Genomic DNA, 67,972 nt, shown 5'->3' with positions numbered 1-67,972 from the left:
ACGGGGACAGGACACAGGGACACGGGGACAGGGACAGGGCACAGGGACAGGGCACGGGGACAGGGCACAGGGACACGGGGACAGGGACAGGGCACAGGGACAGGACACGGGGACAGGACACAGGGACACGGGGACAGGGCTCGGGGACACGGGGACAGGGCACAGGGACAGGGGCATGGGGACAGGGCACAGGGCATGGGGACAGGGACAGGACACAAGGGACAGGACACAAGGGACAGGCACGGGGACAAGGCACAGGGACAGGACACAGGAACAGGGCACGGGGACACGGGGACAGGGCACTGGGACAGGGGCATGGGGACAGGACACGGGGACATGGGGACAGGGCATGGGGACACGGGGACAGGGCATGGGGACATGGGGACAGGGACAGGGGACAGGGCATGGGGACACGGGGACAGGGCATGGGGACATGGGGACAGGGGCACGGGGACAGGGCACAGGGACAAGGCACGGGGACACGGGGACAGGGCACGGGGACAGGGCACAGGGACAGGGCACGGGGACAGAGCACAAGGACAGGACACAGGGGAGAGGACACAGGGGACAGGACACAAGGGACAGGCACAAGGACAAGGCACAGGGACAGGGCACGGAGTTTGTCTGGAGAGGGATTCTGGGCTGTTCTCCCAGGGGAATTTGTGTAAATCACCCCCGGGCAGGTGCTGGGACCTGCCTGGCCCCGCTCCCTGCAGCTCTCAAAGCTTCCAAATCACTTCTGTGTTAAAATTGGAAGAGTTGAATTATTAAAAATGACAATAAGAGATATAAAAAAAGCAAAAATTAAAGATGTCTGGCATTCTATCACTTGTTGACAAAAGGTCAAAATTCTCCTCACCCTCCTGCCCTGGAGCTGCTCCGATGCCCTCCAGCATTTCCCATAAATGTTCATAAATCCTATCCACAATTTAAATATTCCTTTTGATTTTAGGTGTTTCTGCTTAATTTCAGCTTTTTTTTTTTGCTCTCATCATTCCATCCTATAAATCAACTTTCTTGTGGTTCCACAGAGTTTCAAATTTGATAAGGGAGGAGATAAATTCTTTTTTTCGGGATTTTGGTGTCTGCTGCTGTTATCTCTTATCCAGGATTTCTTAATTGTTTTCTTCATCCTTTGAGCATCTCACATCCCATAGTTTCTATTTAAATATTAAGCTATAGCCTAAAAACTTTATTTATCACACTATTAAAATAGACTGCATTAATACAGCATAACTTTCTAACATAACACATACAGCATTCATTTTAATATCTGCAAAAATCATATCATATGTATTTATACCAATTAATTTCCTATTTTTTGGTTCCTAAACCCAAAAAAAAATTTTTTTTTGAATTCTGCCAAGAGAAAAATGAGTGTTTTTCCACTGATGGGATGTGTAATAAAAATATGTGGTCAATATTCACAGGGAAAATCCATATTAGGAAGAGATTTGGGATTGATTTTCCAGCTCATTTTTTGCTCTGCTCAGAGCATTCAGCTGCTCCTGGCCTCAGTTTCCCCCCCAGCCAGGTGAGTTCATAAAATTCAGACATAATAAAATAAAATTCAGAGATAAAACACCCAAATGCAACTCTAAAATTGACCATATTTATCCTTCACTCCCAGGGCACGAAACCCATTTGTATTTAGGTGATTAATTATTAATAGTTTTCTTTTATTAAAGGTAATAAAGGCCTTGGGGATGGCAGAAAATTCCCAGGTGGGAGATGCTGCCTTCAAAACCACCCCACAAACACAGAAACAAAGGATTTAATTCCCTTGAAAATGACATTGTGGATGAAATGGCTGCAGCAGCCCCTTGGAAAGGCACCTGCTAATTAACGGGGTGTAAATTAATCAGCTTCACACAGGATTTAGGGACTTTCAGCGCTGCCTTTTGTAGTGACAACTCCCAGGAGGACTTTGAAGTCCTGCCTGCTCCGAGGGGTGGCACAGGATTTGGGAATTTTATTTTTTGTTTTATTTTTTTTTTATTTTATTTTATTTATTTTTTAGTGTTTTTAAAGGATATTTTATTGTTTTAAAATGATATTTTATTGTTTTAAAAGGATATTTTATTGTTTTAAAATGATATTTTATTGTTTAAAATGATATTTTATTGCTTTAAAATGATATTTTATTGCTTTAAAATGATAATTTATTGGTTTAAAATGATATTTTATTGGTTTAAAATGATATTTTATTGGTTTAAAAGGGATAAAAGCACCCCCAGCCCCAAAATCTGGATTTTTTGGGGGGGGTTCTGTCACACGCAGGAGGTGCCAACCTCGAGATAAGGAGGACAGGGAATAATGGGAATAATGGGAATAATGGGAATAATGGGAAGGGGGGAAATGTGGGATTTGGTTTCCTGGGAGAAGCTGCCAAAGGGTTTGTGCTGCCTGGCCTGAGCTGTGACAATGACAGGACCCGGCTGGCTCTGGAGTGTGGCACAGCTGACAGAAAAAGGGATTTTTTTTTAGGATTTGCCCCAAAATCCTAAAAAACTCCGGGCTCCGGGCAGCTCAGAGCTTTGCTCCTTCCACCACCCAGCAAAGGATGTGGTGGTGGGGAAAGCAGCTCGGTGTGGCTGTATTTAAATCAGTGGAAATGTAAAATAAATTTGGTTTAATGTAAAGCGGGGTCAGATTTGTGTAAAAACATCTCGGGGGTAAATGAAGCTCCCCCAGGTCAGCCAGCAGTGATTCCTGAGCTGCCGGGGTTCCCACACACGGAATAATCATAACAGGAATAGTCAAATGCTCGTTATTTCATAAAGTGAGACTCCTGCAATTAATTAAAATGGAAATCAGAGCTGTCTAAATATTGAGTGAGCTAAAAACCAAAGTGGTGGGGGAAAAAACAATCGTAAAGATCTCCAAAGATAAAATCAGAGACTCCACCCCGGCTGCCCCGGGCACCCAGGGCTGGCACTGGGCAGGGCAGGGCCAGCCTGGCATCTGTCCCTGCAGAACCCCAAAATTCACTGGGGGTTTGTGTCCCAGAACCCCAAAATTCACTGGGGGTTTGTGTCCCAGAACCCCAAAATTCACTGGGGGTTTGTGTCCCAGAACCCCAAAATTCACTGGGGGTTTGTGTCCCAGAACCCCAAAATTCACTGGGGGTTTGTCTCCCAGAACCCCAAAATTCACTGGGGGTTTGTGTCCCAGAACCCCAAAATTCACTGGGGGTTTGTGTCCCAAAACCCCAAAATTCACTGGGGGTTGTCTCCCAGAACCCCAAACTTCCCCAGTTGTTCTTCTCTCAAAACCCCAAACTTCCCAGGATGTTTTTTCTTCCAGAACCCCAAACTTCACCGGGTGTTTTTCTCCTAGAACCCCAAACTACCCAGGATGTTCATCTCCTAAAACCCCGAACTTCAATGGGTGTTTGTCTCCTAAAACTCCAAAATTCACAGGGTGTTCCTCTCCCAAAACCCCAAACTTCACCGGGTGTTCCTCTCCTAAAACACCAAACTTCACTGGATGTTCATCTCCTAAAACCCCAAACTTCCCAGGATATTTGTCTCCCAAAACTCCAAACTTCACCAGTTGTTCAACTCCTGAAACCCCAAACTTCCCAGGATGTTCCTCTCCCAAAACCCCGAACTTCAATGGGTGTTTGTCTCCCAAAACTCCAAAATTCACAGGATTTTCATCTCCTAAAAACTCAAACTTCACAGGATATTTCTCTCCCAAAACTTCAAACTTCACTGGGTGTTTGTCTCCCAAAACCCCAAAATTCACTGGGGGTTTGTGTCCCAAAACCCCAAAATTCACTGGGGGTTTGTGTCCCAAAACCCCAAAATTCACTGGGGGTTTGTGTCCCAAAACCCCAAACTTCCCAGGATATTTGTCTCCCAAAACTCCAAACTTCACCAGCTGTTCATCTCCTGAAACCCCGAACTTCCCAGGATGTTCCTCTCCCAGAACCCCAAACTCCACAGGATGTTTGTCTCCCAGAACCCTGAACTTCCAGGATATTCATCTCTCAAAACCCCAAACTTCACTGGATATTTCTCTCCCAAAACTCCAAACTTCACAGGATGTTCCTCTCCCAGAACCCCAAACTTCACAGGATTTTCATCTCCCAAAACTCCAAACTTCACCAGTTGTTCAACTCCTGAAACCCCAAACTTCACTGGGTGTTCATCTCCCAAACCTCCAAAATTCACAGGATGTTCCTCTCCCAAAACCCTGAATTTTCCAGGATATTTGTCTCCCAAAACTCCAAACTTCCCAGGATTTTCATCTCCCAGAACCCCAAACTTCCCAGGATGTCTCCCCAAAGCCTGGGAAGGAGTTGGCTTTTCTACCTGAAATAAATCCGATTTTCTGCCTGTGCTCTCTCCTTGTTTTCCCTGTGCTTTGTGGATGAGCAGGGCTTGGCTGGGATGCCCTGAAGGGGAATTTTGGGGTGAGGCTGCAGGACTGACCCTCCCTGTGGGTTCCTCACTCTGGCTGAAGCAGGGAAATTTCCTCCCATCCCACAAAAATCTTCCTGCTGGGCCATCAGGATGGACCCAAAGCTTTTGAGAACTTCTGGCTTTGTTTCTTAAATAAAACCCAGCTAAATCCTGCCCTCCCTTTGCCATAAAATTTTCCTCCTTTGGCTGATTTCTGCCCAGCCTGACCACTGAGGGCACCACGGTGGGACAGTCCCAAAGTGTCACCAAACAGGGCGCTCAGGAGAGACCCAGACCCTGCTGAGGAAGGGCTGCAGCCTTTTCCAGACACGGAGAATCCCCTCGGGAGCCTCGGGTTTGTTTGGGGACAGATGTTTGGAAAGCTGTGCCACATCTGGATGCCACCAGAGCCTGGCAGGTGCCACCTCGGTGTCTAATCCTGCCACCCCAGCGGGTGTTATCGAGGCCACCCTGAGACCACAAAGGGCAGAGATAAAGCAAAAAGTCCTTTTTTATTTTTTTTTGGTGCTCCTGCAGCTCCAGGATTCTCAGAATCCAGCTGCCCTCGAAGGAGAAATGAGACAAACAAATGTGTGGGGACGGGGAGTGATAGCACTGCCAGCAGGACCTGTCCCTGTCCCTGTCCCTGTCCCTGTCCCTGTCCCTGTCCCTGTCCCCAGGCACAGGGAGAGGCTGCCCTGAGCTATCAGCACCCTGCAGATGAAGGGGGGAAGAGCTGCCTGCACCTCCAGAGGCAGCTGTGCCACAAAACCGCAGGGTTTGGAATGGAAATCCCAAAATTTCCCTCGGCCCCCTCCAGGAAATCCGTCCTGCCTCGGTTTGTGAGCGTGTGAGAGGCTTGGGATAACCTCAGATATTGGAATTTGCATTTTTTCTGCTCAGCCCCTGCCAGGGCAGCTCCTGGGCTGTTGGGGAGTGATGCCAAGTGCTGGAATTGTTTCAGGGATCGGGATCTGCCTGAAGGAGGGGGACACATCCAAGGGACCAAAAACGTGTCCAGGAGCTCAGTTTTCCATCCAGGGAAACAGAAGATCCCTCTTTTTCAGGGATCCACTGCTTGAGATGAAAATTATCCTAATTAATAACCTGGAAAGAAGTGATAAATTATATCTTAAGTGATAAATTATATCCTAAGTAATAAATTATATCCTAAATAATAAACTATAAACAGGGACTGTGCATTTGGCCTGAACCTCACAGGGCTCTCCTGGGAAACAGGGTTGGGAAATGCTGCAAGACGCCCCAAATTCCCAATTTTTGCAGCTCTAATCACCAAAATCTTGACTGATTCCTGCCCTGATGGAGCCAGGGGAGCTCTCAGGGCCTGCACACCCAGGATGGTTCCCCTGATGGTGGCAGGGAGACAAGAAGCAATAAAAACTCCAAACTCAAAGATTTGTGTTTACCCCAAAGATTTCAGTGACCCCACAAACCCCCCCTCAGCCCGTTAAGCCCCACAAATTTATTTTTACCTGCCAAACGCATTGAGAGCATTCAAAAGTGTTTATTTACTTCCTGCACCGTGAAAATTGAGCAGAAAAGAAAAAAAAAATAGCTGCTGAGCAACGATCTCTGCTCACCTGCAGGGTTGTGTGCACAGCTGAGAACTCCAGGGGTGCCCCCAGAGCAGTTTTTGCACCCCCAAAATCTCTTCTCAACCCCACACCTGCAGCCCTGGCTGCCTCTGAGGTGCTGAGGATGTGTCTGGGGGAGCTCAGCCTGCTCAGGCTGAGCTCTGCAAAGCTCGGCTTACACGGGGTTTAAAGGGTTGCACCAGGCTTGAAAAAAGCAGCTGCGGGAGAGGTTTGAAAATGTGGCACGGGAGGTGTCACAGCCCAGGAGCTGCTGTGGCGTTTTTCCAGTCACTGCTGCCCTGAGACTCCTCCAGATCTTTGCACTCAGGGTTTGGAGCATCCCAAAAATTGGGATTTCTTTCCCTGCCTTGATAAAGGGTTTGGAGCACCACAAAAATTGGGATTGCATCTTTCCCTGCCTTGGTAAAGGGTTTGGAGCATCCCAAAAATAGGGATTTCTTTCCCTGCCTTGATAAAGGGTTTGGAGCATCCCAAAGATTGGGATTGCACCTTTCCCTGTCTTGATAACAGGTTTGGAGTATCCCAAAAATTGGGATTACATCTGGAGCATCCCAAAGATTGGGGTTGCTTCTTTCCTAGCCTTGATAAAGGATTTGGAGCATCCCAGATATTGGGATTTCTTTCTTTGCCTCAATAAAGGGTTTGGAGCATCCCAAAAATTGGGGTTGCATCTTTCTCTGCTTGATAAAGAATTTAGAGCACCCCAAAGATTGGGATTGCATCTGGAGCATCCCAAAGATTGGGGTTGCTTCTTTCCCAGCCTTGATAAAGGGTTTGGAGCATCCCAAAAATTGGGATTGCATCTGGAGCATCCCAAGGATTGGGACTTCTTTCCCTACCTCAATAAAGGATTTGGAGCACCCCAAATATTTGGATTGCATCTGGAGCACCCCAAAGATTGGGATTGCATCTTTCCCTGTCTTGATAAAGGGTTTGGAGCATCCCAAAAATTTGGATTGCATCTGGAGCACCTCAAGAATTGGGATTGCATCTTTCCCTGCATTGATAAAGAGTATGGAGCACCCTAAATATTTGGATTGTATGGAGCATCCCAAAAATTGGGATTATACCTTTCCCTGCCTTGATAAAGGGTTTGGAGCATCCCAGAGTTTGGGATTTCTTTCCCTGCCTTGGTAAAGGGTTTGGAGCATCCCAAAGATTGGGGTTGTTTCTTTCCTAGCCTTGATAAAGGGTTTGGAGCACCCCATAAATTGGGATTGCACCTTTCCCTGCCTTGATAAAGGGTTTGGAGCATCCTAAATATTTGGATTGTATGGAGCATCCCAAAGATTGGGATTTCTTTCCCTGCCTCAATAAAGGGTTTGGAGCATCCCAAAAATTGGGATTTCTTTCCCTGCCTTGGTAAAGGGTTTGGAGCATCCCAAAAATTGGGATTTCTTTCCCTGCCTTCATAAAGGGTTTGGAGCATCCCAAAAATTGGGATTGCATCTTTCCCTGCCTTGATAAAGGGTTTGGAGCATCCCAGAGTTTGGGATTTCTTTCCCTGCCTTGGTAAAGGGTTTGGAGCATCCCAAAGATTGGGGTTGTTTCTTTCCTAGCCTTGATAAAGGGTTTGGAGCACCCTAAATATTTGGATTGTATGGAGCATCCCAAAGATTGGGATTTCTTTCTTTGCCTCAATAAAGGGTTTGGAGCATCCCAAATATTGGGGTTGCACCTTTCCCTGCCTTGATAAAGGATTTGGAGCATCCCAAAAATTGGGATTTCTTTCCCTGTCTTGATAAAGGGTTTGGAGCATCCCAAAAATTGGGATTTCTTTCCCTGCCTTGATAAAGGATTTGGAGCATCCCAAAAATTGGGATTTCTTTCCCTGCCTCAATAAAGGGTTCGGAGCATCCCAAAAATTGGGATTTCTTTCCCTGCCTTGCCCAAGCCACACCACACAGGACAAGTGTCCCACACACGTCCCCTCACCAATTTCAGGCCGGCTCTGTCCTCTGCAGGATGAGAGCAAAGTGCTGAGATAAAAGCTAAAATGAAGAATTTGGGAAAATCTCTGCAAAATCGGAGACTTTTTGGGGTATTTCCAAGAGTGAGGCCGCTCCAGGCTCTGCTTGTTGATGGAATTAAAGACAGCAGACAGCAAAAAAAAAAAAAAAAAGAAAAAAAAAAAAAAGAAAAAAAAAAAGAAAAAAAAGGGCAAAGCTCCTGTTTTGGTTCATTTCTTTTTTTTTTTGGATCAGGTTGGAAATCCAAGCAGGGCTGGTTTGGAAGGTGCTTTCCATCTGTGCCTGCCTGGGCTCTGCTCCCACGGAAACCCGAGCTTGGGACAGCCTTTTCCAAAGGGAAAACCCTTGGGAGGGGAAAAGAAGAATAAAAAGTGCACAGAACCCCCGGGTTAGAGCCTCATCCATGAAGCAGGAGCCAGGAAATGCTTCCCAGAAGGAGGAAAAATGCAGGATGGAGCCGTTTCCAAGGGGAAGTTGCTCCTCAGCTCTCCTGATGCTGATCCAGGTGGCTCCAAGCTCAAAAAAAAAATTGATTTTGGAGGTCTCACCCCCTGGACATTCCAGGCAGAGGCACAAAGTGTTGGTTTGTTGTTTTCTAGCAGGAATTTGGCCCAAGGAATTCAGGCTGTGGACACTGAGATGAGCCTGCACAAGCAGCAGGGCTCGTTTGGGGGCTGATGCTAAAAAAAAATGGACCAAAACACATCAAATATTTGAATTCTCAGGTTGGTCCCTGCCCTAAATATCCCATTTTTCCAAGCTGTGGCTCCTGCACTGCCACACCCAGCCAGCTGCGAGGAGGAGGAAAGGCAGCCCCGGGCTCCCTGCACCCATCCAACTTCTGCTCTCGCATAGGAAGTCAATAAAAACCTCATTTGGTTGCAAAAAAGAAAAATCAGATTTTGAAACGGCTGCTCAGAGGGCTCCAGAGGCTCTCAGCAGCCCTGGTTAACCCTTTCCAGCCTTTCCAGAGGGTCCCTTCCAGCTGGGGGTGACACCAAATCCTTTGGTCTCTTTGCTCAGCTCTTTGGTTTTTTGTTGTTTGGGGGTTTGGTTGGTTTGGTTTTGTTTTTTTGGGGTTTTTTTTGGGGTTGTGTTCTATTTTCATGTGGATTTTATCTCGGGATTTCTCACCTGCTCTTATCAACAACCGGGTTGGGAGAGGAGGGGATGGAGGGAGGGTCTGGAAAAGCTCCATTAAAATCTTCACTCACTGCAAAAGGTGAGCAGAAAAGGGGGGAAAACACAATGGGAGTTTGGCTGGAAAAGCTCATTTTCCTGTCCTTGGTGATTCCCAGTTCTGGATTCCAACCCCCAGATCCTCATTCGTGCAGAAAAGCCAAGTTTGCTCTTTTTTGTGTGTTTTTCACCCATTCTGGGAGTCGTTCCTGCAGCAGTGAGCCAAAGATCTGTGTCCTGCCGGCCTGGGAATCCACGGATCTGTGGGATCCACTGATCCTTGGGATCCACTTATCCATGGGATCCACTTATCCATGGGATCCACTCATCCATGGGAATCAACTGATCTGTAGAACCTACTGATTGCTGGGATCCACTGATCCATGGGATTCACTGATCTGTGGGATCCATGGGAATAATTGATCCATTGAACCCACTGGTCCATGGTATCCACTGAACCATGGGATTTCACCGATCCATGGGATCAGCTGATTCATGGGATCCACTGATCCATGAGATCCAGTGATCCATGGAATCCCCTGAGCCACAGGACTCGCTGATCAATGGGACCTGATGTTCCATGGGATCCACTGATCCATGGGATCCACTGATCAATGGGATCTGCTGATCCATGGGATCCAGTGATCCATGGAATCCCCTGAGCCACGGGACTCGCTGATCAATGGGATCTGATGTTCCATGGGATCCGCTGATCCATGGGATCTGCTGATCCATGGGATCCAGTGATCCATGGGACCCCCTGTTCCACAGGATCCAGTGTTCCATGGAATCCCCTGATCCGTGGGATCCCCAGATCCATGGGAATCCTCAGATAAATGTCCCCCGGGGGTGGATCAGCACATGGATCAGTGGATCCCATGGATCAGTCGCTCTCTGTGGGCAGTGCAAGGACGGATTCGGCCTCGCTTCACTTTGGGAAGTCACAACTTCAGCATCGCTGCCACGAGGCAGGGAAATGTCACCAAACGGGGCACTCTGGGGGTGTCCCTTTTCCTGCCTGTCACCCCCTGCTTGTCACCCCCTGCCTGTCACCCCTGACCTGTCACCCTCTGCTTGTCACCCTCTGTCACCCCCTGCTTGTCACCCCTGACCTGTCACCCCCTGCTTGTCACCCTGTGCATGTCACCCTGTTTGTTACACCCTGCCTGTCACCCCCTGCTTGTCATTGTCACCCCCTGCTTGTCACCTTCAGCTTGTCACCCCCTGTCACCCCCTGCTTGTCACCCTCTCTTTGTCATTGTCACTCGCTGCGTGTCACCCCTGACCTGTCACCCCCTGCTTGTCACTCCTTGCCTGTCATCCCATGCTTGTCACCCTGTGCATGTCACTCTGTTTGTCACCCCCTGCCTGTCACTCCTGACCTGTCACCCCCTGACCTGTCACCCCTGTTTGTCACCCCCTGCTTGTCACTGTCACCCCTTGCCTGTCAGCCCCTGCTTGTCACCCCCGGCCTGTCGCCCCATTTGTCATTGTCACCCCATTTGCTATTGTCACCCCCTGCTTGTCACCCCATTACCCTGTCATTGTCACCCCCTGCTTGTCACCCCGTTTGTCATTGTCACCCCCTGCCTGTCACTGTCACCCCCTGTTTGTCATTGTCACCCCCTGTTTGTCACCCTGTCACCCCTGACCTGTCACCCCCTGTTTGTCATTGTCACCCCCTGTTTGTCATTGTCACCCCTGACCTGTCACCCCCTGTTTGTCATTGTCACCCCCTGTTTGTCATTGTCACCCCTGACCTGTCACCCCCTGTTTGTCATTGTCACCCCCTGTTTGTCATTGTCACCCCTGACCTGTCACCCCCTGTTTGTCATTGTCACCCCCTGTTTGTCACTGTCACCCCCTGCCCGTCCCCCCTTCCCCTCCTCTCTGGCTGTGATTAAATCGGGCCACCAATTTCAACCGCCGCCGCCAGATGTGGGGACCTCGTTTGTCACAGAAGAAAGGCACACAGCCCCAAGTGACACGAGGTGACAGCTGTGTGCACGTGAAGCGTGGCCTGCCACCCCCCCTCGGGTGCCCCCAAGCCGCAGGATCTTTGCCAGGCCCGTGGGAAATCATTTGATCAACATTTGAATATTTCCCCCTAAAACAGACCCGGCTCTGGTGGTGAGGCTGAGGAAGGTCCCTTATCCAACCCTTATCCAACCTTCCTGCTAAAATTAGGGAAAAGCTCAGAATTCCTGAATATTTTCCAGCTAAAATCCCCCTGCTCTTCCCCAAATCCATGGGGACAGAAAAACTCTTTCCCTTCCTGCCCAACCGGAGCATGGAAAACCTGCTGGGATCAGGAATTCTGCTGGAATTCCTCACACCCAACCCAAGGGACGCATCCTGAGGGAAATTTTGTGCAGGGATGGGATCCAGGATCAAGATTTCAGCCACAAATATTTCCTGCACTTGTTTTCCCCTCTTCAAAATCGCATTTCCTGCGAGAGAAGGATCCCAGCCCCCTCATCCCAAGGTGGGACAACAAGCGGAGCCAAGGCAGAAACTTCCAGAGGAAAAGATGGAGAATTATGGAGAAACCTCCAGCTGGGAGAGGAGGAGCTGGAGCTGGGAGGGAGGGAGGGACAGGAGCTCTGTCCCCATGCCCAGGGCAGGGAGGTGACAGCACAGGGCCTATCGTGGCCTCCCAGCTGGTGCAGCTGCAGCCTGTGGCAAGTCCCCCTTCCACGGGGACTTTATCAGGCACTGTCCCCTCCTTTGGGGCTGCCATCCACGGGGACTTTATCAGGCATTGTCCCCTCCTTTGGGGCTGCCATCCACGGGGACTTTATCAGGGACTGTCCCCTCCTTTGGGGCTGCCATCCATGGGGACTTTATCAGGGACTGTCCCCTCCTTTGGGGCTGCCATCCATGGGGACTTTATCAGGGACTGTCCCCTCCTTTGGGGCTGCCATCCACGGGGACTTTATCAGGGACTGTTTCTCCTCTCCTGCCCTGTTCCTGACTCTTGATTTCCAAAAAGGGTGGGAGATGTTCCAAAAAGGGTGGGAGATGTTCCAAAAAGGGCGGGAGATGTTCCAAAAAGGGCGGGAGATGTCCCGGAATCAGCGGCACATCCTGAGCAGCTGCTGCCACCCCCTATCTCTGTCTCACCCCTGGTGTCTCCTTGTGGCTTCTCAAGTCCCCAGAGACACCAAACTGCCCTGCCAGGCTGGTGGGGAGAGGTGGCAGCACCCCAGAAAGGCTGCAGGAGTTTGTGGGTTCAGTTCTGGGTGTAAAGGGGTGACAGGACCCCAAAAAGGCTGTAGAGGTTTGGTGGGTTCAGTTCTGGGGGTGACAGGACCCCAAAAAGGCTGCAGGGGTTTGTGGGTTCAGTTCTGGGTTTGAAGGGGTGACAGGACCCCAAAAAGGCTGCAGGGGTTTGTGGGTTCAGTTCTGGGTTTGAAGGGGTGACAGGACCCCAAAAAGGCTGCAAAGGTTTTGTGGGTTCAGTTCTGGGTGTAAAGGGGTGACAGGACCCCAAAAAGGCTGCAGGGGTTTTGTGGGTTCAGTTCTGGGGGTGAAGGAGTGACAGGACCCCAAAAAGGCTGCAGGAGTTTGTGGGTTCAGTAGGGAAGGGATGACAGCACCCCAAAAAGGCTGCAGGGTTTTGTGGGTTTAGGTCGGGGTGTAAAGGGGTGACAGGACCCCAAAAAGGCTGCAGGGGTTTGTGGGTTCAGTTCTGGGGGTGACAGGACCCCAAAAAGGCTGCAGGGGTTTTGTGGGTTCAGTAGGAAAGGGGTGACAGGACCCCAAAAAGGCTGCAGGGGTTTGTGGGTTCAGTTCTGGGGGTGACAGGACCCCAAAAAGGCTGCAGGGGTTTTGTGGGTTCAGTAGGAAAGGGGTGACAGGACCCCAAAAAGGCTGCAGGGGTTTGTGGGTTCAGTTCTGGGTTGGAAGAAGTGAGGTGATGATTTTTGGGCACACGGCTCCTTCTGAAGTCAAGAAAAGCCATCAAAAAGCCAATTTTTTTTTTTTTTTTGAGAGGCTTGGGAAAAAAAGGGTCCTTGAAAGAAATCCAGTGTTATCCAAGTGATTTAAGAAACCTCCCTCTCCCACCAGCCTTTTGCAGGATTTCTTCCCGAGAAGCCTCCCCTTTCCCAGAAGATCCCTTTGTTTTGCTTTTTTATTTTTTAGCACAGATGAATAAACCCCAGGCTTTGTTCTTAGCTAGGATCTTTTATCAGCTCCTTGCCCTGATAGCGCCAATTTTCATTTCATCTGCAAATGGGGATGGGGAACTGATCTGATCAAACAAGAACCAGCCCAAAGCCAAGCTCTAAACTCAGCTTGAGCTGCTGAGAGGGTCCCATGAGTTCACACAACTTCCTGCATTTCATCCATCCCCAGTCCCTCTGTACTCCCAGGATCCCACTGGGAAGGAAAAAAGGACTTTTCATCAGCCTCCAGGCTCGGATTTAGGGATTTTCTCAAAGTGGAGCAGCAGCAGCTTAAAATGACAGGTTTAAAGAGCAAGAGAAGGTGACAACAGTCGCTGTCACCCCGTCATTGTCACCCATCCTGTCACACCCAGGAGCTGCTCAGCTCTGACTGTCAAACCCTGCTGTTCCTCAGCTCTTCCCCTTAAAACCATTTTAAAATTAACTCATTTTAGGTCCAAAGAGCCCCAGGGTCAGGGAATCCACAGCAGAGCTTGTCCCACATCCCACTGTGGGAGGCATCCCCAAACCCCCTCAGGCCATCCTGGGAGTCTCAGCCATGGATGAGACTCAGAAAAACCTGGATAAATCCCCAATGCCTTGAAACTGGAATTGAAAGGACCCAAACCCAGCTGGGATCAGCAACCCCTGGCACAAAGTTTTCCAAACTTTCCCATTGTCCTGCTCTGAAGCACAGCCAGGCCAGGACCTTGCAGGGATGGCTCTGGATGCTCCGTTCCAGGTGGGAATTTGGGCAGAGCTGAGCTGAGCTGAGCTGAGCTGAGCTGAGCTGAGCTGAGCCCATCCCATCCCATCCCATCCCATCCCATCCCATCCCATCCCATCCCATCCCATCCCAGGGAGCAGCAGGATTCCTTCCCCACTCCCCTGTGGGAAGCATCAATCCAGCCTCGGAGGATTTTCACAGCCATGAATGAGACTCAGAGAAATCTGGATAAATCCCCAATTCCTTAAAACTGGAATTGAAAGGCCCCAAACCCAGCTGGGATCAGCAACCCCTGGCACAAAGTTTTCCAGACTTTCCCATTGTCCTGCTCTGAAGCACAGCCAGGGATGGCTCTGGATGGATTCCAGGTGGGAATTTGGGCAGAGCCGCCCCGTGCCCATCCCAGGGGGCAGCAGGATTCCTTCCCCCACCCTGCCCCGAGGAGCCACCGCCCTGCCTGTGGTTTCCTGCGGTGACACCGGGGTTTTGTCACTCGAATGTGGCTGCTCCGGGGCCAGGATGTCACCCTGAGGGGCCACCAACGCCTCCCTGTGCCAGGCACCCAAGGGACGGTGACACCCATGTCCCTGTGAGCTGAGGTGGCTTCTCCTGCCAGCCCCAGCCCTGATCCCTGGAAAAATCCAGGGAAGCACCTGGAATGGGCTCCTGGCCTTGGCAGAACAGCCAAAAGTGGAGAAAGAGGTCAAAAAATGGGGATAATTCTGGGATTGCTGCAGTTCAGTGTTCTCCATGTTGGAGTTCTCATTCCAGTGTCCCTATGGGGGGAAAAAACCCTTCCAAACATTCCCAGAAATTCAGTTTATCCCCTGCTGGCCCAGCAGCACCTTCCTGAGCACACCAAGTGTTTGTCACTGTCAAACTGCACCCAAACCCCTCAGATTTGGCTATCCAAGGAATCCGGGGGGCTCAGAGGGAATTTCAGTCTCAAGTGGGAGCAGGGTAGGTTTGGGGGGATTTTTGGGGAGGATTTTCATAGCTGAGGGCTGTGAAAATCGGCATTAATTCGTGCTGGTGATTTGGTTTCTGAACCGAGTGGCTCAGAAATGAGAATATCTCGGTCCTGACGTGCCCTCTGCTGGCAGCGGGGCTGGGACCAGGAAATGCTGGGAAGCCACAGCGGGATTTCAGGGAAAGGAGATTAAACGGATCCAGGCTTTCCTCTGAAAAATTCCCCACTGGAATTCACACCCTCAGAGGTCTGAATTTGCAGCCCGGAAAGTTTTCCCCTCTCTCTGTGCCTGTGGCATCTTTGGGAAAATGGAATTTAAATTCCCAGTGGGAGTGTGCTCATGAAATAGGGATGGACACAAGGGTTCCCAGCAGGGTTTTGCTTCTAAATTCTGTCCCTTTCAAATTGGATTCATGGAGTCATAAAATCATGGAATTTTGGGGGTTGGAAAATCCCTCTGGGATCATCGAGTCCGAGCTGTGCCCGGTGCCCGCCCTGAGCACTCAGTGCCACCTCCAGGATGGGCACTCCAAACCTCCCCGGGCACTTCCAAGGCCTGAGCGCCCTTTCCATGAGGAAATTCCTGCTGCTGCCACCCTGAGCCTGCCCTGGCACAGCCTGAGGCCGTTCCCTCTCCTCCTGTCCCTGTGCCCTGGGATGAGATCCCAAATCCCCCCCGGCTGCCCCCTCCTGTCAGGAGCTGTGCAGAGCCAGAAATTCCCCCTGAGCCTCCTTTTCTCCAGGCTGAGCCCCTTCCCAGCTCCCTCAGGATCCTCCAGACCCTTCCCAGCTCCCTCAGGATCCTCCAGACCCTTCCTCAGCTCCCTCAGGATCCTCCAGACCCTTCCCCAGCTCCCTCAGGATCCTCCAGACCCTTCCCAGCTCCCTCAGAACCCTCCAGACCCTTCCCCAGGACCCTCAGGATCCTCCAGACCCTTCCCCAGCTCCCCCAGGATCCTCCAGACCCTTCCCCAGCTCCCCTGGGATCCTCCAGACCCTTCCCAGCTCCCTCAGGACCCTCCAGACCCTTCCCCAGCTCCCTCAGGACCCTCCAGACCCTTCCCAGCTCCCTCAGGATCCTCCAGACCCTTCCCCAGCTCCCTCAGGACACTCCAGACCCTTCCCCAGCTCCCCTGGGATCCTCCAGACCCTTCCCCAGCTCCCTCAGGATCCTCCAGACCCTTCCCCAGCTCCCTCAGGATCCTCCAGACCCTTCCCACACGCTCTAGCCCCAAAATGTCCCTCTTGTGAGGACACAGAATTCCAGGTGCTCCCAGCTCCCAGTGACATTCCTGGACATTCAGCAAGGGCTGCCTCGTGCTGGTCCCTCCTGTCCCAGCTGCTCCCAAAGCCCTGCAGAGCCTCTGGACCCCTGGCAGTGTCCAAGGCCGGGCTGGACGAGGCTTGGAGCCCCCTGGGATGGTGGGAGCTGTCCCTGCCCGTGGCAGGATGAGCTTTAAGGTCCTTTCCCACCCAAACCAGTCTGGGATTGGTCGTTTCCATTCCGAAACCAGTCTAGGAACAGCTCTCCATGCCCCGAGCCCACGCTGGGCTGACCCTGGTGTCCCCCAGGCCTGGCACACACACACAGAGCCCTGCTCAGGTGACAGTGACAGTGCCAGCTCAGCTTGGCAGAACACCAGGGAACATCCCAAGGAACATCCCAAGGAACATCCAAATCCTTGGCACAACCCTGCTGTCCCCAAGCACGAGATTGTCACACACTGAAACCACTTTTCCTCCTACCTTTGCTGCTCCAGAACATTCCATTCCTTGAGCCTGGAACCATCCCTGTGCCTCCTCATCCCGCTGCTTTTCCAGGAATTTTGCTGCTCCTGCAGGTGAAACCAGCAGCGTGTGGGAGCCGTGTTTCCACCCAGCCCCAAGACCTTTAATTCCAGCTGTTGTTTACATCGCTCTGCCCCCTCTCTGACACTCAGCAATTGGTTCTCAGAGGTTCTGCCTGTCCCACACGTGGGCACGAGCAGGAAGCCAGGGCTGGGAGCTGCAGCCTGGTGGTTTCCTGTTCTGAACACCTTGGGGACAGCTCAGGGTACAACAGGAAACCCTCGAGGTTTCCATGGTTACAGAGCTTTTTGAGGGGTTTTAATGAATTGTTTCCAAGTGGGAAGTGTCACACGCGCGGTGCTGTGACAGGAGGTTTGAGTCTGGGCTCGAAATTGGGATAAATCATAATTATCTCAAATCAGGATGTTCTTTGAGGTCAGGTCTTTGTGCACTTTCGAGCCTAATCAGCAAGAAAGGAGAGTTAATCAGCAGAGCAGGCAAAGGGTCATCAAGGACATCCCGGAATTAATGAGCTCCAGGGATGTCACAAATCAGGACGTCAATGGAGACTTTGCCGACTTGGCAAAATCCTCGCGGTCCGTGCGTCCTGCGGAACCCCAGAACGGTTTGGGATGGACGGGACCGTAAATCTCATCTCGTTCCACCCCCTCGGGATCCAGATGTGCGAGGGAGGTGGGTGCGGGTGCGCGGATCCAGATGTTGCCCCTCCTCCGCACTACAACTCCCACAATGCTCCGCGCTCCGCTCCACCTGCACTACAACTCCCATGATACCCCGCGCTTCCGCCCACCGCCCCGCCGCACCTGGCGCATGCGCACAGCTCCATATGGCTCCAAGATGGCTGACACAGCGTCCGGGGGCTCGGGCACGGTAACGGCGCCTAATCCCCGGGGCGCAGGGCCGCAAGGGCAGGTCCCCGGCGGGGCCGGGCGAGGCGGCAGCGCCCGATCCCTCCGGGGCGCGGAGGCGGCCGCGGGCAGGCCGCGGAGCGCGGAGGCGGCGGGAGGAGAGAGGGAGGCGCTGATTGGCTGGAGGGCCGGAGGGGAGGCGGGGTTTGATTGGCTGAGGATGGTGCGCTCCAATTGGCTGGCGGGGGCGGGGCGGGGCGTGCGGGGTGGTCCTTAAAGGGGCCGCGTCCCAAAAGTGGCTGGAGAGGTTCTATTAGGACACGTGTGTAAATATATGTGCATGGGTATATATATAGATATAAATATATATATATATATACATGCCCATGTGTGTATGAGTGTGTAGGGTGCATGTGTGTGTGTGTGCCTGTGTTCCTGCTCTGTGACCCTTCCCATGAGCTGCTCCCAAACTTTTCCAATCCTTGCTCAGTGTCCTTTCCCAGTCCCTGCCTCGTGTTCCTTCTGCCTGCTCTGGGACCCTTCCCATTACCTGTTCCCAGACCCTTCCCAATCCCTGCTCCCAGACTCTTCCACCTGCTCCCACACCCGTTCCATTACCTGTTCCCAGACCCTTCCCAGTCCCTGCTCCATGTTCCTTCCACCTGCTCTGTGACCCTTCCCACTCCCTGCTCCCAAACCCTTCCATTACCTGCCCCCTGCCCCATCCCATCTGTGGATCCCATCCAATGGAGCCCATCCCATGGATCCCATCCCCCCCCATGGATCCCATCCCATCCCATGGAGCCCATCCAGTGGATCCCCTCCCATCCCACGGATCCCATCCCATCCCACGGATCCCATCTCATCCAATGGATCCCATCCCATCCCATGGATCCCATCTCATCCCATGGAGCCCATCCCATGGAACCCATCCTATCCCATAGATCCCATCCCATCCCATCCCATCCCATCCCATCCCATCCCATCCCATCCCATCCCATCCCATCCCATCCCATCCCATCCCATCCCATCCCATCCCATGGAGTCCATCTTATCCCATGGAGCCCATCCCATGGATCTCATCCCATCCCATGGATCCCATCTCATCCCATGGATCCCATGGATCCCATGGATCCCATCTCATCCCATGGATCCCATCCCATGGATCCCATCTCATCCCATTGAGCCCATCCCATCCCATAGATCCCATCCCATCCCATCCCACGGATCCCATCTCATCCCATGGATCCCATCTCATCCCATGGATCCCATCCCATCCCATGGATCCCATCTCATCCCATCCCATGGATCCCATCTCATCCCATAGATCCCATCCCATCCCACGGATCCCATCTCATCCCATGGATCCCATCTCATCCCATGGATCCCATCTCATCCCATGGAGTCCATCCAATGGATCCCATCCCATCCCATGGATCCCATGGATCCCATGGATCCCATGGATCCCATCCCATCCCATCCCATCCCATCCCATCCCATCCCATCCCATCCCATCCCATCCCATCCCACCCCACCCCACCCCACCCCTCTCCCGTGTCCCCTCCGCGTGCTCCCCTCTCCCGGGGATCCCCGCCCTCCTCTCCCGCTCTCCTGACGCCGCATTCCCGGGATTCCAGCGGGCGGGCAGCAAGCAGGCGGGCACCCCTGCGGACAATTACCACCTGGCCCGGCGCCGGACGCTGCAGGTGGTGGTCAGCTCGCTGCTGACCGAGGCCGGCTTCGAGAGCGCCGAGAAAGCCGCGGTGGAGACGCTCACCGAGATGATCCAGAGCTGTGAGTGCTTTGGAAAGGCAGGGAAAGCCAGAGCTTCCCTTGGAATGGAGAATGTGAAACCCCCTCCCCTCCAAATTGGTGTAATTTTGCAGTTAAGGGGATTTTAGGCAAAGATGTGGGGATAGGAATGACAGTTATTTACTAGGATATTAAAAATACAAATACAGTAGTACAAAATAAATCCAAGTAAACAAAAAAATCCTGGAAACGCTGACAGAGTCAGAACACGGCCTGAGCCCTGCTGGTCAGGGTGTTGGGATCAGCCCAGTCAGGCCCTCCTGCAGGGACAGGGGTGGTTCTGTTGGAGCAGAGAGGATCCTGCAGAAGGGTCCAGGGGAGGTGGGATGGGTCTGGTTTTCCTCTGGGAATGCAGAGCACACAGGCTGTGCTGGGTTCTGAATGCCAGGGTTTATCCAGGTAGGAATGCTTGGGAACAGGCTGTGCTGGTGTTCCAAATCTCAGATTTTATCCATATGAGAATGCAGTGCACACAGGCTCTCCTGGTGTTCCAAATCCCAGGTTTTATCCATGTGGGAATGCAGAGCACACAGGCTGTGCTGGGTTCTGAATCCCAGGGTTTATCCATGTAGGAATGCTTGGGAACAGGCTCTCCTGGTGTTCCAAATCTCAGATTTGATCCATATGGGAATGCAGTACAGACAGGCTGTGCTGGTGTTCCAAATCCCAGATTTTATCCATGTAGGAATTCTTGGGAACAGGCTCTCCTGGTGTTCCAAATCTCAGATTTTATCCATGTAGGAATTCTTGGGAACAGGCTCTCCTGGTGTTCCAAATCTCAGATTTTATCCATGTAGGAATTCTTGGGAACAGGCTCTCCTGGTGTTCCAAATCCCAGGGGTTATCTTTCATTCCTTGCTAAATTTGTTAAGAATTCCCATCCCTGGAGCTGACCCGGCCGTGGGCACTGTGAGAATTAAATCCGTGGTGGTTTTATCCCGCAGATATTTCGGAAATTGGGAGGAGTGCCAAGTCCTACTGCGAGCACACAGCCAGGACCCAGCCCACGCTCTCGGACATCGTGGTGACCCTCGTGGAAATGGGTGAGCTGCTCCCTCTTCCCACCTTTGGATTGGGAAATCCCCCCCCAAAATCTGGGATTCAGGCATATGGACACACACAGGTCGTGGTTTTCCATGATCCTTCCCATTCACAATCCGTGGTCCATCCCATTTTTGTTTAAATTGGAAAAATCCTGCAGGGAGGGGAGTTTTGACAGGCTGAATTCGTGGAGTGATTCCTGCTTTCCTCTTTTGTGTTCCAGGGTTCAACGTGGAGACTCTTCCCGCCTATGCCAAGCGCTCCCAGAGGATGGTGATCACTGCCCGTACGTGGGGAGCCTTTCCTGGGAGCTGGGAATGGCCTGGAATTCTGCTGCTTCCAGGGAGCTCCTCATGAGCCAGGACAATCCCGGGAATTCGGGGCTCCTCTGGTGACACCACTGGAGGAGAAGGGAGAACCCTCAGGGTGGTTTTGTTGGCAGGACAGAGGGGTCAAGGGATGATTTTCCCTTCTGGAATGCCAATCCCGAGGTTATGGGATGTGCTCCGTGCCTTGGATGGGGACAGGGGTGGGGTCACAGATTTGGGGGGACCCTGGGCTGGAGAGTTCCTGTGTTTTCCCTCATTGATTCCTACATTTTCCCTCATTGATTCCTGCATTTTCCCTCATTGATTCCTGCGTTTTCTCTGATTGATTTCTGTGTTTTCCCTGATTGATTCCTGTGTTTTCCCTGATTGATTCCTGTGTTTTCCCTGATTGATTTCTGTGTTTTCCCTCATTGATTCCTGCGTTTTCCCTGATTGATTCCTGTGTTTTCCCTGATTGATTTCTGTGTTTTCCCTCATTGATTCCTGCGTTTTCCCTGATCGATTCCTGCGTTTTCCCTGATTGATTTCTGCGTTTTCCCTGATTGATTCCCGCATTTTCCCTCATTGATTCCTGCGTTTTCCCTGATTGCGTTTTCCCTGATTGCGTTTTCCCTGATTGCGTTTTTCCTGATTGATTCCCACGTTTTCCCTGATTGATTCCTGTGTTTTCCCTGATTGATTCCTGTGTTTTCCCTGATTGATTCCCACGTTTTCCCTGATTGATTCCTGTGTTTTCCCTGATGGATTCCCACGTTTTCCCTGACTGATTCCTGTGTTTTCCCTGATTGATTCCTGTGTTTTCCCTCATTGATTCCTGTGTTTTCCCTGATGGATTCCTGTGTTTTCTCTCATTGATTCCTGTGTTTTCCCTGACTGATTCCTGTGTTTTCCCTCATTGATTCCTGCGTTTTCCCTCATTGATTCCCGCGTTTTCCCTGATTGATTCCCGCGTTTTCCCTCATTGATTCCTGTGTTTTCCCTGATTGATTCCCGTATTTTCCCTCATTGATTTCTGCGTTTTTCCTCATTGATTCCTGCATTTTCCCTCATTGATTCCTGCGTTTTCCCTGATTGATTCCTGTTTTCTTCATTGATTCCTGCATTTTCCCTCATTGATTCCCGCGTTTTCCCTGACTGATTCCCACATTTTCCCTCATTGATTCCCACGTTTTCCCTGATTGATTCCCGCGTTTTCCCACGGCAGCTCCGGTGACAAACCAGCCCGTGACCCCCAAAGCCCTGACAGCCGGGCAGAACAAGCCTCACCCACCCCACATTCCCGGCCATTTCCCGGAGTTCCCAGATCCTCACACCTACATCAAGACTCCGGTGAGTGACAACAGCATTCTGCTGTTTGGGATCTGTTTGAATTCCAGGAGTGGGGTGGCTTTACTGCAGTGCTGCTGCCATTTATCCCAAATATTTCTCCTGAGTTAATACATTCCTTCTTTGTGGGTTGTGGACATCCCTTGCCATCCAGCAATCAGCCAGAATCCCTGGATTTCTGTCTGATTTTTGTGCTGGTTGGGATCTGTTTGAAGTCCAGAACCCCAGGAGTGGTGTTTTGTTACTGCAGTGCTGTTGCTATTTATTCAATATATTGTTTTTCCTGGCTTCAAATATTCCTTGTTTGTGGGTTATGGACATCCCTTGGGATGGGATCCTTCCCAGTACCTGCTCCCAGAACTTTCCCAGTTCAGAATCTTGGCCCATCCCATTTTCCACTCTCTGGCCCATCCCATTACCTGCTCCGAGACCATTCCTAGTTCAAGATCTCTTCCCAGTTCAGAATCCCTGGTCCGTCCCTTTATTCACTCCCTGTCCCATCCCTTTATCCATTCCCTGTCCCATCCTTTTTTCCACTCTCTGTCCCATCCCTTTATCCACTCCCAATCCCATCCCATTTTCCACTCCCTGTCCCATCCCTTTATCCACTCCCTGTCCCATCCCATTTTCCACTCCCTGTCCCATCCCTTTATCCACTCCCTGGTCCATCCCATTACCCTCTCCCAGACCATTCCCAGTTCAGGATCTCTTCCCAGTTCAGAATCCTGGCCTATCCCATTTTCCACTCCCTGTCCCATCCCATTTTCCACTCCCTGTCCCATCCCTTTATCCACTCCCTGTCCCATCCCATTACCCGCTCCCAGACCATTCCCAGTTCAGGATCTCTTCCCAGTTCAGAATCCCTGTCCCACCCCTTTATCCATTCCCAGTCCCATCCCATTTTCCATTCCCTGGCCCATCCCTTTATCCATTCCCAGTCCCATCCCTTTATCCATTCCCAGTCCCATCCCATTTTCCATTCCCAGTCCCATCCCATTTTCCATTCCCTGTCCCATCCCTTTATCCACTCCCAATCCCATCCCATTATCCACACCCACACCCTTCCCAGCGCAGACTCCCTGGATTTCTTCCTGCTGCACCCCTGTAACTCTCCAAACCCCCTTGGCCGCTGAAGAGCAGCGCCTGCAGCTCCTCCATGCCTGGAATATTTGGAAGTGGAGCTGCTCCATCCCTTTCCTTCCCTGCCCCAGACCTACCGGGAGCCGGTGTCCGACTACCAGGTGCTGCGGGAGAAGGCGGCGTCGCAGCGGAGGGACGTGGAAAGGGCCCTCACCCGCTTCATGGCCAAGACAGGAGAGACCCAGAGCCTCTTCAAGGATGATGTCAGCACATTCCCACGTCAGTCATTCCAGCTTTTTGTGTCCCTTTAGGGTTTGGGAATTGTCCCGTGGTGTTTGTCCCGCTGATGCATCAGAAGGTTGGGAAAGGAGGGATTTGGGTGTTAACACGGGGAGGAAAAGCAGAAAGCAGCTCCTAAACTCACTTTTTTCCTTTTTTTCTCCTGGTGGAGAAGACCTAAACCCAAATCTCATCCCAATTCTGTAACCCCAGCAAGGAATTTCTTTTCCCTGACATTTTCCTGCTGCTGGAAATGTTCCTGTCTCTCTGCCTGCAGAGGAGAATTCCCACTTTTCCACAGCTCGCTGGCAGCACATTTAAGAGAAATGTTTCTGTCTCTCTGCCTGCAGAGCAGTGAGGAGAATTCCCACTTTTCCACAGCTCGCTGGTAGCACAGCTTCACTTAAGAGGAACCCAACTTCCCAGATAATTGGGATTTTATGGTGGAGCTCAGGAAGGATTTGTTGTGTTGGAACACTGCTGTGTCCTTGGCTGGAAACATAAAGAGATTCAGAAAATTGGCAAGAAGACACTGCCATCTTTTAGGGATCAGGATTTCCTCCCTGATCCTTGGGAACAGCAGGAAAAGGAAATGAGTCCAAACCAAGAACCAGTGAAATGTTTGATCTCTGTAACTTTGTCCTTAATTCCTGAGGGGAATTTCTGACTGTCTCCTCTTTGCCCTGATGCCAGTGATTGCTGCCAGGCCTTTCACCGTGCCCTACCTGACAGCTCTGCTCCCCTCCGAGCTGGAAATGCAGCAGATGGAGGAGACGGATTCCTCGGAGCAGGACGAGCAGACGGACACCGAGAACCTCCCGCTGCACATGGGCACGGTAGGGCCACCCTGGGGGGCTCCTGGGGGACATTCCTGCAGCTGGGAAACCTGGAGCTGCCTCCTGGGGAATGGGAAATGGAATTGAACTTTGTCAGGGTTCTCCAGCTCAGAAAACCTGGCTCTGTTTCCTGGGAAATGGGAAGTGGAACCGAACATTGTCCTGGGTCTTGAGCTTGGAAAACCTGGCTCTGTTTCTTGGGAAATGGGAAATGGAACTCGACAGTGTCAGGATTCTCCAGCTTGGAAAACCTGGTTCTCTTTCCTGGGAAATGGAAGTCAACATTGTCAGGGTTCTCCAGCTTGGAAAATATGTTTCTGTTTCCTGGGAAATGGGAAATGGAAGTGAACATTGTCATGGTTCTTGAGCTTGGAATTCTGGCTCTGTTTCTTGGAAAATGGGAAATGGAACTCGACATTGTCAGGGTTCTCCAGCTTGGAAAACCTGACTCTTGTTTCTTGGGAAATGGGTCTAAACACTGTCCTGGTTCTTCAGCTTGGAATTCTGGCTCTGTCTTTGGGGAAATGGGAAATGGAACTGAACTTTGTCATAGTTCTTGAGATTGGAATTCTGGCTCTGTTTCCTGGGAATTGGGAAATGGAACTCAACATTGTCAGGGTTCTCCAGCTTGGAAAACCTGGCTTTGTCTCTTGGAAAATGGGAAATAGAACATTTCTTGGGAAATGGGTATAAACATTGTCATGGTTCTTCAACTTGGAATTCTGGCTCTGCCTCCTGGGAAATGGGAAATGGAACTGAACTTTGTCCTGGTTCTTCACCTTGGAAAACTTGGCTTTGTCTCTTGGAAAATGGGAAATAGAACTGAACATTTGTCAGGGCTCCCCTGCTTGGAAAACCTGGCTCTGTTTCCTGGGAAATGGGTCTAAACGTTGTCCTGGTTCTTCAACTTGGAATTCTGGCTCTGTCTCTGGGGAAATGGGAGATGGAGCTAAATATTGCCAGGGTTCTCCAGCTTGGAAAACGTGGCTCTGTTTCCTGGGAAACGGAACTGAACGTTGTCAGGGTTCTCCAGCTTGGAATTCTGGCTGTGTCTCCTGGAAAATGAGCAGAGTGGGTGGGAAAAGACAATTTAATGTTGTTGTGGTTGTTCAGTTTAGGAAACCTGGCTTTGTCTCGTGGGAAATGGGAAATAGAACTGGGCATTCCCAGGGTTCTTGAGCTTGCAAAACCTGGCTTTGTCTCCTAGGAAATGGGAGATGGATCTAAACACTGTCCTGGTTCTTCAGCTCCCTGCAGAGTTCAGTGTAGAACGAGGCTGGAGCAGGAGCTTTCAGTAAATCCTGAATTTCAGTGGCAGGGAAGAGGCTTCTCCTTGGATCCCACGGTTTCCCAAGGGATTTTCCTGTCACAAACCAGGAGCCCTGGCTTTTAATGCAGCTCCTCGTGTGCTTGGCAGTTCATTATCCCTCCTGCCCACAGATTCTTGGAATCCTGGAGTGGTTTGGGGTGAGAGGGACCATAAAAACCTTGTCCCATGGGCAGGGACACCTTTCCCTATCCCAGGTTTCTCCAGCCTGGCCTCAGACACCTCCAGGGATGCGGCAGCCACGGATTTTGTGGGTAGAAGGATTCCTAAGCCTGACTTTGGTTTTTTATGGTTGTTTTTGGCTGTGGCAGGACGATGCAGGACCTGAGAAGGAGAACACCTCGGTGCTGCAGCAGAACAGCTCCCTGGCAGGCAGCAGGAACGGGGAGGAGAACGTCATCGACAACCCCTACCTGCGGCCCGTGAAGAAACCCAAAATCCGCAGGAAGAAGTGAAGGGGGCTGGAATTCCTTTGGCTGCTCCAGGAATCACACAGGGGCCAGGAGGAGGCAGCCCAGCCGAGGAAGGGTCTCTGCATGGTGAACTCCACTCCCATCCTGCTCTCCCGAGCTCCCTCTCCCCTCTGCTCACCGGGATGGGCCAGGAAAACCAGCTGGGAATCGTCTGGGGGACTTTGGTTCCTGCTGTGGGGAGGATTTATTTTCTGAAGAGCTGAGAGGGACACAGGGGTTGGATTTGGAGAACACAGGGGTTGGATTTGGAGAACACAGGGGTTGGATTTGGAGGATACAAGAGCTGGAGCTGATGGACACAGGGATTGGATTTGGATTTGGATTTGGATTTGGATTTGGATTTGGATTTGGATTTGGATTTGGATTTGAATTTGGATTTGGATTTGGATTTGGATTTGGATTTGGATTTGGATTTGGATTTGGATTTGGATTTGGATTTGGATTTGGATTTGGATTTGGATTTGGATTTGGATTTGGATTTGGATTTGGATTTGGATTTGGATTTGGATTTGGATAACACAGGAGCTGGAGCTGACAGACACAGGGATTGGATTTGGATTTGGATTTGGATTTGGATAACACAGGAGCTGGAGCTGACAGACACAGGGATTGGATTTGGATTTGGATTTGGATTTGGATTTGGATTTGGATTTGGATTTGGATTTGGATTTGGATTTGGATTTGGATTTGGATTTGGATAACACAGGAGCTGGAGCTGACAGACACAGGGATTGGATTTGGATTTGGATTTGGATTTGGATTTGGATTTGGATTTGGATTTGGATTTGGATTTGGATCTGGGTTTGGATTTGGATCTGGATCTGGATCTGGATTTGGATTTGGATCTGGGTTTGGATTTGGATTTGGATTTGGATTTGGATTTGGATTTGGATTTGGATTTGGATCTGGATCTGGATCTGGATTTGGATCTGGATTTGGATTTGGAGAGCACAGGAGCTGGAGCTGACAGACACAGGGAGTGGATTTGGATTTGGATTTGGATTTGGATTTGGATTTGGATTTGGATCTGGATTTGGATCTGGATTTGGATTTGGATTTGGATTTGGATTTGGATTTGGATTTGGATTTGGATTTGGATTTGGATTTGGATTTGGATTTGGATTTGGAGGACACAGGGATTTTCCTGCTCCCACATCCCACCAGAACACACTGGTGTGTCTGGAGGCTGGAAAAAGAACTTCCACCAACCCTTAAATCCAAGGAATGTGTATTCACAAAGAAACCTCCCCGGGAGGTTCCTCCTTTCGCATTCTTGGCAAGGAAAAAGCAAACAAATCTTTTCTTTTATAACCTGAAGGTTTTTGGTGTGCTGGTAAAGGAGTGTCCCAGAGCCCCAAGGACATTTTATTCCCATTTTGCAGCTGCACTGGGCACTGAAAACCTCTCAAGTGTGGTGGTTTTTACCCTGTCACGGCTGCTTCAGGCTCCTTTTCAGTTTATTGTTGTTTTCCACACAGCTCAAGTCCTTGGAGAGCTCCCTCCTCCCCCAGTTGAAAATGGAACAAAGCTGTGCTTTTATCATCAAAATTTGATTTTTTTTTTTTTTTGCTGCTTTATTTTCTTTATTTTTATACCAATGTTGGCATTATTGGTTGGTTCTGCAGGGCTTTGCTTTCATTTTCCTTCAGCATTTTCTTAGGTAAAATATGGGTTAAATGTCCATCAGAAAAAGCTCCTGTGGTTTGATCCAATCTCCCAAGAATTCCAAGTTCACCTCCATGCAGTTAAAAGGATCCTCCCTCTTCCCCCATCACCCAGAGAGGATGAAAATAAAAAGAAGTTTTTGTATTCAATCATCTCCTGCCAAAAAAATACGAAATTAAACCTCAAACCTCCCCTTGTGTGTGCCCCTGTCACTTCTGCTGGTGCCTTGCTTGTACAGAATGACAAATGTACAGACACACCCTGTATATGTTTGTATATATCCCAAAATTTTATCTTTTTTTAACTTTGTTTTTTTTCTGCAGGGAGAAAAATCCCTTGCTGGGTAGGGGAAAAAAAAAAGTGGAATGAAATTTGTGGGTTTTATGTTCATAATAAAAGAAATTTTATCTCCTTACGAGCAATTTGTAATTTTTATGTTCATAATAAAAGAAATTTTATCTCCTATGAGCAAAACAGAGTCCTTCACGTTTCAGGAGTGGGAAAATGCCTCACACATCACTTTTTTTCTGGTTAGAAAGAATTAGGTGGAGGTGAACCATGGTGGCAGCCAGGAATACAAAAGTGAACTTTAAACACTTAAAAAACCTCTTTAAACACTTTAAAAAACACTTTAAAACTCCAATTTTTAGGACAGGAAAAATTCCAGGGAGCCAAATCTTGCTTCAAAATCTTGCACAAAAAAGGGACAGCAGGGACTCAAAAAGTCAGGCTGGGAGCAGCTGGGAGAGCTCCTGAAAGTGGGAATTGGACAAATAAATTTTAGGTTTTATGGCTAAAATTGGGCTGCAGGTGAAATTTGCTAGAGAAACAGGTTAAAAAAAAAAGAAAAGCAGGAAATTGGAAATTTTGTCTCTCCAAGATCTCTCTGGGATTGGGATCAGACACATCCGTGTGTGGGAGGGTTTGGAAACACAAAAATCCAATTTCTGAGGGGGAAACAGCTGCCCCCAACACCAGGAACTTTCTGTTTCAGGCCACGTTTATTTTTGGTGCCAGATTCTCAGTTTCAAGCATTTTTCTTGTGCCTTACTTGAGAATATTTTTTATTTCAGCAGGGAGGGACCCAAAATGCAAAACCCCCCCCTGGTGAGGCCTGGTGGGGCCTGGCCCAACCCGGCCTCTCCCCTCAGGTGATTTCAGGGTGTTATTTTTGAGCATAAAACATTAAAAACTCTCCAAAACACCTCAATATTCCTCATTTTTCCTCAGGTTTTGGAGGAACCCCCTAGGCTGGCCTGGATATGAGGAGAAATTTGGGGAGGAACACGAGGAAAAGCTGAGGGGAAAATGGGAATTGTTCAATCCCTGATAAAATGAAGGAGCTGCCCTTTAGCTGCAGATTTTTGGCTTTTTTTCTGCTTTGGGAAATGCTGGATTTTGAGGGAAAAATGAGAAAATCCATGGAAAAATGGGGTTTTTTTGAGCTGAGAGGGGCCTGGGGTTGTGGTTTCCAAGCCCCTCAAGGCGCTCGCTCCCTGTGAAAAATTCACATTGTGTGGCTCTACACAGATATTTACTATTTGTAATCTGCTAGGTAGAAAAGTTATGCTGTATTAACATTAGAATAATATAATGAATGGAGTTTTGTAATTAAGAATATATGGATATTATTTTACTTCATTTTATTATTTTATTAGGATTTTTTATCTTTAATTTTGTACTTCTATTATCTTTTTTATTCTCTTATTTATCTTTAATTTTTGTACTTTAATTTTGATTTTACTTCCTTCGTTTCAAATACTTTTAAACCATCTTCAATACATTTAAAATATATTGAAATGTTTTAAAGCATCTTCAAACTATTTTAAAACAAATTCCGGAGTTGATTTTCAAATATTTGATTTATTAATTTATTAATTAATTTAATATTAATTTATTAATTTATTGATTTGGTGGTGTCTCCAAAGGATGGAAGATGTGGCTCCTCAGCTGTGGTACAACTTCAGATACGCCTCCCTGCCCTGATTTTTCTGCAATTTTTTATCCATAGTCATCTAAAAAAAACCAATTTTTCATTAATAACATGAATAACATTTAACATGAATAACATAATAACATTTCTGGAGTGAAAACGCTCCAGAAAAGGAAAGGGTGAGACCTAAACCTGTGATTTAAATGAGATTTTCTTTCCCTTTGGGGGTGGAAACTTCCAGAGGAAAATTCTGAATAAAAAGGGTTTTTTTGGAAGGGTTTTTGCAAGCAGGCTTTTTCTGAGGGAAAAATCACTTCAGGTAAGGATACCAAAAAACTGTGCAAATGTGAAGCAAAAAGGAAATTTCCTCTGTTAGCAGCAGCAGAGGATAACAAAACAATGAAAATGGGAAGTGAAAAGGATTTTTTTTTGTCTCAGAAGCATTGAGGCAGGAGAGGATAACAAAACATGGGGGAAATGGGGAAATAAAAAGGAAATTTCCTCTCTCAGAGGCAGGAGATGATAGCAAAACACAAAGCAAATAGGAAGTCAAAAGGAATTTTTCAGAAGCAAGAAAGGACAATAAAACAGTGAAAATATGAAGTGAAAAGGAAATTTCCTATCTCAGAAGCAGGAAAGGACAATAAAACAGTGAAAATATGAAGTGAAAAGGGAATTTTCCTCTCTCAGAAGCAGGAGATGATAACAAAACAGTGAAAATGGGAAGTAAAAAGGGAATTTCCTCTCAGAAGCAGGAGAGGACAGCAAAACAGTGAAAATATGAAGTAAAAAGGAAATTTCCTCTCTCCAAAGCAGGAGATGATAACAAAACAGTGAAAATGGGAAATGAAAAGGAAATTTCCTCTCTCAGAAGCAGGAAAGGACAACAAAGCATTGAAAATATGAAGTGAAAAGGAAATTTCCTCTCTCCAAAGCAGGAGAGGACAACAAAACAGTGGAAATTGAAAGTGAAAAGGGAATTTCCTCTCTCAGAAGCAGGAAAGGACAATAAAAGAGTGAAAATATGAAGTGAAAAGGAAATTTCCTCTCTCAGAAGCAGGAGAGGACAATAAAACAGTGAAAATATGAAGTGAAAAGGAAATTTCCTCTCTCCAAAGCAGGAGAGGATAACAAAACAGTGGAAATTGAAAGTGAAAAGGGAATTTCCTCTCTCAGAAGCAGGAAATGATAACAAAACACCGACAATATGACGTGAAAAGGAAATTTCTTCTCTCAGAAGCAGGAGAGGATAACAAATCTGTGAAAATATGAAGTAAAAAGGAAATTTCCTCTCTCTGAAGCAAGAGAGGATAACAAAACTGTGAAAATATGAAATGAAAAGGGAATTTCCTCTCTCAGAAGCAGGAAAGGACAATAAAAGAGTGAAAATATGAAGTGAAAAGGAATTTCCTCTCTCCAAAGCAGGAGAGGATAACAAAACACAGAAAATATGAAATGAAAAGGAAATTTTCCTCTCTCAGAAGCAGGAGAGGACAACAAAACACAGAAAATATGAAATGAAAAGGAAATTTTCCTCTCTCAGATGCTTTGATTCAGGAATAAAATCCCCTCATCCCCATCCTCACCTTCTGGACCTGCATCTTCACCATCCTCTTGGGCAGTGCTGCCACTGCATCCCAGTCTGGAGCCCCAAATTTCATCGGCCAGGTGACTCTTCTGCCTGAAGGTTGCTCTATGTCGTAAGTTCCAGGCCTAAAGGGAGCAGGCATCAAGAAATCTCAATTTTGGAGCTGGTTTTGGCGTTTGTAATTCCAAAATTTACCTCCGTGGTCATGGAAAATATAAATTTTTCCTTAAGAGCAGCAGGAATGGCTCAGAAAATGAAGGTGTGAGACAACATCGAAACCTCGGGCTGGGTTTTGAAGCAGTTTTTGTTTCCAGCAGGGAAAGATCCATGGGAATTGGAAATTGGAAATTGGAAATTATCCCAGTCACTGCCCTAAGGCAAAGCCTAAAGCAGGGAGAGCTTTTTGGAAATAAAAAAATCCCTTATTTTTGGTGATAAAATCCTTTTTTTTTAGAGATCAAAAGTTTTACAGGGAACTCCATCCCCACCTCCCATCTGTGCATTTCTCCTCGTGCTTATTATGAAAAAAGGATTTAAATTACCCAGGGAATAAATCCTTATCCAGAAGCCTGGTTGGGAATCGTGGGCTGCTGGAGGAAAAGGGAACGTGGGCAGGCTGGAACCTCCTCTCCTCCCCCAGCACGGGCTGGTACGCGGTGGGGCCGGGGGTCACCATCTGCAGGGGGAAAAAAACCTCAGGATGGAGCGTTTTTCTCAGGGTTGTTGATTCCCTGAGATTCTCCTTGGGGTTGGTGTTCCCCAAGGTGCTCAGGGTTCCCCCAGGGTTGCTGTTCCCTGGGAGTTTCCCCTGGGTTGTTGTTCCCAGAGTTAATCAGGTTTTCAGTCTTCTCTTTGCCCTGGGTGTTTCACACCAAAGCCAGAGATGACAAGTTGAGTCCAGCAGTTCGTGTTATCAAGGCTGTTTATTCTTAATTATCTCTCAGTTCTTAACGAGCTTTGCAAGGTGTCCCCAGCAGAGCAGGACACGGGGGGGACTGGGCAGATCAGAGGGTCCCGGGCTTTATGTCCTGTCTCCCTGACCCAACCACCATCCAAAATGAACTTTTTATTTACAAAATTTTACCAATACCTACTACCTATGCTAACATGTCATTTCTACTCTAAACCAATCTCTAAAATCCAACTCAGCACAAGATGGGGGACGAGAGCAAGAACAAGGAGCACAGGGGCCACTCCCCAATTCCTCCAGCTTGTCTCTTCAGCCCTATATACTAAAAATCCTAATTTCTATATTTATATTCTATAATAAACCATCCACTACTTATTTTAAATTCTTTTGGCTTGTGATTCTTTCTGCATGTGAGTGTTCACTGCCATGGCAGGGATCAGAGTCAGTGTCCTCCTGGGATCTGTGTGGGTCTGACTGAGCCCCCTGTAGAGACCCCAGACCCCCTGTCCAGTCTCCAAATCTTCCAGGGCAGCCAGAGGAATATCCTGGACTCCAACACATTTTCAGCCCAAAATCCCCACATTCCAGCAGAGCCAGCCTTGCTGGGGAATATTTTTGGCAGTTTTCCCCTGTTTTTTGGCAGTTTTCCCCTCTTTTTTGGCCCTCTCCTTACCCGAGTTTTCAGCTGGAAGCGTGGGGCAGTCCTGGCGCCGATCACGTACCCCCGGCTGCTCATGGGTCGGGTGCTGATGGAGGGTTTGAAGATGTTTGCCTGCAGTTTGAAAACCAAAATTATTTATTGACGTTTTAAAGGCACCGTTTTCAGGGCAGAATTATCTGAGCAGCAAAAGTAATTCCTAATAAAGTTATTCCTAATAAAGTTATTCCTAATAATTCCCCTAATTTCTCACTGTTGCAGAGCCTCGAGGATCGGATGGGAAAGGAAATAATTCCTTTTTCCAGGTGGATGTGGGGACATCCTGCAGCCGGTTTGCAGGGCAGGAATGGCCCTTCCATGAAGGAGCCCCGAAATGTGAAAAATTCATATTGTGTGTGTGGCTCTACGCAGATATTTACTATATGTAATCTGCTAGATAGAAAAGTTATACTGTATTAACATTAAAATAATATAACGAATGTAGTTTTGTAATTAACAATAAGTTGTAGCACAATAGAAGCTGTGTATGGGTGTGATATTTTTTTGCTCAAGAAGAAAAATTCCTCAGCACAGAGATAAAACCTTCTAGTGAAGAAGAATTTATGTCCTTTTATCCACAGAACCTAACTTTTTCAAGGATGTGTACTCTCATGCATTTTTTTTAATTAACAGAAAGCTTTTGTGACAAGAAACAGCTAAAAATTACTTGTTTTACGTAAGATATGAATAGTTATAAACTGAAGGTTTAAAAAGGAAAACTTCTCTTTGTTCTGGGCCCTTCTCCCTCTAGACTTGTCTGGAAGGGAGGGGGGTCTTGGGTGGCCCGGGCGACCTTTTTTTGTTTTATTGTCTCATAAATTGTCCTACTCTAAATTGTTTAACTTTTATTATTGTATGCGTATTACTAATTTTTTTTATAGAACCATTTTTATTTTTATTCAATTTCCAAAAATCACAAAAATCAATGATTTTTGATTCCAAAAATCACAAAAATCATTGATTTTTGATTCCAAAAATAATTTATTACACGAAATGAAAGGAGAGCTCACCTGTGGCCCCAGGTAACAGCCTGGCCCCAGGGAAGGGTTCCCCCGCACCCCTGGAATTTCGATTCCCAGCCTGTCCGGGGCGAAGTAGTAGGGAAACATTTTCCTGTCTTGGGTTGTTCCAAAGGAGATTTGCTTCTCCACAGCTGGGACACAGGGAAATGCCACCGGTGGGATAAATAAAGAAAAAAAGAGAGAAAAGTAAGAAAAAGAAAAGGAAGATAAAGAAAAGAGTGACCACGTGCTGCTGTCTGCCTTCATCTCCCGGATATTCGGGAGGGATCTGCCCTTCAGCTCAGCCTATTCAAAGCCACAACGGGCTGATTTTCCCCAGCCTGAGGAAGGATTTGGGATCTGAGAAGATGGTGGGGATGCCAGGGAGGTTGTCCTGGGGTGACAGGACATTTTCATGCTTTGTATCCCAAATCGTGTTTTTTTTCCTGTTCTCATGTTCTCAGTTTGTTTTGTCTATAGCTGAGCCCCTCTCCCGGCTGTTTGCTTTTGGCTTGCTGCCAGCTTTAGGCTGCTTTGCTGGCTTTGCTCTCTTGCTTTCTGCTTTTTTTGCTTGCTTTTTGCCATTTTTCTGCTTTTGTTTTTCCCCTTCTTTCCTTCCTCCCTTCCCTGAAGACATCGGACCTGCTTCGGGCCCTGATTCGGGAACGTCAAGGGAAAACCTCCCAGAGTCTGCACCTGAGAGAAGCTTTGGCACCTCCCCAGCAGAGACTGCTCACCCTCTCTTGGACTGCTGAAAACATTTGTTGTCATCTCGGACTGTTTTTCTTGTGTTGGGCAGTGTTTTTTTTGTTGTTTCTTAATAAACAAATTTTTTCCACTTTTCCTCTGAGGAAATTCCTCCCGAACCCGGTGGTGGGGGAGGGAGTTGTGGGGATTTCCCCCTAATTTGTCCTAAACCAGGACAGAGGTGAAGGAGAAGAAAACAGAGCCCCCCTGGGTGCCCCCATCTCGCCCAGCTCTCACCTTTGTGCCCCACTGCCATCCTGCCCTGCCAGAGCTGCCCGGGATGGGCTGGGTTGTCACAGGGATGGGACAGGGGGATGGCAGCACCGGGAGGGAGCAGGGGGAGGCCGAGGATCCGGCATTTCCCTGTGGAATGCGCTGGGCTGGCTCCGGGCAGCAGCCTCGGGTTGTGATGTCAAAGCCGTGGGGATGTGGAAACAGTTCCTGCCTCGGTTTCCAAGCGGCTGCCAGGGTAGGGCAGCAAAAAATCCCTGGCTGGGATGAAATCCAAGCCCTTCCCCGAGCACGAGTGTGAACATCCTGAGAGAAGCAGGAAGCAACAAAATACTGAGGACAAAAAAAAACAACCTAAAAATACTCAGGACTAAATGAGTTGAAACAAGAAACTGCTGGGTTTGCGTGAAGCTTTATTGAATTATTCTCATTGTGTGCAATGGGATCTCCCTGTGCTCTTTCAGGACCTTCCCTGTGCCTGCTGATATTTTTTTTCCTTCTCAACACCTGCCCTGCTGGCACTGGAAGAAATCCTTGGAAAATGTCCTGTCAGGGCTTGTTAAAATACAGACTGTGGCTTCAGGCTCTTCCCTGACCATAATAATCACCAGACAATCCTGGAGCATCAAAATATTAAGGACAAAATGAGTTGAAACAAGAAGCTGCTGGGTTTGCGTGAAGCTTTATTGAATCATTCTCATTGTGTGCAATGGGATCAGAGGGATCACGGGGCGGGAACGGGATCGGGATCTCCAGGGCCAGTCCCCACCATCGGCACTGCAGCTCCTCCTGCACCTCCAGCAGCTGCAGGGACGTGAGGACTGCGCCGTGCGGGGCTCTTGCAGCCTGAAAAGAAAACAGGATTTTCTTTGGGGATGAGTTTGTGTATCTGCCCCTGTCAGGCCTGTGCTGGGCCCAGTTGGTGCAGTGACAGCTCAGCACACAGGCAGGACACAGCGGGCACGGAGGGGCTGCAGAGCTTCTCCAAAAGTTGCCGGGAGGTTCCTGGAAAATCCCTCCATGGCTTTGATTTTGGACAAGGGGCTGGAGTGACAAGAAAAGGGAGAATGGCCTGAGGATGAAGGGCAGGGTTAGATGGGATATTAGGGAGAAATTCTTCCCTGTGAGGGTGGGAAAGCTCTGGAATAGATTTCCCAGAGAAGCTGTGGCTGCCCCTGGATCCCTGGAAGTGTCCAAGGCCAGGCTGGAGCAGCCTGGGACAGTGGGAGGTGTCCCTGCCCAAGGCAGGGTGGAATGGGATGAGCTTTAAGGCCCTTTCTAACCCAACCCAGTCTGGGATTCCACGATTCCAAATCTTCCACAGGCTTTGAAACCCTGGAGAAACAAACTGCCTTTATCCTGGGGTTTATTAACTATGGCAAGGACAAAGTGCTCCATTTCTATAAAAAACTGCTGAAAAATCCCTCTTCAGCTCAGATCTCGATTTGTGACTGAGCAAAGAGTAATAATAACTCAGCTCTCTGGCCTGCAACCACTTTCATGCTCCAAAAGTTGGAAAAATCCCTCCACGGTTGGCAAGAGGAGCAGGCAACATTGACACCTGCTGTCGGGAATTTTAATAGCCACGCACTCCAGCACAGCCAAGAGCAGGAAAACAGCCCCAAACAAACAAAAAAAAGGCGAAACAAGGGGGATTGCTCGCAGAAAGCTTTATTGACTCCTCATTATCGCACACGAGTAAACCCCAGGGATGGGTTGGCTGGAGAAGGGGGGGATCACTGGGGCCAGTTGCAGCAGGAGCAGGCGGGGTCGAAGACCAGCCCCTGCTCGCAGCTCTGCACGAAGGTCTGGCCGTTGAGGCAGCTGTAGAAGTTCCTGTTGTTGGTGGGGTCCGGGTAGATCCCGTTGGGTTTCCCGGCGCAGAAGCCGCTGCCGCCGGAGCCGCCGGAGCCGCCGGAGCCGCCGCCGGTGGTGGGGGGAGCCTCGGTGATGGGGGGCAGGGGCTCAGCGGGGGGAACGCAGTCTGGCATGGAGGAACCCAAGCAGGAAAAGGTTTATTTTATGTTCCCGGCCTTTCATCCCTCCCGCACATCTAGAGGGAGCTCGGGAGTCTCCATGAGGGAGCTGCTCCCGCTGGTGGTGGGGGGAGGCTCGAAGGGGAGGAGGGGGGAACAGAGTCTGAAATTCAGGCAGGAAAGGACTGGGAGTGTTTAATTCCTGCCCATCCTTCACAGGGAGCTTGGGAGTCTCCACCAAGGAGCTGCTCCCGCTGGTGGGAGCCTCAGAGATGGAGGAAGGGGCTCAGAAGGCAAACACAGTCTGGAATTGAGGCAGGAAAGGACTGGGAGTGTTTAATTCCTCCCACACCTCCATAGGAATTTTGGGAGTCTCCATCAAGGAGCTGCCCCTGCTGGTGGGAGCCTCGGAGATGGAGGCAGGAGCTCAGAGGGCAAACACAGTCTGGAATTCAGGTGGGAAAGGGCTGGAAGTGTTTCATCCCTCCCACACCTCCACAGGAATTTTGGGAGTCTCCATCAGGGAGCTGCTGCCGCTCTCCTGCAGCCACTCACCGCCGCTCTGCAGCCCCAGGCCCTTCTTCAGGCTGGAGATCAGCGGGTATTTGCCCTCCTTGCAGAAATCCCCAGTGAAGTCATCCATGTCCAGGGCCCAGACCATGGCCCCTCCAAAGTTGTTCTTCTTCAGCCAATCCACCTGTGGGGAGGAAGATCCCGGTGAGCCCCAGGAACGGATCCCAGGGGAGGCTCCGGCCTCGTCCCAGCACGGCCCCGCTGCCCCCAGACCTTGATGCCGAAGCTCTTGACGTTGTCGTAGCCGACCCACTCGCTGCCCTTGTAGGCGTAGGGAACGTCCTGGGGTTCATCCCAAGCCTGGGTGGCTCCAGAGCTCAGCAGACTGCAGATCTGAGGAGAGGGAAGCAGGAATGTTACCCACAAAAAGGGAAGAGCCCAGGCTCTGCCCTTGCCTTGCCTTTATCCTCTGGTTTGGAGCCGTGTCCCTGTTCCCGGAGTGCACAACTCCTTCCCAGCCATTCCACGGACAGCTTTGTGCCTGAGCCACGCAGAAAACTCCCCGGGAGCCTCCTGATCCATTCCTTCCAATGATCTGAGACAGGAATGTGGTGGGAGCAGCCGTACCTCGTAGTAAGCCAGAGTTCCGGCCTCCCTGGTGTAGGGCCCGGCGGGGCCAGGCCCGGACGCTGGAGCTCCCACGGAGGTGTCGGATGGGTTCTGCAGGGTGAAGCTCTTTCCGTAGGTTGGGAATCCCACCAGGAGCTTCTCAGCTGGGGCCCCGTTGCTCTTCCAATAGTTCATGGCGTATTCCTGCAAGGAACCAGCCCCGCTCGAGGCTTTGCTGGGATTTGTAGGACGAATTCCTCAAAATCTCCCCGGGGGAGCCGCCGAGGATCTGAGCCCCGCGAGTGCCCCACAGAAACACTCACAACGTTGAAGTATTTGTAGTCGCCGGTGTCAGCAGGGCCGGCGTACAGGGGGCTGTTCTCGCCCGTGTTCCTCTCCCAGGACCCGTGGAAGTCGTAGGTCATCACGTGGATGTAATCCAGGTACCTGCGGCCAGCGGGGGCTGTGTCCTCACCCAGGCACCGGAGCTGAGGGTGCCCGGCCACCGCCCCCAGCCCCGGCACACGGGGCTCCCTGCGGGGCTCCTTCACTTCAGCACTTCCAGGAAACCCCTCCAAGCCCCCCTGGGACCCCCGGCTTTGCCACTCACTTGCCAATCTCAGCAATCTCGTAGCCGGCCTGGATGGTGGAAAGTCCGGCAGCAACGGCGGCGGTGACCATGAGCCGGGGCTGGTTGCTCTGTTTGGCCTCCTGCTCGAAGGCTGCCACCAGTTCCTGAGGGATCCAAGGGACAGCGATCACTGGGGGCTCTGGGATGGGGCTGTGCAGCCACCCAGAGCTCCCAGGGCTGGCGCCAAGCCCACCTTAACCAGGACGGTGAAGAGAGCCTTGTCCTGGGCAGGGCTGCCCCTGGAGCCGGGGTATTCCCAGTCCAGGTCCAGCCCGTCAAACTGATACTGCCGCAGGAACTTGATGACGGACTTGATGAAGGTCTGGCGGTTCTCGGGAGAGGAGACCATGGTGGTGAACCTGGGCAAGCAGAGCAGGAGAGAGGTGGGGTTTCCATGGAGCCCCGTTCCAGCTCTCCTTCTCTTTCCCCGTTGCTCTTTAGGGCAGGACATGGGTTGAGCTCACTTCTGGGTGCCGAAATTCCATCCTCCAATGGCCAGCAGGGTCTTCAGATCTTTGTTCCTGCAAGGCAAGAGGCAGCACCCTGAGCTCTTGCATGTCCACAGCCCCCATAGCCGCTGTCCCCATGCCCAGGGGACGGGGCTGTCCCCCTGCCCTGCCCTGTCCGTGTCTCTCTCCTCTTCCCTCAGCGTCCCTCGGCCGGAGCCGCTGTCCCCGCGCTGATCCGGACCCAGGGCAGGGCTGGCAGGGAGCAGCGCCGTGCCCGGGGCTGCGGCACTCACTGGTTCTTGAGGCCGTTGAAGGACTTGTACAGGGTCTCGTCGTTCCACTCGTAGGTGGTGATCTCGTTGTTCTTCATGTCGGCGAAGGCGTAGATCAGGTGGTTGCACAGGCAGGGGTCGACATTTTCGGGGGTGAACTTGCCCAGGCCGGGCCGGTACTGGGCCCAGTTGGTGAAGTAACAGGTCAGCACATAGGCAGTGCCTGCGGGACACAGCGGGCATGGAGGGGCTGCAGCGCCCCGGGCACAGCGCGGCCCCTCGGGCGCGGCATCCCCCGGCACGGGCCGGGCACAGCTCCCGGTGCGGGGCACAGCTCCGGGAAAGGGCAGCGGGGCCGGGCAGCCCCCGCACCCTGCCGGGCTCCCTGCCCGCCCCAGCCCCGCGCTCGGCGCCCTCCTCCTGCGGGGCCGGCCGGGGCTCGGGGCCGCCGCTGCCCTCAGCCCCCGCCGCGGGCTCTGTGCCCCGCACGGGCCCGGCCGGCCCGGGGGCAGCGCCGGCTCCTGCCCGAGCGGCTCCGGGGAAGCAGCACCTACCGAGCTGGGCGTGCAGCAGCAGGGCCAGGCCTGGAGGGCACAAGGAAACAACAAACCCGTCACTCTTTGCTCTCACCAATGCAAAGCTCTTCTGCAACGCTCTGCTCCCAGGCTGAGGCAGAGGAGTTCTTCGAGAGAACAGGCTAACATTTCTTCTAGCATTCCAGTAAAATTTCTCAAATCATTTCAGGTAAAAGTATAGAGAGAACCCAAGCAGGTTCCAAAGCTGTCATTTGATTTTGAGATGTAAGTTAGAAAGCACATTTCAGTTCCACCCTGCAATGAACCCTGTCCATGCTCAAAGCAGAACAGATCCCCAACCACACCAGCACTAAAGAACAGATGTCTCCAGCCCCAAAGGAAATTGAGAAACCTTTGTGAGAGAAGAGAGAGCAGCATTTTTCCCCCTCCGCCCCCTGCCCCGGCAGCAGAGCGGCAGTGCCAGAGCCTGCAGCCTGCTCAGGAGGGCAGGGAGCTCCAGGCTGCAGCAGCACTCACCGGTGAGCAGAGTGAGCTTGGCCATCTTGGACCAGGACTGCTGTGCTCAGCCTCTCGGCCACTTTTATATCCTTCCCCATCCTCCTGCCAGCCTTACATCAACAGCCACGGACAAATATTATGAAATTTGGCAAAGACCCCATCAACAAATCTGACACCAGGACAATGGGCCTGAGCCCTCCCGCTGGAGGGGTCACTGCTGTGGGGCTGTGCCACGTCCTGGTGCTGCAAGGGCAGATAAAGAACGGGATTAGATTGCTCGGATTGTTCCAAGGGTTGTTTCCATGTTTGTGACCCTGCTGGTGGCGGTGCAGGGACCGGTGGCTGAAGTGTGTGACCTTGTGCTGTCCTTGAGCCCTTCTCCAGGGCTGGCACTGCCAAAGCCGAGCTTTGGGCTTTGCCAGGCTCAGGTGTCCTTGGTGGGACCGGCCCCAGGCAGGAGCGGGCAGGGCTCCGGCTGCAGCCCTGGGAATGTTGGAGGCTGTGGGATCTGGGCTCACTGGCTGTGGGCAGGGCAGGGCCAGAGGGACCCGGGGGGTCTGAGCTGTGCCTTGCCCACCCAGCTGAGCTGGGCTCTCCTCAGGGACGCAGACCGCAGGAATCACTTAAGAAAAACCACATTTGTTTTGACTGAGTCATTCACCACCTGATAAATTCTTCTGCAAGAGGACTTGTTTGTCATCCTCTTTCCCGAATCTCCTGACACCCGTGGTCACAAGAACAAGTGGGAGGACAACACAGCAGAGGCTGATTCTGATTCACTTTGTTTCCATAAACCCAAGGAGACCAAACCCTTGTGCCACACATTTGTTTTGGCAGTGCCAGCATCTCCGGAAGGACTCAAGGACAGCACAAGGTCACACACTTCAGTCATCAGTCCCTGCTCAGTGGCCAGCAAGGACACAAAGCTGTTGTTAAAAACAACACCTGGACAATCCAAGCAATCTAATCCCATTCTTTATCTGCCCTTGCAGCACCAGGATATGGCACAGCCCCACAGCAGTGACCCCTCCAGCAGGAGGGCTCAGGCCCATTGTCCTGGTGTCAGATTTGTTGATGGGGTCTTTGCCAAATTTCATAATATTTGTTCATGGCTGTTGATGTAAGGCTGGCAGGAGGATGGGGAAGGATATAAAAGTGGCCGAGAGGCTGAGCACAGCAGTCCTGGTCCAAGATGGCCAAGCTCACTCTGCTCACCGGTGAGTGCTGCTGCAGCCTGGAGCTCCCTGCCCTCCTGAGCAGGCTGCAGGCTCTGGCACTGCCGCTCTGCTTCCGGGACAGGGGGTGGAGGGGGAAAAATGCTGCTCTCTCTTCTCTCTCAAAGGTTTCTAAATTTCCTTTGGGCAGGGAGACATCTGTTCTTTAGTGCTGGTGTGGCTGGGGATCTGTTCTGCTTTGAGCATGGACAGGGTTCATTGCAGGGTGGAACTGAAATGTGCTTTCTAACTTATATCTAAAAGTCAAATGACAGCTTCGGAACTTGCTTGGGTTCTCTTCTATGCTTTTACCTGAAATGCTTGGACAAGTTTTAGGCTGTTCTCTAGAACTCCTCTGCCTCAGCCTGGGAGCAGAGCGTTGCAGAAGAGCTTTGCATTGGTGAGAGCAAAGAGTGACGGGTTTGTTGTTTCCTTGTGCCCTCCAGGCCTGGCCCTGCTGCTGCACGCCCAGCTCGGTAGGTGCTGCTTCCCCGGAGCCGCTCCGGCAGGAGCCGGCGCTGCCCCGGCCCGAGGGGCCGCGCTGTGCCCGGGGCGCTGCAGCCCCTCCATGCCCGCTGTGTCCCCGCAGGCACTGCCTATGTGCTGACCTGTTACTTCACCAACTGGGCCCAGTACCGGCCTGGTCTGGGCAAATACACCCCTGAGAACATCGACCCCAACCTGTGCAACCACCTGATCTACGCCTTCGCCGACATGAAGAACAACGAGATCACCACCTACGAGTGGAACGACGAGACCCTGTACAAGTCCTTCAACGGCCTCAAGAACCAGTGAGTGCCGCAGCCCCGGGCACGGCGCTGCTCCCTCTGGGGCTGGGCAGGGCAGGGCAGGGTGACAGCCCTGTCCCCTGAGCTCAGGGACAGCGGCACCGAGTGCTGCCTGTTATCCCTTGGCCTTTACCCCCAAAAGGACCTGGCCTGCAAAGGTGACACCAAATCCTTGGGGTCACTCTGGTTTCTTCCCCTTCCTTGCAGGAACAGGAACCTGAAGACCCTGCTGGCCATTGGAGGATGGAATTTCGGCACCCAGAAGTGAGTTCAAACCAGCTCCTTTCAATAGTGACTCTGGGGAAAGGGAGGGAATGGAGGAAGAGGCTCCATTCCAACCCGACTCTCTCCTGCTCTGCTTGCCCAGGTTCACCACCATGGTCTCCACACCCCAGAACCGCCAGACCTTCATCAACTCCGTGGTCAGGTTCCTGCGCCAGCACGGATTTGATGGGCTGGACCTGGACTGGGAATACCCCGGCTCCAGGGGCAGCCCCGCCCAGGACAAGGCTCTCTTCACCGTCCTGGTTAAGGTGGGCTTGGCTCCAGGCTCTGCTGGCCACAGCTCCGGCCTCTGAGCCTCTGAGCCTGGGGCAGCTGCAAAGCCTCAGCCCCAAGCCCCCAGTGATCGCTGTCCCTTGGATCCCTCAGGAACTGGTGGCAGCCTTCGAGCAGGAGGCCAAACAGAGCAACCGGCCCCGGCTCATGGTCACCGCTGCTGTGGCCGGAGGACTTTCCACCATCCAGGCCGGCTACGAGATTGCTGAGCTGGGCAAGTGAGTGGCAAGCCTGGGGTTGCAGGTGGCACCAGGGTGGGTTCCTGCCAGGGAAAGCTGCAGAGAGCCCCTGAGGGAGCCCCATGTGCGGGAGGAGGGCTCATGGCCGGGGCTGGGGGCACCCTCAGCTCTGGTGCCTGGGTGAGGACACAGCCCCCGCTGCCCGCAGGTACCTGGATTACATCCACGTCATGACCTACGACTTCCACGGGCCCTGGGACGGCTCCACGGGCGAGAACAGCCCCCTGCACAGCAGCGGCACCCTCAGCGTTGTGAGTGCCTTTGGGACCCCCGGGCCAGGGCTGCTCTCCCCACAGCCCATCCCTGCACGCCCCTGAACCGTGCTGGCTTTTCCAGGAATACGCCATGAACTACTGGAAGAACAACGGCGCCCCAGCTCAGAAGCTCCTGGTGGGATTCCCAACCTACGGGAAAACCTTCACCCTGCAGAACCCATCCAACACCGGCATCGGAGCCCCGGCCTCAGGCCCTGGCCCCGCGGGACCCTACACCGGCGAGGCCGGGCTCCTGGCTTACTACGAGGTGTGTGTGGGACTGCAAGGGCGGCTCAGACACTGCTGGGACTTCCAGCACAGAATTCCTAACCTGGCCCACGTTCCCACTGCCCTTTCTCCCAGATCTGCACCTTCCTGGACTCCGGAGCCACCCAGGCTTGGGACGCCCCCGAGGATGTGCCCTACGCCTACAAGGGCAATGAGTGGATCGGCTACGACAACGTCAGGAGCTTCAACCTCAAGGTCTGTGGGGCTGAGCCACGTCCTGGTGCTGCAGGGGCAGATTAAGAATGGGGGACAGTGCTGGGATGAGGCCGGAGCCTCCCGTGGGATCCGTTCCTGGGGCTCACCGGGATCTTTCTCCCCACAGGTGGATTGGCTGAAGCAGAACAACTTTGGAGGGGCCATGGTCTGGACCATCGACCTGGATGACTTCACTGGCACCTTCTGCCACCAGGGCAAATACCCGCTGATCTCCAGCCTGAAGAAGGGCCTGGGGGTGTGAACGTGCCGTGAGTGCCATGGGGAGGGATATTGGGAACACCCTGGGGCCGTGGGAATGCCCAAGAGGGGCAGGGAGGAGGAGGGGGCATCACAAACTCATCCCCAAGGAGAATCCTGCTTTCTTTTCAGGCTGCAAGAGCCCCGCACGGCGCAGTCCTCACGTCCCTGCAGCTGCTGGAGGTGCAGGAGGAGCTGCAGTGCCGATGGTGGGGACTGGCCCTGGAGATCCCGATCCCGTTCCCGCCCCATGATCCCTCTGATCCCATTGCACACAATGAGAATGATTCAATAAAGCTTCACGCAAACCCAGCAGCTTCTTGTTTCAACTCATTTTGTCCTTAATATTTTGATGCTCCAGGATTGTCTGGTGATTATTATGGTCAGGGAAGGGAAGAGCCTGAAGCCACAGTCTGTATTTTAACAAGCCCTGACAGGACATTTTCCAAGGATTTCTTCCAGTGCCAACAGGGCAGGTGTTGAGAAGGAAAAAAATATCAGCAGGCACAGGGAAGGTCCTGAAAGAGCACAGGGAAGGTCCTGAAAGTGCACAGGGAGAAGGGTCACGGTGGCACAAGCAGGACTCTGGCTCCCCACCCAGCCCTTTTCCAGCCCATTTGGCCAGGAAAAAGATTCTCCTCTTGGAAAAGTCACATTGCAAAGGGACCAGTCTCAAAACTGCCCAGGCCTGGTGCTCTGGCTCAGAGGCAGCTGTAGGAATTCCTCCCTTCAGGAATGGTTCTGCTGAGCACGTCCCAACCCACCACAGACTCCTGATGTGTCCTGGAGCCCGAAAATTCCAGCCCTGTCCAAGTTCAGCAGCCTGAGGGTGGAATTGCAGAACTGGAGTCCTCAAAATGCCAATGAGCGGCTTCTGTCTGGGAAGGAGCCTCAGAGATTCCCTGGAAAACCTTCCCAGAGCAGGGAGAGCTTTGTGACAGCAGCAGCAGCAGCCCCGGGGTTCCCACAGGGAGGAAAAGCAGCAGCACCAGAGGCTGTTCCCAGATCCCATCCCAGGGGCAGCATTCCAGCCCCTCGGATCCCTCCGGGTGCTGCAGCCGCCCCTCGGGCTCCTGCGTGCAGGAAAATCCCTCGGGAATCTCCCAGCCCAGCTGCCCCACCTTGGAGCTGGTTGTTTTTCCAGGAGCTGGGAATCACAGAATCACAGAATCACAGAATCACAGAATCACAGAATCACAGAATAATGAGGTTGGAAGAGACCTCTAAGATCATCAAGTCCAACCTATGCCTGAACACCTCAGCTAGACCATAGCACTAAATGCATTTCCAGTCTTTTTTTAAACACATCCAGGGATGGTGACTCCACCACCTCCCTGGGAAGACAATTCCAGTGCTTTATTACTCTTTCAGTGAAAAAATTTTTTCCTAATATCCAACCTGTACCTTCCTTGGTAGGTAATGCTGGAGGCTCTCAGGCTCTGAGGCTGTGGCACTCAGGGAAACACGGATCCATCTCCAGGAGAATCCTGGAGCTGCCACGGGCAGGAAAATCCCAGTGCTGAGCCCAGGGCCTCGTGGTATGGGCCATAAATGGATATGGATATGGATAGATTTAAATAAATAAATGTGGGCGTGGATAAATTTATTTAAATATATATGGGGATGCATAAATTTAAATAAATGTATATGGATAAATTTAAATAAATCCATATGGATATGCAGAGAAATAAGAATAAACATATACAGAGAATTCAAAATATACATGTGCAGAGAAATATAAATATACATGCAGAGAAATAGAAATAAATACATATACAGAGAATTCAAAATATACATGTGCAGAGAAATATAAATATATACGCAGAGAAATAGAGACATAGATGCAGAATAAATATAAATATAAATATAAATATAAATATAAATATAAATATAAATATAAATATAAATATAAATATAAATATAAATATAAATATAAATATAAATATAAATATAAATATAAATATAAATATAAATATATACCATTACAAATATAAATACAAATACAAATGTAGAGAAGTAGAAATAAATATGTACAGAAATAAAAATAATTATGTTTATGCATGTAAATAAAAGAAATATGTATATGAAGATAAAGTGTTTTAGAGGGAAGATGCAGCAGGAAGAGCCCAGAGTGGCAGAATCTCTCTGCAGCCCAACACTGGAGTAGTTGGAAGGCCCCTGTTTGCTCTTTTTAATTGGAATTCTTTCAGTAAGGACCAATTTTGTGCCCTTTGATACCTCCCACCACTCCCAGGGAACCCACGGCAAACCAACTTTGTTATAACAGGAGAAGGGCAGGAAAAGTCCTGAAGGAAAATCCTGAAGGAAAATCCTGAAGGAAAATTCCAGGATCTGAGTTTGTTTGAACACAAATCACTGTCCTTGAGCCTGCCTCAAATGCTCTCCTTTTTACACCAAACACCTTCTGTGGATAACAGAGCTGAAAATGCTCCAGAGGTCACCGAGGGTAGGATTTTCCAGATCTGTCCCAGTTGAATTTGTACCCTGGGACTTTATCAACCAAGAAAAACATTGGAAAAATACTCCTTGAGGATGTTGTCCTGTTATCGGCCGTATCCCACCCCGTGCCTGCACCAAATCCCAAAGGCTCGGGCTGGCACATTTAATCTGCAGGGCAGCCAGCATCTGATACCAGGCTGTTCTCCAGGATTCCATTCATCCAAGGCGGGGTGACCTCCTGGAAAGTCACCTTTGTGTCACCCTGAAAGGAATTAAACATCCCAGTGCAGGGACACAGCCGTGTCCACACTCCTGAGTGGGCAAAAGGGAAGAAATTCCCGGTGCCATCGCACAGGGTGAGAGTTTGGAATGTGCACCTGGGCAGAAGGTGAAAATAAAAATGTGGGGAAGATATTTTGAGGCATTCGGCTGATGGAGATTCACTTAAGGAGAAACGGGAATGCTCGGAAACACGGGGGTGTCTCAGTTTGGGAAAGAGCAGAGCAGAAAGATGAGGGGATAAAGGTGAGAGGAAAATTAACCTGCCCCATTATCTGGGGTGTACCTTGAGAGTTCAACCTCTAAAAAAATAAAAGGAATTTCCTCTGCTTCCCTGAGGAGAGCCCAGCTCAGCTGGGTGGGCAAGGCACAGCTCAGACCCCCCGGGTCCCTCTGGCCCTGCCCTGCCCACGGCCAGTGAGCCCAGATCCCACAGCCTCCAACATTCCCAGGGCTGCAGCCGGAGCCCTGCCCGCTCCTGCCTGGGGCCGGTCCCACCAAGGACACCTGAGCCTGGCAAAGCCCAAAGCTCGGCTTTGGCAGTGCCAGCCCTGGGGAAGGGCTCAAGGACAGCACAAGGTCACACACTTCAGCCACCGGTCCCTGCACCGCCACCAGCAGGGTCACAAACATGGAAACAACCCTTGGAACAATCCGAGCAATCTAATCCCGTTCTTTATCTGCCCTTGCAGCACCAGGACGTGGCACAGCCCCACAGCAGTGACCCCTCCAGCGGGAGGGCTCAGGCCCATTGTCCTGGTGTCAGATTTGTTGATGGGGTCTTTGCCAAATTTCATAATATTTGTCCGTGGCTGTTGATGTAAGGCTGGCAGGAGGATGGGGAAGGATATAAAAGTGGCCGAGAGGCTGAGCACAGCAGTCCTGGTCCAAGATGGCCAAGCTCACTCTGCTCACCGGTGAGTGCTGCTGCAGCCTGGAGCTCCCTGCCCTCCTGAGCAGGCTGCAGGCTCTGGCACTGCCGCTCTGCTGCCGGGACAGGGGGTGGAGGGGGAAAAATGCTGCTCTCTCTTCTCTCTCAAAGGTTTCTCAATTTCCTTTGGGCAGGCAGACATCTGTTCTTTAGTGCTGGTGTGGCTGGGGATCTGTTCTGCTTTGAGCATGGGCAGGGTTCATTGCAGGGTGGAACTGAAATGTGCTTTCTAACTTACATCTCAAAATCAAATGACAGCTTTGGAACCTGCTTGGGTTCCTTTCTATGCTTTTACCTGAAATGATTTGACAAATTTTACTGGAATGCTAGAACAAATGTTAGCCTGTTCTCTCGAAGAACTCCTCTGCCTCAGCCTGGGAGCAGAGCGTTGCAGAAGAGCTTTGCATTGGTGAGAGCAAACAGTGACGGGTTTGTTGTTTCCTTGTGCCCTCCAGGCCTGGCCCTGCTGCTGCACGCCCAGCTCGGTAGGTGCTGCTTCCCCGGAGCCGCTCGGGCAGGAGCCGGCGCTGCCCCCGGGCCGGCCGGGCCCGTGCGGGGCACAGAGCCCGCGGCGGGGGCTGAGGGCAGCGGCGGCCCCGAGCCCCGGCCGGCCCCGCAGGAGGAGGGCGCCGAGCGCGGGGCTGCGGCGGGCAGGGAGCCCGGCAGGGTGCGGGGGCTGCCCGGCCCCGCTGCCCTTTCCCGGAGCTGTGCCCCGCGCCGGGAGCTGTGCCCGGCCCGTGCCGGGGGATGCCGCGCCCGAGGGGCCGCGCTGTGCCCGGGGCGCTGCAGCCCCTCCATGCCCGCTGTGTCCCGCAGGCACTGCCTATGTGCTGACCTGTTACTTCACCAACTGGGCCCAGTACCGGCCCGGCCTGGGCAAGTTCACCCCCGAAAATGTCGACCCCTGCCTGTGCAACCACCTGATCTACGCCTTCGCCGACATGAAGAACAACGAGATCACCACCTACGAGTGGAACGACGAGACCCTGTACAAGTCCTTCAACGGCCTCAAGAACCAGTGAGTGCCGCAGCCCCGGGCACGGCGCTGCTCCCTGCCAGCCCTGCCCTGGGTCCGGGCTCGGCGCGGGGACAGCGGCTCCGGCCGAGGGACGCTGAGGGAAGAGGAGAGAGACACGGACAGGGCAGGGCAGGGCGACAGCCCCGTCCCCTGGGCATGGGGACAGCGGCTATGGGGGCTGTGGACATGCAACAGCTCAGGGTGCTGCCTCTTGCCTTGCAGGAACAAAGATCTGAAGACCCTGCTGGCCATTGGAGGATGGAATTTCGGCACCCAGAAGTGAGCTCAACCCATGTCCTGCCCTAAAGAGCAATGGGGAAAGAGAAGGAGAGCTGGAACGGGGCTCCATGGAAACCCCACCTCTCTCCTGCTCTGCTTGCCCAGGTTCACCACCATGGTCTCCTCTCCCGAGAACCGCCAGACCTTCATCAAGTCCGTCATCAAGTTCCTGCGGCAGTATCAGTTTGACGGGCTGGACCTGGACTGGGAATACCCCGGCTCCAGGGGCAGCCCTGCCCAGGACAAGGCTCTCTTCACCGTCCTGGTTAAGGTGGGCTTGGCGCCAGCCCTGGGAGCTCTGGGTGGCTGCACAGCCCCGTCCCAGAGCCCCCAGTGATCGCTGTCCCTTGGATCCCTCAGGAACTGCTGGCAGCCTTCGAGCAGGAGGCCAAACAGAGCAACCAGCCCCGGCTCATGGTCACCGCCGCTGTTGCTGCCGGACTTTCCACCATCCAGGCCGGCTACGAGATTGCTGAGATTGGCAAGTGAGTGGCAAAGCCGGGGGTCCCTGGGGGGCTTGGAGGGGTTTCCTGGAAGTGCTGAAGTGAAGGAGCCCCGCAGGGAGCCCCGTGTGCCGGGGCTGGGGGCGGTGGCCGGGCACCCTCAGCTCTGGTGCCTGGGTGAGGACACAGCCCCCGCTGGCCGCAGGTACCTGGATTACATCCACGTGATGACCTACGACTTCCACGGGTCCTGGGAGAGGAACACGGGCGAGAACAGCCCCCTGTACGCCGGCCCTGCTGACACCGGCGACTACAAATACTTCAACGTTGTGAGTGTTTCTGTGGGGCACTCGCGGGGCTCAGATCCTCGGCGGCTCCCCCGGGGAGATTTTGAGGAATTCGTCCTACAAATCCCAGCAAAGCCTCGAGCGGGGCTGGTTCCTTGCAGGAATACGCCATGAACTATTGGAAGAGCAACGGGGCCCCAGCTGAGAAGCTCCTGGTGGGATTCCCAACCTACGGAAAGAGCTTCACCCTGCAGAACCCATCCGACACCTCCGTGGGAGCTCCAGCGTCCGGGCCTGGCCCCGCCGGGCCCTACACCAGGGAGGCCGGAACTCTGGCTTACTACGAGGTACGGCTGCTCCCACCACATTCCTGTCTCAGATCATTGGAAGGAATGGATCAGGAGGCTCGCGGGGAGTTTTCTGCGTGGCTCAGACACAAAGCTGTCCGTGGAATGGCTGGGAAGGAGTTGTGCACTCCGGGAACTGGGACATGGCTCCAAACCAGAGGATAAAGGCAAGGCAGCAGCAGAGCCTGGGCTCTTCCCTTTTTGTGGGTAACATTCCTGCTTCCCTCTCCTCAGATCTGCAGTCTGCTGAGCTCTGGAGCCACCCAGGCTTGGGATGAACCCCAGGACGTTCCCTACGCCTACAAGGGCAGCGAGTGGGTCGGCTACGACAACGTCAAGAGCTTCGGCATCAAGGTCTGGGGGCAGCGGGGCCGTGCTGGGACGAGGCCGGAGCCTCCCCTGGGATCCGTTCCTGGGGCTCACCGGGATCTTCCTCCCCACAGGTGGATTGGCTGAAGAAGAACAACTTTGGAGGGGCCATGGTCTGGGCCCTGGACATGGATGACTTCACTGGGGATTTCTGCAAGGAGGGCAAATACCCGCTGATCTCCAGCCTGAAGAAGGGCCTGGGGCTGCAGAGCGGCGGTGAGTGGCTGCAGGAGAGCGGCAGCAGCTCCCTGATGGAGACTCCCAAAATTCCTGTGGAGGTGTGGGAGGGATGAAACACTTCCAGCCCTTTCCCGCCTGAATTCCAGACTGCGTTTGCCCTCTGAGCCCCTTCCTCCATCTCTGAGGCTCCCACCAGCGGGAGCATCTCCTTGATGGAGACTCCCAAAATTCCTATGGAGGTGTGGGAGGAATTAAACACTCCCAGTCCTTTCCTGCCTCAATTCCAGACTGCGTTTGCCCTCTGAGCCCCTTCCTCCCATCTCTGAGGCTCCCACCAGCGGGGGCAGCTCCTTGATGGAGACTCCCAAGCCCCCTGTGAAGGATGGGCAGGAATTAAACACTCCCAGTCCTTTCCTGCCTGAATTCCAGACTCTGTTCCCCCCTCCTCCCCTTCGAGCCTCCCCCCACCACCAGCGGGAGCAGCTCCCTCATGGAGACTCCCAAGCTCCCTCTGGATGCGCGGGAGGGATGAAAGGCCGGGAACATAAAATAAACCTTTTCCTGCTTGGGTTCCTCCATGCCAGACTGCGTTCCCCCCGCTGAGCCCCTGCCCCCCATCACCGAGGCTCCCCCCACCACCGGCGGCGGCTCCGGCGGCTCCGGCGGCTCCGGCGGCAGCGGCTTCTGCGCCGGGAAACCCAACGGGATCTACCCGGACCCCACCAACAACAGGAACTTCTACAGCTGCCTCAACGGCCAGACCTTCGTGCAGAGCTGCGAGCAGGGGCTGGTCTTCGACCCCGCCTGCTCCTGCTGCAACTGGCCCCAGTGATCCCCCCCTTCTCCAGCCAACCCATCCCTGGGGTTTACTCGTGTGCGATAATGAGGAGTCAATAAAGCTTTCTGCGAGCAATCCCCCTTGTTTCGCCTTTTTTTTGTTTGTTTGGGGCTGTTTTCCTGCTCTTGGCTGTGCTGGAGTGCGTGGCTATTAAAATTCCCGACAGCAGGTGTCAATGTTGCCTGCTCCTCTTGCCAACCGTGGAGGGATTTTCCAACTTTTGGAGCATGAAAGTGGTTGCAGGCCAGAGAGCTGAGTTATTATTACTCTTTGCTCAGTCACAAATCGAGATCTGAGCTGAAGAGGGATTTTTCAGCAGTTTTTTATAGAAATGGAGCACTTTGTCCTTGCCATAATTAATAAACCCCTGGATAAAGGCAGTTTGTTTCTCCAGGGTTTCAAAGCCTGTGGAAGATTTGGAATCGTGGAATCCCAGACTGGGTTGGGTTAGAAAGGGCCTTAAAGCTCATCCCACTGCACCCTGCCTTGGGCAGGGACACCTCCCACTGTCCCAGGCTGCTCCAGCCTGGCCTTGGACACTTCCAGGGATCCAGGGGCAGCCACAGCTTCTCTGGGAAATCCATTCCAGGGCTTTCCCACCCTCACAGGGAAGAATTTCTCCCTAATATCCCATCTAACCCTGCCCTTCATCCTCAGGCCATTCTCCCTTTTCTTCTCACTTGTCCCAAGTCCCTCTCCAAGACACGACTGGATGAGAGTTAACGAGAAATCATTAAATACACCCATCCCAAACCTCACCCAGCCCTGCCAGGACGCCTGGTGAGGCGGGAATCCATTCATTTCCACGCCCAGGATCCCATTCCCTGCGCCCCAGAGCCCTGGCAGAGACACATCCCTCCGTCCTGGCCGTCTCAGATGTCCCATCACGTCACCCCCGTGCGTGTCCCTCCTTCCCTGGGCGCACATGGAGCTGCTGGAACAGGGACAAGGAGGGGCTGGAATGCTGGCAGGGCTGGGATCTGCTCAGCTGCCTCAGGAGAGGGATTTGGGGGCTGGCCTGGGCCCAATTCCTTCTCCTTTTTCCAAACAGAGCACGTGGGGTCGCTGCCATGAGATCCGTCCTGTGGGAAGCCCTGGGTGAAGGTCCAACATCATCTCCTGAGGTGCGGCACAGAATCCCAAAATCCCTGAGGCTGGAAAAGCCCTCCAGGATCATCGAGCCCAAGCTGTGCCCGATCCACACCTTGTCACCAGGCCAGGAGAGCCTTGGACACCTCCAGGGGCTCCTTGGACACCTCCAGGAGCTCCTTGGACACCTCCAGGAGCTCCTTGGACACCTCCAGGAGCTCCTTGGACACCTCCAGGGGCTCCTTGGACATCTCCAGGAGCTCCTTGGACACCTCCAGGTGTTCCTTGGACACCTCCAGGTGTTCCTTGGACACCTCCAGGAGCTCCTTGGACACCTCCAGGTGTTCCTTGGACACCTCCAGGAGCTCCTTGGACACCTCCAGGAGCTCCTTGGACACCTCCAGGATTTCCTTGGACACCTCCAGGAGCTCCTTGGACACCTCCAGGATTTCCTTGGACACCTCCAGGAGCTCCTTGGACACCTCCAGGAGTTCCTTGGACACCTCCAGGAACTCCTTGGACACCTCCAGGTGTTCCTTGGACACCTCCAGGAGCTCCTTGGACACCTCCAGGAGCCCTTTGGACACCTCCAGGTGTTCCTTGGACACCTCCAGGAGCTCTGTGGACGCCTCCAGGGATGGGGATTCCACCTCCCCACAGTCTCTCCATGCCCAGCAAATATCTGGCTGCTGGTTTGGATCAGATTCATGCCAAGAAAGCTTTGAAATTCTTCAAATTCCTTCCTCCCAAAGGTAACAGGTGTTGGTCAGGAGATCCATGGAGCTCAGGCCATTCCCCTGTTTGGGACAGCCAGGAAATCCCACCAGCTCCGTGGACAGGGCTCTATTTTCCAGCTCTTTCCCCCAATCCCAGCTCCTCATTCCGCTGTTCCCACCTTCCCTGGCGTTGGATTTCCCTTCTCTGCACAGCTCATGGAAGGAGCTCTGATTTTCAGGCCGGCCCTCCCCTGCTCCTGGCAGAGCTCCCTCCTCCCTCATTTCCAGAAATACCAGCTGTGACTCACAACAATTACGAAATGCTGCAGCCATTCCCCCCCTGCCGCTCCTCCAGGGTCGTTTGTTCACCTCTCATCCCCGAGGATTTTTTATGAGGACTCAGAAGAGGTTTTTTTTATTCCGTGAGGATTCTGTGCTGTGCTGCCATCTCCCCCTGTCCCACTCCCAGCTTTCCTCATCCCTCATTTCCCCTCTGGGCTCTGTAAACAACCCCCCGAGCCTCTCTGCTGTTGTGAAACGTCTCCAGCTCCATTTCTGACCGTCCTGTTCCCCGAATATCCCTGGCTCTGCTCCGCTGGCACGTCCCTGGCATTCCCTGGAGCTCAGCATCGCCTTCCCCGCAGCGGGTGAGCTCCAGGGAGCTCCGGGAATGGGCAGCAGATCCTTCCACCCATCCCCAAATCCACCCTGCCGTTATTTCCTGCCTTTCCAGGCCTCCAGAGAGATTCCCAAATCTATTTCCTGCCTTTCCAGGCCTCCAGAGAGATTCCCAAATCTATTTCCTGCCTTTCCAGGCCTCCAGAGAGATTCCCAAATCTATTTCCTGCCTTTCCAGGCCTCCAGAGAGATTCCCTCTCAGGGTTGTTGATTCCCTGAGATTCTCCTTGGGGTTGGTGTTCCCCAAGGTGCTCAGGGTTCCCCCAGGGTTGCTGTTCCCTGGGAGTTTCCCCTGGGTTGCTGTTCCCAGAGTTAATCAGGTTTTCAGTCTTCTCTTCACCCTGGGTGTTTCACACCAGAGGTAGAGACGACAAGTTGAGTCCAGCAGTTCGTGTTATCAAGGCTGTTTATTCTTAATTATCTCTCAGTTCTTAACGAGCTTTGCAAGGCGTCCCCAGCAGAGCAGGACTGGGCAGATCAGAGAGCCCCACACCTTATGTACAGTACCCCTGACCCAACCACCGTCCAAAATGAACTTTTTATTTACAAAATTTTACTAATACCTATTACCTATGCTAACATGTCAGTTCTACTCTAAACCAATCTCTAAAATCCAACTCAGCAGAAAATGGGGGACGAGAGCAAGAACAAGGAGCACAGGGGCCACTCCCCAATTCCTCCATCTTGTCTCTTCAGCCCCATATACTAAAAATCCCAGATTCTACATTTACATTCTATGATAAACTAAATACTGCTTATTTTGAATTCTCTCAGCTTGTGATTCTTCACACACTGTGGGCATTCACTGCCATGGCAGGGATCAGAGGCAGTGTCCTCTGTGAGGCTCTGACCCCCTTGTGCAGACCCCAGACCCCCCTGTCCCATCTCCAAACCCTCCAGGGTGGCCAGAGGAATGTTCTAGACTCCGACATCGCAGGTGTTGATAAGAAGGTTCCAGATTCAGATTTGGGCCAGTTCATGGCAAACTGACCCATCCAGGGCTGATTCCAGAGCTCATTCCCTCCCTCTGGATGTGTCCAGGTGGATCCACCTCCCCTCCTCTCCCTGCCCTCCAGCCCCTTCCTCACTCCACTTTATTTTCCATATTCTCCATATTCCAAAAAATTGGGAAGACGGGAGGAATTTTGGCCTCTTAGTGAGCTAGACCCAAGGAGGAAGGTTTGGCTTGAAAATATGGAAATAAAATGGAGTAATAATTTTCATTTCTGTAATTTCCATTCCCTGCCGATCCATCATTAGTGAATTTCTTTCTTCAATATTTTTAGTGATCTTTATTTACAACTTTTTAGCTCCTCAGGAAGGATTTGTGTGGCTATTTTTGCTATTTGGGATATCTGGAATGGCTTTTCCTTATTGTTTGGGGACTCTCTTCACGATTTCTTTTATTTAAAAATAATATAAATCCAGGTGTACTTTGCAAATTTAATCCACAATAAGAGAAGCTCCATTTCGGCCCGATCAACCCCAAAACTTCTTTTTGCTGGGTCTGAGACACTTTCCCATTCAAAGCCACCACTGGATCAGCTTTTCCCTTTGCCTAAAAATGTTGGGATTGCACGTGGGAGACGCTGCTTGGCCAAGGGGCAGCAGGATCGATCCAGAAATGATTTTATTGGAATCCCAAACGAAGAGTTGAGGTTGTGGGGGATAATCCAAAGCTCTTTCTTTTTTTCTTTTCTTCCCATGGAATACTGGGATTTTATCATTTTTTTTCTTGGGGTTTTGGGGCAAAATCTGCCGGGGAATTGGGGCTTTTTCCATGGAATCCTGGGATTTTTCCATGGAATTCCAAAGGTTTAGGGCAAAATCTACTGGGAATTGGGGCTTTTTCCATGGAATTGCTGAGATTATTCCATGGAATTCTGGGGGGTTTTTCCATGGAATTCTTGAGGTTTTGGGGCAATGTCTGCTGAGAATTGGGGCTTTTTACATGGAATTTCAAAGGTTTTAGGGAAAAATCCACTAGGAATTTAGGCTTTTTCCATGGAATTCTAAGAGGTTTAGGACAAAATCCGCTGGGAATTGTGGCTTTTTCCATGGAATTCTTGGGATTTTTCCATGGAATTCTGGGATTTTTTTCCATGGAATTCTTGGGGTTTTGGGGCAAAATCCATTGCCAATTTGGGCTTTTCCCATGGAATTCCAAGAGGTTTAGGGCAAAATCTGCTGGGAATTGGGACCTTTTTCTATGGAATTCCAAAGGCTTTAGGGCAAAATCCGCTGGAAATTTTTCCATGGAATTCCAGGATTTTTTTCCATGGAATTCTTGGGGTTTTGGGGCGAAATCCGCTGGGAATTGTGGCTCTTTCCAACCCACCCCTCTCCCCTGTGTTCCAAATCCGTGGTGGGCTCGGTGTGGGAGGGAAGGGACGGTGGGAGAAGCTCCAGGGGCTCTTCCCAGGCTACACCCAAAACTCCGAACGAGGCCGCGGCTCCAGGCCCTGCAAGCGGCAAAGGGAGCTCGGGAACAGCCAGGCCTGGCTTAAATCCGGCTGCTGCCTCTTCCCAAGCCCATCCCTGCTCCGGGAGATCCCTCCCGGCTCGCCCCGGGCTCTTCCCAAGGGTTGGGATTGTTGGGGTGACACAGCTGGGCAGGAACCGCAGGGCTTCACCTGCCAGGACCTGGAAAATCCTGGGAAAAATCCACAGGTTCACCTGCCAGGACCTGGAAAACTCCTGGGAAAAATCCACAGGTTCACCTGCCAGGACCTGGAAAACTCCTGGGAAAAATCCACAGGTTCACCTGCCAGGACCTGGAAAACTCCTCAGGAAAAATCCACAGGTTCACCTGCCAGGACCTGGAAAACTCCTGGGAAAAATCCACAGGTTCACCTGCCAGGACCTGGAAAACTCCTGGGAAAAATCCACAGGTTCACCTGCCAGGACCTGGAAAACTCCTCAGGAAAAATCCACAGGTTCACCTGCCAGGACCTGGAAAACTCCTGGGAAAAATCCACAGGTTCACCTGCCAGGACCTGGAAAACTCCTGGGAAAAATCCACAGGTTCACCTGCCAGGACCTGGAAAACTCCTCAGGAAAAATCCACAGGTTCACCTGTCAGGACCTGGAAAACTCCTGGGAAAAATCCACAGGTTCACCTGCCAGGACCTGGAAAACTCCTCAGGAAAAATCCACAGGTTCACCTGCCAGGACCTGGAAAACTCCTCAGGAAAAATCCACAGGTTCACCTGCCAGGACCTGGAAAACTCCTGGGAAAAATCCACAGGTTCACCTGTCAGGAGCTGGAAAATCCTGGGAAAAATCCACAGGTTCACCTGCCAGGACCTGGAAAACTCCTCAGGAAAAATCCACAGGTTCACCTGCCAGGACCTGGAAAACTCCTGGGAAAAATCCACAGGTTCACCTGCCAGGAGCTGGAAAACTCCTCGGGAAAAATCCACAGGTTCACCTGCCAGGACCTGGAAAATCCTGGGAAAAATCCTCAGAGCTGCTCTGTCGGGAATTCCGGGAGTTGGACGAGCGCCGGAGCCAGGACAGGCCGAGCATCGTCCCCAAATTTTTGTGTCTCTCCTTGGAGGCTCCGAGGAGGAAGCTCAGGGGGTTTTTTCTCCTAAAAATCCCACAGGAAAGTTCTGTCACTCCAGAAAATCTGGGAGGATTTCTGGAGCAGGGATGTGGCCTCGGAGCTGGAGCTGGGAAATCTTTAGAGAAGTGGTTAAAAAGTTAATTTTGCTCCAAAATCTGGGGTTGGATCACCCAAATTTTGGGTCAGAGCCACAGGGATCCCTCCCAGGAGCAGCACCTCAGCTCCCTGTTGGGATTTCAGTTTTTCCAATGCTCTTGGGGGTGTTTTTTCCATCCCAGGAGGTGCAGCCAGGCTGAAATTCCTCATCCCAATGACATTTGTCCCATTTTCCTTGGAAAATTCACTCCACGGGGCTGCTCCAGCTCCGTGGATGCTGAAACTCCATTTCCTGAGGCTCCTGGAGCTTCACTCCCCACTCTGGAAGCACCTGGAGACTCAGGAAGCTGGAAAAGTGAATTTCCAAAGAGGGGAAGGAAGGGAAAAATTGGAAACTTGGAGTTTTTCTCCTCCAGCCCTATCCCAACAACATCAGCACAACAACGTCCACTTCAAAGGTGTCACCTGAGCCACACCTGAGCTGAGACCTCAAGCAGGAAAATCATCAGCAGGGCCACCTCAGGCTCCCAAAACACCCCTGGGGATGCCAAAAATTGCCCCCAATTACTCTGTGGGCAGCTAAAATTGGGCGTAATTGCCTTAATTGCACCTCATGACACTTGGGCTATGCAAAGAAAGGCTCTGAGCACACCTGGCCCAAGGTGAGCAGCTCCTGCCTGTGCCCAGCGGGTTCCCGGCTCCCAGGGGAGATCAAAGCTCTGGGTGTGAGCCCCAATTTTGGATTTCTCCAGGTGGGGATAAAGGGATTTTCCATCTCCCAGAGTCACTGTCCTTCAGCTGAGGCAACAGCTCCTCCTGCCTCTGTAATCTGATTTTTTTGGGGTTTTTTTTGGGTTTTTTTGGGAGTTTTTTTTGTTTGGCTTTTTTTTTTTTTTGGTGGTTTTTTTTGTTTGTTTTTTGTTTTGTTTTGGTTTGGGTTTTTTGGGGGGTTTTTTTGTTTATTTTTGTTTTATTTTTGTTTTTTGTGGGTTTTTTGTTTGTTGGTTTGGTTTGGTTTGGTTTAGGTTGGGTTGGGGTTTTTTGGGTTTTTTTCTTTTTTTTTCCTTTATTTTTTTTTCCCACTAATGCCTTTATTTTCCGCTGATTTCTTTATTTCCTGCTGATTTATCCCTTGTTAAGAGCAGGGCCTGCCTTATCTCCCCACCACCCACACGAAAGGAGGGGCTCAGCAGCCGGGTCAGGGAAAAGGAGCTTTGACTTTGTGGGTTTGGGATTTTCCAGGAGCTGAGGAAGACTCAGGTGGGGATTTGACTTCAGCCTCGCTTCGAGGGTTGCTGTAAATTATTCAGAATTCCCAAATATTTGTGCATTTGTACAAAATTTCTTTGGGATAACGCACCACTGCCAGCGAGCTCTGATTTTATTCCTTGTTCTTTGTCCCCCTTTTTTTTTTCTATCCCCCTTTTTTATCTCCTTTTTTACCCCCTTTATTTTTTACCCCTTTTTAATCCTTCTTTATTTTTTACCCCCCTTTATTTTTAGCCCCCTTTTGTTGTCCCCCTTTTTTATTCCCCTTTTTTAACCTCCCTTTATTTTTACCTCTCTTTTTTTATCCCCCCCTTTTTAGCCCCCTTTTTAGCCCCATTTATTTTTTATTACCATTTATTTTTAATCCCTTTTTATACCCTTTTATTTTTTATCCTCCTTTAATTTTGTCCCCCTTTTTATCCCCCTTTATTTTTTATCCCCCTTTATTTTTTATCCCCCTTTATTTTTTATCCCCCTTTATTTTTTATCCCCCTTTATTTTTTATCCCCTTTATTTTTTATCCCCCTTTATTTTTTATCCCCCTTTTAATCTCCTTTTTTACCCCCTATATTTTTACCTCCCTTTTTCACCTCCCTTTTTTATACCCCTTTATTTTTTATCCCCTTTTTTATGCCCCCTTTTTAATCCTCCTTTTTTTAAATCCCCCTTTCCCCAGGCATTTGAAATCCCCAATTCTCCTTCACTCCTCCACCTCTTTTCCTCCAAAAACCCTTTTGAAACCCCCCCAAAAGTGCCCCAGTTTTGCCTCAAGATTCTAAATTCCCAAATTCTATGGAATAAGAAGGATTTTTCCCCTTTTCAAAGGGGCCACAGCTGCTTTGGAGAGGCTGGAATGGGCGGGGAGGAAAAAGCAAATTTAAAAAGGACTCCAGCAAAGAATTCCACCCTCAGCAGCAAAACAACGCTTCCCAAAGAGAAAGGAAAATATTGTGCTGAGCAGAGGGAAAAAAAAATTAAAAAAAAATCAACGTGGAGTGTTTATCCCCAGAGCTGTGAGTGCTGAATTCCTGACAGAGCCCAGCTGTTCCCAAATCCCAAATCCCACAGCCTGTGCTCCCAAAAAAGGGCTGCGCTTCCCTCGCCAGCGCCTGACGCGGCCCCACGGACGTCACAGGAGCAGCAGGAAGCTCCAAAAAAGTGACGTGGGAGCCAGAGCCTCCCACGGAGGGCACTGGAGCACGGCCACGCTTCCAAAGATGGAAATCCCGGCCGGATTCCGGCGCTGGAGAGACTCGGGAATGGTGCTGGACATGGCCTGGGCTGGGGAGGGTGGGCAGAACGAGGAGGGGAACGTGCAGGGAGAGGGGGTGAATCCAGCCTGGGAGTGAGGAAGGAGTGGGAGAGAGGCAATCCCGGGAATCTGGCAGAAAACAGGGAATTGTCAGCGGGAAAATAGGGAATTGTCAGTGGGAAAATGGATCCTGTTCCATGTCCCAGTTATGGATGGGACCAGGGAGTCTTTACTTCCCTGTGGATAAAATAAAGGAGCAGGAAACAGAAGAGGAGAGGAAAGTCTGGAAGAGGGGGATGAATCCAGCCTGGAAGTGGGGAAGGAGTGGGAGAGAGGCAATCCCAGGAATCTGGGTCTTTTCTGGCAGAAAATAGGGAACTGTCAGTGGGAAAACAGGTCCTGTTCCCTGTCCCAGGTATGGATGGGACCAGGGGGTGTTTGCTTCCCTGTGGGTGAAATAAAGGAGCAGGAAACAGAAGAGGAGAGGAAAGTCTGGAAGAGGGGGGTGAATCCAGCCTGGAAGTGGGGAAGGAGTGGGAGAGATGCAATCCCGGGAATCTGCGCCTTTCCTGGCAGAAAATAGGGAATTGTCAGTGGGAAAACAGGGAATTATCAGTGGGAAAATAGGGAATTGTCAGTGGGAAAACAGGGAATTGTCAGCAGGAAAATAGGGAACTGTCAGTGGGAAAACAGGTCCTGTTCCCTGTCCCAGTTATGGATGGGATCAGGGGGTGTTTGCTTCCCTGTGGGTGAAATAAAGGAGCAGGAAACAGAAGCGAAGCCCCTTCCCTCGGTCTGACCCGTGAGGGAAAACCTTGGCTGTTCCAAGAAATCATCATGCAAAAATTCCCACTTCCACTTCCTCCTCTCCCCCTCAAACACCGGGAGCCTCCCTGGATGCTCCCAGAGCAGCCCCAGGAGAGAAAACCGGGAATTACAGACGAATCCCGGGGAAATTCCCTCTCTCCTGCTTCCCCACTCCCACAAACTCTTTTTGGGATTCCCACACGCGGATCCTGCTGGCACAGCCCGAGGTCATTGGGAGTTTCTTTGAGGAATTTCACTTTTATTCCTTTCAACTCCTCAGCCCGCCCGGGGTTTTTGTCTCCTGGCTGGAATATTCCAGGGAATCTGCTCTGGGTGATCCCAGGAACCCCAGACTGGGTTGGAAGGGACCCAAAGGTGCTGGGGCGGGAAGCTCCCAAATCCATGAGCTCTTCCAGAGAGCCTCTGGATCCTTTCCAGATCCTTCTCCAGCTCTGTTCCCTTGAGGGGCTCAACACTGAACACAGGATCGGAGTTTCATGACCCCATAAACTCCTCACACCCTCAAAAGCCGTAATTCCCCAACCCTCCCCCTGGAAATATTCCCAATTTCTGCTCCATTCCTTAATTTTCGTGCAGGTTTTTAGGCTCTCCCCGCTCTTCTGACTTAACCATTAGTGAGGGAACGGGATACCCTGTCCCAAAAAACCTTGAGGGGGATAAAAAGGGTGGGAGATAAACCCAACCCAGCAAGATTTGGAAGGAAAATCGGGGTTTTTTTCCAAACAAGGCCGGGTGGTTGTGACACAGCGTGGGGACAGAGATGATGTCCCTGCCCAAATTAAGGTCACATTAAACCCGGCTCAGGAAAGCTGAACTGGGGGCTCAGCCTGACTCCAGAGCTATTTTAAGCCCAGGGAGGTTGAAGGGCACCTGCTCCAGCAGGGAATGTTTTATTTAAAGGCTATTTGGTTGCTCAAAATGTCATTAAATTATTAAAAAATCCTTTAATTTAAGGCAGCAGGAACTCATTGGATGGGAACCAGAGGAGCTCACACCCCGGGCTGGGGGATGTGATGATCCCCACCCTTTTTAGACCCCTTTATTTTATTTTCCAGGGGTTTGTTGGGTTGTTTTTGGGATTTTTTTGCAGAGTGGATGTTGGAAATGCGGGATCAGCGGGGTTGTCTCAGCAACAGTTGCCTCGATGTGGCTGTGAATGTTTCATGGGAAGCTGATCCCACTTCCCTGCCCAGATGGCTCCGGTGTGGATTAACTGGGAACGGGCAGATGTTGCCTCACCAGAAGGGTTTAAACTGGAATTAGACGAGCTGGGATGGGGCTGAGCACCCCAGGAAGGGTTTGGGGGGACACAGGAGGTGATTCCAAGGGCCTGGTTGAGGTTTAAACCTCCAAAAAAGCAAAACAAACAAAAAAAAAGGGATGAAACACAGAGCACTGTCCCCACATCCCTGTGCTGGGGGTGGATTAACCCCCAGCTCTCCCAGTTTGTCCCAGCTCCCAGTCTTGGTGCTTCCCTGGTGGATAATGGGAATTTTCAGGATGGAAAGCAGGTCCTGTTCCTGGAATCCTGGCTGGAGGCAGTCCAGGACCTGCCCCTGTCGATGTTTTCCCTGAAATAAGAGTTGATATTAGTTCAGGCTGGGAGATGCGTTACCAATCCTAAATGGATTTTGGCAGATTACACGCTTTGATAAATCCAATTTTTAAGAGATCAGGCTATATAAAAATAACATTTTCATGCAGCATAAGGCCCATTAAAGAAATAAAGGGAAATCCAGTGAAACGAAGCTCCAATTATCCACGAGATATTTCCTGAGCCAAAACAACACCCGTGTGCCTGCTCATCCATATAAATCCAGCATTTCTGGAGTCCTTTTCCCCACCTGTGCAGGGAAGGGATTTGGGGATGTCTCTGAAGGCCTGGAAAGGCAGGAAATAGATTTGGGAATTGTTGGAGTCCAGGATATTCCTCTGGCTGCCCTGGAGGGTTTGAAGATTGTACAGGGGGGTCTGGGGTCTGTCCAGGGGGCTCAGTCAGACCCACACAGATCCCAGGAGGACACTGACTCTGATCCCTGTCCATGGCAGTGAACACTCACATGCAGGAAGAATCACAAACCCTAAGAATTTGAAATAAGTAGTAGATGGTTTATCATAGAATATAAATATAGAAATTAGGATTCTTAGCATATGGGGCTGAAGAGACAAGATGGAGGAATTGGGGAGTGGCCCCTGTGCTCCTTGTTCTTGCTCTCGTTCCCCATTTTCTGCTGAGTTGGGTTTTAGAGATTGGTTTAGAGTAGAAATGACATGTTAGCATAGGTAGTAAGTGTTCTAAGATTTTGTAAATACAAAGTTTGTTGTGGACAGTGGTTGGGTCAGGGAGACAGGACATAAAGCCCGGGACCCTCTGATCTGCCCAGTCCCCCACGTGTCCTGCTCTGCTGGGGACACCCTGCAAAGCTCGTTAAGAACTGAGAGATAATTAAGAATAAACAGCCTTGATAACACGAACTGCTGGACTCAACTTGTCGTCTCTGGCTTTGGTGTGAAACACCCAGGGCGAAGAGAAGACTGAAAACCTGATTAACTCTGGGAACAGCAACCCTGGGGGAACCCTGAGCACCTTGGGGAACACCAACCCCAAGGAGAATCTCAGGGAATCAACAACCCTGAGACTGCTACACCTTGATCCCTTCAGCCTCGTGGGGAAGAGCAGAACATCCCAAAAAAAAATCCCACATGGACGCCGTGGATCCCACAAAACCCCACAGGCCCATGGAGGAGCTCAGGTTTGAGCTGCCCCAATAAAAATCCCTTTAATCTGTGACCGTCTCCTGCTCTCCCCCTCCAGAGCAGGGAGAATAAACTGCTTTTCACAACCTTTTCAAAAACACATTCGAGCCCAGCTGGCGGCTCTGAGCAGGGTCAGGAAATTCCCTTCCCAGCTGCTCCAGCCACGGAGGCTTTGGTGCTCTTGGCCTTGTTTTTGTGCCGGGGATTGGGGTTGCCATGGAGCTGCACCACACGTTCCCCTCTCTTCTTTGCTCTCTTCCAGCGAAGAAATGGGCAAAGAAACGCAGATTTCAGGCAATTTGCTACCTTGGCAGCTCGTCCCAGCCTTGCTGAGCTGAGCTTTGCACATTCTCAGCACCTTAAAAAAAAATATTAAAAAAAAAATCTTGTCTTGTGGTTTTGGCCAAAGAGGTTTGAGGGGTTTTTTCTTTTTTTTTTTTACTTCTCATTTCTAAGAAAAGAAAAATCCCTTTTTCGTAGCTGCGTGTCAGCAGGGAAGGGGGAAATCCTTCAACCCATCCCTGCAGCCTGCCTTAGAAGGAGAGGGGTGGGCTGGACCCAAGGAGGGAGGGTTGACCTGAAAATTTTGGGGACACGGGAGGAATTTTTGTCTCATTGAGTGAGGGATGTTTGGCCTGAAAATTTGGGGACACGGGAGGAATTTTGACTTCTTAATGAGACAGACCCAAGGAGGGAGGTTTGACCCAAAAAATTCGGGGAGATGGGAGGAATTTTGACTTCTTAATGAGACAGACCCAAGGAGGGAGATTTGACCTGAAAATTTTGGGGAGATGGGAGGAATTTTTGTCTCATTGAGCGAGGGATGTTTGGCCTGAAAATTTGGGGAGCTCGGAGGAATTTTGGCTTCTTAATGAGACAGACCAAAGGAGGGAGGTTTGATCTGAAAAATTCAGGGAGCTGGAAGGAATTTTGGCTTCTTAATGAGACAGGACAAAGGGAAGAGATTTGACCCGAAAAATTTGGGGAGATGGGAGGAATTTTGGCCTCTTGCTGAGACAGACCCAAGGAGGGAGATTTGGCCTGAAAATTTTGGGGAGGTGGGAGGAATTTTTGTCTCATTGAGTGAGGGATGTTTGGCCTGAAAATTTGGGGACACAGGAGGAATTTTGACTTCTTAATGAGACAGACCCAAGGAGGGAGATTTGACCTGAAAAATTTGGGGACATGGGAGGAATTTTGACTTCTTAATGAGACAGACCAAAGGGAAGAGATTTGACCCGAAAAATTTGGGGAGATGGGAGGAATTTTTGTCTCACTGAGTGAGGGATGTTTGACCTGAAAAATTTGGGGACACGGGAGGAATTTTGGCCTCTTACTGACACAGACCAAAGCAGGGAGATTTGACCCAAAAAATTCGGGGAGCTCGGAGGAATTTTGGCTTCTTAATGAGATAGACCAAAGAGGAGAGATTTGGCCTGAAAAATATGGGGACATGGGAGGAATTTTGGCCTCTTAATGAGACAGACTCAAGGGGTAATATTTGACCTGAAAAATTTGGGGAGATGGGAGGAATTTTGTCTTCTTAATGAGACAGACCCAAGGAGGGAGGTTTGGCTTGAAAAATTTGGGGGAGGCGGGAGGAATTTTGGCCTCATACTGAGACAGACCATAGGGAAGAGATTTGACCCAAAGAATTTGGGGGAGATGGGAGGAATTTTTGTCTCATTGAGTGAGGCATATTTGGCTTGAAAAATTTTGGGACATGGGAGGAATTTTGGCCTCTTACTGAGACAGACCAAAGGAGGGAGGTTTGACCTGAAAAATTTGGGGACACAGGAGGAATTTTTGTCTCACTGAGTGAGGGAGGTTTGACCTGAAAAATTCAGGGAGCTGGGAAGAACTTTGACCTCTCCCTCCGCCAGCGCCGCGCCCCGATTGTTTTTCTTGGCCGGGAACAGCGCGTGGCGTCTCCAGACTCGCTTTTCCCCCTCCTGGCCCCGAATCCCTGCCGGATTCCCGTCCGTGGGTGTCCCCGTGGCGCTGACGAGGACTTTGCGCCACCCCCGCCGCGGCCTCACCTGTCCGCAGGTGTGCGCGGGAGGGAGCGGCTGTTTTGACTGGAGCCGCTGTTTATCCTGGGAGTTTCCAGAGGGGAAAGAGCAAAGCCACACCCTGATAAAGAGGAATTACCGAGGGACAATTTGCCTGTGCCCAGCTGTGCCCCCCACGTGCTGTTTACCCCGGGCTGGGGGAGATTTTTATCGCTGGGTTTGGGGTGGGGCTCGTCCCAGCGCTGTCCCTGCGCTGTTCCCAGGGCTCTGGAGGGTTTTTATCTCTCCAAACAAACACGGCTGCTCCAGGTTTTCCAGCTGCTTTCCCCGGGTGTGCAAATATCTCTGGGTGTCCCCTCCGTCCCTTGTGACAAGGACAAAATGGAGGTGGCGGCAGCAGGGAGGATGTGGAAAAGAAAAAAAGAACAATAAACCGAGCTCAAAGAACAGGAAACCATCTCTGAGCTCATCCCCACACCTTCCCTGCCAAGGCTGAGGTTTCCTCTCCGAAAATGGCAAAATCTCACCCAATTCTTCTTGCCCAACACGACGGCGTCAGCAGGAAGCGGAGACCGAGCAGAAATCCCTGCCCTGAGCACCCCGGGAGCTCAGAAAACAAAATCCAGAGGTCTGGGGAGGGTGAAGAAAAAGCAATTTTTGCTTCCCAAACACCCCAGAGCAGTGGGTTGGACGGGTTGTTCTCCGTGAGGGAACAGAGCATGGAGCAAGGGAAGTGGAGCAGAGGGGAGAAAAAAAATCCAGAATCTCCCGTGTGGAAAGGCCGGGTGGCAATCCAGCCCCCAGCCACACAAATCCAGCCATATTTAATATTATAATATTTAAAGCTCCTTTATGGGATGAGGGAAGCTGCCTGGACATGCCCCAAACGTGTCCTGGCGCGTCCAGGGGGATTTACAGGCCACAAATAAAGCGTGGGGGTGACAAAAGCCAACAAAACCGGGGTGGAGGAGCAGAGTTGGGGGCTGATAAACCCCTGGAATTCCCTGGAATTCCCTGGAATTCTTTGGGAATCCAGACGTGCAGCAGTGCCACGCTTGGTTTGGTGTCCCTGTCCCGCCTGCTCCCCCTATTTTTATTTTTATTTTTATTTTTATTTTTATTTTTATTTTTATTTTTATTTTTATTTTTATTTTTATTTTTATTTTTATTTTTATTTTTATTTTTATTTTTTTCTCACACGGTTCCCTCTCGTTTCACAACCCGGTTTTGAAAGGCCTGAGTGTAGGCTGGGCTTAAACCCTGCCTTGTTGTTTACCCTGCCTGCCAGGCCCTTCCTGGGGTCACACCCGGGTTACCAATTACAGCCGGGATTAAACATCTTAAACCCGGCTTACCCCTGGGCTTTTTTCCCCTTAAATTCCCACTGATTGTGCTTAACTGGTGTCACCAACCAGGTGGCTGCTGCCACCCCCGGCACGGTTTGTCTGTTCCTCCTCCGGCACAGCCACATAATGAGATTTAAACCAATACATCCATTATTTTTACAGTTCTAGACCATTCCCAGCGATTTTTTCACTCCCTAAACTTTAAAGTAAGCAGCTCTTGGTTGCTCAAATCGACTGAGATAACCTTAAAATCCTTCCCAAAGCTCGGGGAGGCTGCAGGGACGGGGCTGGGGGCGGTGAGAGCTGATTCAGCAATGGGACGCGGGCGATGAGCAGGATTTGGGGGTTAATTCTTCATTTTGGGGCTGTTTTCCTGCAGGAAAACAGGGAATGCAGGGTTTGGCTGTGCCGGGATTCCAGGACAGCCTGGAATTGGGGCTGGTGTGCCTCATGCCCCATAAACTGCAGACTTCAGGGTGTCGTCACCCCGAAAAAAAAACAACCACGAGTCCAAGTGCGGCGTGGGAACTGCTGCCTTTCAGGTGAACATGAAACACCCCGAGCTGCTGACTTGCAAAGCCTCAGTGCCTGTGAGCAGCTCGGCTTTTAACCCTTGGCTGAATGCCAAATGTTCCCCTTTTAAATTTATTTAATTATTAATTTAAATTTTTTTTTTTTTT

The 67,972-nt window shown here is 51.1% G+C and overlaps 5 protein-coding genes across 6 annotated transcripts; 3 read left to right on the top strand and 2 right to left on the bottom strand.

The window, feature by feature from the left end:
- Positions 1-17,647: 17,647 nt before the first annotated feature.
- Positions 17,648-28,283, top strand: TAF8 (TATA-box binding protein associated factor 8). The gene is made up of 8 exons (XM_063418612.1): positions 17,648-17,719; positions 19,335-19,491; positions 20,454-20,552; positions 20,774-20,836; positions 22,084-22,208; positions 23,417-23,564; positions 24,258-24,400; positions 26,039-28,283. The coding sequence occupies exons 1-8, from the start codon at positions 17,660-17,662 to the stop codon at positions 26,180-26,182; spliced, it is 939 nt and encodes a 312-aa protein (XP_063274682.1). The 5' UTR covers positions 17,648-17,659; the 3' UTR covers positions 26,183-28,283.
- Positions 27,749-35,206, bottom strand: CIMAP3 (ciliary microtubule associated protein 3). Of its 2 annotated transcripts, none has more exons than XM_063418638.1 (6): positions 34,979-35,206; positions 34,004-34,146; positions 32,970-33,068; positions 31,929-32,062; positions 31,385-31,511; positions 27,749-28,021 (listed from the first exon to the last, which is right to left on the bottom strand). In XM_063418638.1, exons 1-6 carry the CDS (start codon positions 34,995-34,997, stop codon positions 27,932-27,934), a joined length of 612 nt encoding a protein of 203 aa, XP_063274708.1. In that variant the 5' UTR covers positions 34,998-35,206; the 3' UTR covers positions 27,749-27,931. The 2 variants fall into 2 exon arrangements, with proteins under 2 accessions (XP_063274708.1, XP_063274709.1); XM_063418639.1 differs by having other exon boundaries at positions 27,749-29,880; positions 34,979-35,203.
- A 1,428-nt stretch (positions 35,207-36,634) lies between these two features.
- Positions 36,635-40,595, bottom strand: LOC134561492 (acidic mammalian chitinase-like). The gene is made up of 11 exons (XM_063418561.1): positions 40,475-40,595; positions 39,977-40,006; positions 39,444-39,645; positions 39,166-39,222; positions 38,895-39,060; positions 38,681-38,805; positions 38,394-38,517; positions 38,089-38,274; positions 37,735-37,854; positions 37,504-37,645; positions 36,635-36,956 (listed from the first exon to the last, which is right to left on the bottom strand). Exons 1-11 carry the CDS (start codon positions 40,497-40,499, stop codon positions 36,709-36,711), a joined length of 1,425 nt encoding a protein of 474 aa, XP_063274631.1. The 5' UTR covers positions 40,500-40,595; the 3' UTR covers positions 36,635-36,708.
- A 957-nt stretch (positions 40,596-41,552) lies between these two features.
- On the top strand, positions 41,553-44,562 carry LOC134561504 (acidic mammalian chitinase-like). Its single transcript, XM_063418587.1, has 11 exons — positions 41,553-41,673; positions 42,117-42,146; positions 42,260-42,461; positions 42,666-42,722; positions 42,826-42,991; positions 43,110-43,234; positions 43,404-43,506; positions 43,592-43,777; positions 43,873-43,992; positions 44,120-44,261; positions 44,383-44,562. Exons 1-10 carry the CDS (start codon positions 41,649-41,651, stop codon positions 44,252-44,254), a joined length of 1,149 nt encoding a protein of 382 aa, XP_063274657.1. The 5' UTR covers positions 41,553-41,648; the 3' UTR covers positions 44,255-44,261; positions 44,383-44,562.
- Positions 44,563-47,785: 3,223 nt separating this feature from the next.
- LOC134561493 (acidic mammalian chitinase-like) lies at positions 47,786-51,749 on the top strand. The gene is made up of 11 exons (XM_063418562.1): positions 47,786-47,906; positions 48,376-48,405; positions 48,737-48,938; positions 49,161-49,217; positions 49,323-49,488; positions 49,578-49,702; positions 49,866-49,989; positions 50,109-50,294; positions 50,529-50,648; positions 50,738-50,879; positions 51,428-51,749. Exons 1-11 carry the CDS (start codon positions 47,882-47,884, stop codon positions 51,673-51,675), a joined length of 1,425 nt encoding a protein of 474 aa, XP_063274632.1. The 5' UTR covers positions 47,786-47,881; the 3' UTR covers positions 51,676-51,749.
- The last annotated feature ends 16,223 nt before the right edge of the window (positions 51,750-67,972 follow it).

Source organism: Prinia subflava, chromosome 23 (assembly GCF_021018805.1).
Source record: "Prinia subflava isolate CZ2003 ecotype Zambia chromosome 23, Cam_Psub_1.2, whole genome shotgun sequence".
In the NCBI taxonomy this organism is placed as follows: Eukaryota; Metazoa; Chordata; class Aves; order Passeriformes; family Cisticolidae; genus Prinia; species Prinia subflava.
Note: the sequence above shows the minus strand (reverse complement) of the source record. Positions and strands in the feature narration are given on the sequence as shown.

Coding starts and splice junctions, on each gene's coding strand:
- LOC134561504 (XM_063418587.1), top strand. CDS start 41,649: ATGGCCAAGCTCACTCTGCTCACCG. Junction 42,992..43,109: donor TCTTCACCGTCCTGGTTAAG/GTGGGCTTGGCT, acceptor TGGATCCCTCAG/GAACTGGTGGCAGCCTTCGA. Junction 43,507..43,591: donor GCAGCGGCACCCTCAGCGTT/GTGAGTGCCTTT, acceptor TGGCTTTTCCAG/GAATACGCCATGAACTACTG.
- CIMAP3 (XM_063418638.1), bottom strand. Junction 33,069..34,003: donor GCTGTTACCTGGGGCCACAG/GTGAGCTCTCCT, acceptor TTCAAACTGCAG/GCAAACATCTTCAAACCCTC. Junction 28,022..31,384: donor TGAAGATGCAGGTCCAGAAG/GTGAGGATGGGG, acceptor TTTTTTTGGCAG/GAGATGATTGAATACAAAAA.
- TAF8 (XM_063418612.1), top strand. CDS start 17,660: ATGCGCACAGCTCCATATGGCTCCAAGATGGCTGACACAGCGTCCGGG. Junction 19,492..20,453: donor CACCGAGATGATCCAGAGCT/GTGAGTGCTTTG, acceptor TTTATCCCGCAG/ATATTTCGGAAATTGGGAGG. Junction 20,553..20,773: donor GGTGACCCTCGTGGAAATGG/GTGAGCTGCTCC, acceptor TTTGTGTTCCAG/GGTTCAACGTGGAGACTCTT.
- LOC134561493 (XM_063418562.1), top strand. CDS start 47,882: ATGGCCAAGCTCACTCTGCTCACCG. Junction 48,406..48,736: donor GCTGCTGCACGCCCAGCTCG/GTAGGTGCTGCT, acceptor TGTGTCCCGCAG/GCACTGCCTATGTGCTGACC. Junction 49,990..50,108: donor ACTACAAATACTTCAACGTT/GTGAGTGTTTCT, acceptor GGTTCCTTGCAG/GAATACGCCATGAACTATTG.
- LOC134561492 (XM_063418561.1), bottom strand. CDS start 40,499: ATGGCCAAGCTCACTCTGCTCACCG. Junction 39,223..39,443: donor TTCAACGGCCTCAAGAACCA/GTGAGTGCCGCA, acceptor CTTGCCTTGCAG/GAACAAAGATCTGAAGACCC. Junction 39,061..39,165: donor TGGAATTTCGGCACCCAGAA/GTGAGCTCAACC, acceptor CTGCTTGCCCAG/GTTCACCACCATGGTCTCCT.